This window comes from Poromitra crassiceps, assembly GCF_964638095.1.
Source record: "Poromitra crassiceps genome assembly, chromosome: 11".
In the NCBI taxonomy this organism is placed as follows: Eukaryota; Metazoa; Chordata; class Actinopteri; order Beryciformes; family Melamphaidae; genus Poromitra; species Poromitra crassiceps.
In genome coordinates, this window is record NC_139643.1 from 33,435,292 (window position 1) to 33,488,835 (window position 53,544).

At 43.3% G+C, this 53,544-nt stretch overlaps 1 protein-coding gene across 1 annotated transcript; it reads right to left on the reverse strand.

The window, feature by feature from the left end:
- Positions 1-1,424: 1,424 nt before the first annotated feature.
- On the reverse strand, positions 1,425-27,304 carry col1a2 (collagen, type I, alpha 2). Its single transcript, XM_083646737.1, has 47 exons — positions 27,233-27,304; positions 26,567-26,623; positions 24,269-24,313; positions 24,089-24,142; positions 23,824-23,877; positions 23,566-23,619; positions 23,400-23,453; positions 21,589-21,642; positions 21,125-21,169; positions 20,781-20,879; positions 20,418-20,471; positions 19,591-19,689; positions 18,993-19,037; positions 18,574-18,672; positions 16,106-16,159; positions 15,854-15,961; positions 15,667-15,720; positions 15,413-15,511; positions 15,181-15,234; positions 14,910-15,008; positions 14,707-14,760; positions 14,528-14,581; positions 14,306-14,359; positions 13,021-13,074; positions 12,849-12,893; positions 12,578-12,676; positions 12,259-12,366; positions 12,010-12,063; positions 11,841-11,894; positions 10,553-10,606; positions 10,376-10,429; positions 10,068-10,175; positions 9,569-9,622; positions 8,795-8,848; positions 7,886-8,047; positions 7,582-7,689; positions 6,817-6,924; positions 6,424-6,477; positions 6,184-6,291; positions 5,985-6,038; positions 5,726-5,833; positions 5,550-5,603; positions 5,001-5,108; positions 4,604-4,850; positions 4,295-4,479; positions 3,641-3,883; positions 1,425-2,890 (listed from the first exon to the last, which is right to left on the reverse strand). Exons 2-47 carry the CDS (start codon positions 26,567-26,569, stop codon positions 2,744-2,746), a joined length of 3,813 nt encoding a protein of 1,270 aa, XP_083502863.1. The 5' UTR covers positions 26,570-26,623; positions 27,233-27,304; the 3' UTR covers positions 1,425-2,743.
- Positions 27,305-53,544: the final 26,240 nt, after the last annotated feature.

Sequence of the window (53,544 nt, forward strand, 5' to 3'; positions counted from 1 at the left end):
TGAATCTGTCACTATATAACTGTTCTATCATTCCTTTAAGAGAGTATACATTAAAGGACAGACAGAGAGACAGACACTGCTGAAATTATAGTATAGATAGAAGATAGATAGATAGATAGATAGATAGATAGATAGATAGAAGATAGTGAAGATCATGAAGTTTGATGATTAAAGTCCCCTTTTCGGCTACTCCATTTCTGTCAAGGCTGTAGTGTAGTACAACTGTGAAAAATAAGATGCAACACTGCCCTCTAGTGTTTGTAGGGAGTATTGGAGTTTACTTTTTTCTGTTTGCAATAATTGTCTGTATCTAAATCTAATGGTCTAACTACAAACAAGGGAATGGATGGAGCAACCAAAAAGGGCTCAAAGCTATGAAGAGAAAAATACTAATCAAATGTCAATCAAACAAACAAAACAGCAAGTCTAACAATAATAAAATCGAAATCGCTTGTTTGCTTGCATGTAATGTAAAGTATCATTTGTAACCTATTGCACTGTAATCTATTGTATTTCGCACAGCGTAATCTATTGTATCTATTGTATTTTGCACAGCGTAATATATTCTATTTTGCACAGCACTATTTTATTGTGATGCGTATGGTCCGAGAAGTATGCCTGTAAGGTTAATTAGTAAGTGTAGATGACTCTGTGACTACCTCAGGTTTTGTTTTATTTAGTTGTTTTGCTCTATCTTGGCTAGTGTTTGCACATGTGTCACCATTTAATGTGTCCTTAATGTATTGTCTGTGTGTGATGCAGATTTTGCCCCTCTAACCCAAGACAAATGTCTCCCATGGGAGACAAATGAAGTCAACCTTGACCTTGAACAAAAAACTACAGAATGGGCCTTTACTTGCTCCATTTGTACTCCCTCCAGACTAGAATTTTATGTTGTCTTGGTTAATGCCTTCTAGGGTCAAACATGCACTGATATTGCCTTCTATATTGACTATTGAGTCTTTGGCCCATATCCTGATTACTCGCCGAGGGTCAAATATGAGGACCGCTTCCAAATTTTGAGATTGCCATTTTTGACATTGCAACAAAAGAAAATATTGGTGCTTTTAAAGTGTGTAATTTGCTCTTCATTTTATTTATTTATTGGGGGGAGGGGTAAACTTCAGCCATCTCTCTTGGTTCTAGTGCATGTTGTTCTCTTGCTCTATGTTTTCCTTTTTCCTCATGTAGTGTTGGCCAATTATGCTGCAATTCACCCGAATGGAACCTCTTATTCTCTCAATACATTTCCCACTCCATTTTCATCCAACCAATTCAGCCCCACATTGTGTGGCCTTGTTTCTTCAGCAACACTGACAGGCTGCAGCTTTGCCATAACATTGTCATTTTTCAATACAGCATACGTTTCCATAATGGAGCTAACAAATAACTAGGTGCATGCATCACTGCAATACAAGCCGTGATCCAAATCACACCAATTTATTTGAATGCAAAAGCTGTATTATGCAAGAAAAAGCAACATCAGAGGATGCATATTTACAGGAAACAATGCAAGTTAGTAATCAGACATTGGCATGGACAGTGTAAACAGAAATGTACTGTACACAATAGTTGATGTACTGTTCAAAAAGCAAGAAAAGGGGGAGGGAGAAATCAAGATATTGGAGGTGCTTCCACAATATGAAGATGTTTCAAAGATGATAAAGTAAATCATCAGCCAAACTGAAGACTATTATAACCACAGTACAGTGACAGCTGGTAAACTCCAGCCTTCAATGGTGTCATTAAAACATGAAAGCACTTAAGTCAATGGTGTCATTAAAACATGAAAGCACTTAAGTCACCGAATAATGTGTTTTGGAACATGGGACATGCTTTATTTCAGAACTTTTCACAATTTATTTAAACATCTCACATATACAAAATAGGTACAATAGACTTTGTGGTGTCATTTTTTCTGAGAGAGAGAGAGGCCGCCGAAAAAAACCATTCAGAATTGGATGAAATATGTGCTGTCAGTATGAACACTGGTTGTGGGATTGAAGAGCAAAAAAACCTGAACAAAACAAAACAAAAAACAAAAACCTTCTAGACAAAACAAAAATTAAAACAACAAACCAAACAAAACCAGACAGACATCAGATTTAGGAACATTCCACCTGCTTAAAGTGGGGGAGTATCGGGGGGGACCTATGCAAGACTCCTCAAGGGTCAATACAAAGTAATACAGTAAAAAAGTGGTTCGCTCCACAGCTGCATATTAGCACCATAGATCCCTGCTTCAAGTAATTGAGTACCTTCCGATACGGGACAGAGCTTGAAGCATTGGAACAGCTGATAACATCTCGGTTGTGGACCCAGGTTTCGTCAATAGTATTTTCTTTACATACAGGCATGAGGTAGTTTAAACCTTTTTTTCATGGAAATTGTGGTTTTAAACCTCCTCTTTCGAAGATATACAAAGACCACAAAGTGATGCATACTTTCAGCGTTTTTATTGCACTTCTTTTATTTTTTTTACAAAAGGATGACATGATGTCCCACAACAAGGTGTTTTCCCGCGTCCCTTTTGGTGGCTGTATTAATTTGCATTGCACAAACGCTCCCACGTTCAGTCCGTTCACAGTCCTTTCCGATAGTTGCCCAGCTTAAGCAAGTGGATGTGCAGGGAGAAGTCAGCATTCAGTATAAAAAAAACAACACGGAAAGAAGGGCAGAGATTTTCTTTTTTTCTTTCTTTCTTTCTTTCTCTCTTTTGGGTGTTAATTTAACATGAGTCTATTTATTTGAAACAGACTGGGCCAATGTCCAAACCAAACTCCTGATCAGCTCCACCAATGTCCAAAGGTGCAATGTCGAGGATGGGCAGGCGAGAAGGTTTATTCGTTCTGTACTCAATCACTGTCTTGCTCCATTCGCCAGTGTGTCTCTGCGGTGGTGCAGGAGGAGAGGGAGAGAGCAAATGTCAGAATACTGCACTGTAGCAAAATGATACACATCACACAACAAGCCACTCTAAAAACAGGTTACTTTATTTAATCTAGACACTTCGAAAAAATAATCAATAAAATACATGTCTGCACCTGCAACGGCATTCATATCTCCCCAGCACTGGACAGAATTAGGTTATATTGACACATTCTATGACTGAACACATGTCTGTATCACCCAAATGATGCAATAACATCACTATCCACATATCGCCCGTCCACAACTGACCTCAACAACAGGCCAAAATCCCCCCCCCCACCACCAGCACACATCTGCAGCTGGACTGCATACATTACATTAACGTACCATAGCTGCTTCTCTCACCATTTTTACTCTATTCTTTTTATTGTATATTATTCTCTTTAACCTACATCATGCAGCTTTTGTATTGTAAATTCCTATTGATCACTCACTCAGGACCTTCTAATTAGTCTATATATTGTATTGGACACATTTCTTTGGATCTTTAGTCATGTTATCTTTTGATTTGTCTTCTGACTATTGATGTTGACTGTGACGCTGCATACTTACACTAAGTCAAATCCCTTGAATGTAATCCGATTACCTACTGTGGCCATAAAAGTGATTCTCATTCTCTCATTCATCCATAACTATCCGCTATTCTCTTGTTCGAAAGAGCAGATGTATACAGAGATGTGAGCAGAAACGAAGCCATGGAGCTACTCACAGTGCAGCCGTCCTCCAGCACGGAGAAGGTGAAGCGGCTGTTGCCCTCGGCCCGGAGCTCCACGTCGTTGGAGCCCTGGAGCAGCACAGCCTTCCTCAGGCTGCCGCTCTCGCCGTCCATGTAGGCCACGCTGTTCTTGCAGTGGTATGTGATGTTCTGGCTCGCCTGGTTGGACAGCAGGCGCATGAAAGCCAGCTGGGTGGCCATGCTCTGGGGGCTGAGGGTCTCATCGTTGTAGGCGAACTGTAGGGTGGTGGTTCAAGGAGAACAGGACTTTGAGTGAGGCTTGCAGAGGATATTTGGGTTTTGTTACAGTATTTGTCTGGTTCTGGTATCTACTTGTGAAGTTACACTTGACCAACTTGTTTACAGTGTAATGAGCTATTAAATCCCCTCTTAATGCAAATAAAGCTGAATCTAACTGGCTGGCCGATCATACCAGCCATCAGCAGTGTTGGGCAAGTTACTGAAAATTAGTAATTAAAACCCCAATTAATTGACTTACTACATTTGAAAAAGTAATTAGATTACTAGTTACTGCAAAAAGTAGTTTAAATACAGTTACTAGTTACTCCCAACACTGGCCATTGCCCTGTTTTTGATCGACCAATCGTACCACTGGTTTTAAGAATCTGCTTCCTGTCTGTGGCTCACCTCAGTGCCGCCGTTGATGGTCTCTCCAAACCAGACGTGCTTCTTGGCCTGGGTGCTTCTGAACCAGTTCTTCTGGGAGACGCTCTCGGGGTGGGCGTAGATGCAGGTCTCGCGGGTGGAGAAGTCGCAGAAGACCTTGATGGCGTCACTGTTGCAGCCCTGGTTGGGGTCGATAAAGTAGAATCCTAGAGGAGAGGAGGAGAGGAGAGGCTCAAAACAGGGCGAGAATAGAGTGATCTCACTCTCTTGGTCCTGCATGAAGTCTAGGTGAGAACCACCAATAGAAGTAAATAAATAGTCTAAACGTACCGCTGCTCCAGTCGGGGTGGCTGAGCTTGATGTCACGGCAGGTGCGGGCGGGGTTCTTCCTGGATCCCTCGGGGGTGAGCAGGTTCTCAATCTGAGTGTTGAGGGACTTGATGGTGGCATCGACCTCGTAGTCCTTGGCTCTCAGGGCGGGCTGGTCGGCTCTGTACTCATCGTATCCACCGGAGACGTCGTATCCACCACCAGCGGGGCCGGCAGGTCCGGGAAGACCGGGAGGTCCGGCTGGACCCTGAGGTCATGGATGCAGAGATGGGTAAGAAAATGGACTCGTATGCAGATCACTGGAACAGCTGGATCTTTGAAGTATCTCATTGAAGTCGGAGACAAAAAGGACCAAAGAGAGTGTATAAGGAGATGAAGACACTGTGGATGTACTCACAGAGGGTCCAACGTATCCAGGGGGTCCACGAGCACCAGGAGCGCCAATGTTACCATGGGCACCAGATCTGCCATCCTTACCAGGGGGTCCGTGGGGTCCAGCAGGTCCCTAAAGAGAAGATCAATGAGCAGGAAACTGTCAAATATTCGCTCGAATGTTGCTCGAATACTACTGAATGCTATTACAGGTTCAGGGTGTGACTCCCTTGCATCCCCCCATCCCATTGATTTTATTTTTTAACCGTCTTACCTGTTTTGTAGTGTCGTTTTTTTTTTTTTTTTTGTGTTTAAATGGACAATACAATTTTTAAATAACTAAAAAAAGGTAGTGCAGAATAAAGCAGTGAAAATGTGGGGAGTTATACATGCTTCATCATAAAACAGTGGAACAGTCCGAGGTAATTTGTCCGCTATGGTGTAGTAGTGTGAATCGCCCTGCTGACCTGAGATCAGTTTTGGTTAAGATTCAGAAGGAGAAAGGATAGCTTCTCTTGATACGGGGGAAGCAACCAGGAAGTGTATTGGCGTATTAAGAAGGTTTTCCACTCACTCTGGGTCCAGCGGGTCCAGATGCTCCAGCAGATCCAGAGTCACCAGAAGCTCCCTGTGGTGAGAGAATCACGCCAACAAATGACTTTTGAGACCGCTAACAGAGGTTTTCCAACACAGTAGTGGCAGATTATATAGGATTTTCCCTGAGTGCCATGAGTGTGTGCAGCCACTCACACCAGGTCCGGACATTCCCTGGAGACCAGCATGTCCACGCAGACCCTTCATGCCTCTCTCTCCCTTCTCTCCAGCACCTCCCTTCTCACCACGAGGTCCAGCAGGTCCCTAGTACAACACACACACACACACACACACACACACACACACACACACAGAGTCAGGAACATCATTTCACTACAGTAGAATGCTATATTTGAATGATCAGAATCAGAATCAGAATTGTAATGATTATATGCTTGTATAGTTTTATACTTACAGGGCCACCTCTTTGTCCAGCTTGTCCAGCGGGTCCACCAGCACCTCCGGGGCCCTACAGAGGAGAGACAAGAAGAAACAGAAGATGAAGGAAATGAGCCGAATGACGCTCGATGAGTGCAAATGTTACTGATTGTAAATGGTGATGAAAGCCTCACTGATTCTCAGTCCATCTTGAGCTGGTCAGTGGCAATACTTACAGTCTCTCCACGGTTTCCATGTCTGCCAACAGCTCCACTAGGTCCAGCAGGTCCAGGGGCTCCAGACATTCCCAGGGGACCGGCGGATCCAGGCTCACCACGGTCTCCCTGTGAGCATGGCGGCAAAGGGTGCAGGTTAGAGCATAGAACGTGTGTGTGTGTGTGTGTGTGTGTGTGTGTCTATCCTGTATACACACATGTATTTCTTTTGGTGGTTTAAGGTGCAAGAGAGGACAATACCTTGAATCCAGCAGTACCAGGACGGCCAGGGGGTCCATCGTTACCGGGGCTACCCTGTGGATGACACAGTCTTACTGTAACTTTATACCAGGCTACCAAACCATGCCAGGTAGGTGTAAGCAATGCAGCTTGGGCACGAGCAGGAATCGAGACTTTGTTTGACCTTACATTTGCCATGAGCATAAGGTGATGAACATACAAATTCAAGCATAGCAGAACAGGCCTTCTTAACCTAGAATCTAGGTTCTAGGTTATCTGTCTAGGACTAGATGATCTAGGTCCTACATCATCTAGTCCTAGGACTCCTAGACAGATACAGCAACTCCCTCCAGGTAGCATGAGTCACAGTTACAGGTCATTGACCTACTGTCAGTTGGCATGGTCAATCCTTACCTCACGTCCAGCCTCTCCCTGGGCTCCGGTCATACCAGGCATGCCAATGTTGCCAGAGGGACCACGGGGTCCGGGGGCACCAGTGGGTCCACCTCTACCAGCCTCTCCCTGTGTGTGCGTGTGTGGGGGGGGGGGGGCACAGAGGATCACTGCGTCAGATACAATGACTTCATATGTAGACCAGTTGACTAGAGTCCAAGTAACTTCTTTAGACATGCATGGGCCATGAACATAATATACAGTAGCTATTGTATCGTTGTCCATCTGGGAGATGATTATGTTCATTCAGACCAGCCTAACAAAATGGGGACAATGATGATAAAAGAAAAAGATGGAGCAATAGATATTGTTATATTGTGTGTAATCTTGAATGTATTGTTGATGCAGGTAAGTAAAGGAAGTCATGCATGTTTGATATTTTGAACAAGCCTTGTTCCAGAATTTCACATGTATTTCAGGTTTCTGAACATCTCACAGTTCATTGTGTCACAGTCTTTGTTGGTCCTGCACCTAAGTCTTCTCATTGGATTGAGTGTGCTCGCTATTGCTGAATCTGGACAACAGTTCATCGTCTGGACCAGTGAGATTCTACTGCCAGTACACATTTGGTCCATGATCTTTACGGATCTGTTTGACTTGACTTGATCTTATCTTGGCAACAATGTTGCAGATGAAGGCTTTCACATGCTCCACAGATTACTACACACATTCAAAAGGTGGTTGTGTTGGTGTGGTGTGGTAGTGATCACATGACCCTGGACTTACCAGAGCACCGGCACCACCGGGCACACCACGATCGCCTCTAGTTCCAGGCAGACCAACGAATCCCTGAGACCCGAGCACCCCCATAGGTCCAGCGGTACCAGGAGCACCCTAAACACACACACACACACACACAACACATACCGATGAGCTGGGGAGGGACATCCAGGGGTCTATACGAGCACAGTGCACATAGAAAATCAGGTGTGTTCATGAATTCTTGTTGGAAGTCATTACTGACTTCTGAATCTTTTTACTTAAAAAAAAACTTTTGTTATGAAATTTGTTAGCTGTTGTCCTGACTTACAGGGGGACCGGACTCTCCAGACTGTCCCTTGTCTCCAGCCAGACCTTGTGGTCCAACCATACCCTGCTCTCCAGAGGCGCCACCGGGGCCAACGTCACCACGGAGGCCACGAGGACCGTCCTTACCAGCTTGACCAGAGGGGCCGGGGGGTCCGACAATACCCTGTGAGGGGAAGATAGAGGAGGCTCAGGCTTCATGTCAAACATGATAGGGAAACTTGTGTACATGTATGATTGCGTGTGTGTGTCTGTGTATGTATGTGTGTGTGTGCGCACGTGTGCATGCATGCTGTGTTGGGGGGAACTACGTTAAAATAGTTTACCAAACAAAGACCAATCAAAAAATTAGCTTGTCAAACTGCAGAAAACATCACAAGAATACTATGAATATGTAGTTTGTAACAAACTACTGTAGTTTGTAACAAACTACTGTACCTAAACTACATGGTCCAAAGTAGTTAACTACTGAAAAATAATAGGTAAACTAGTAATTGAACTGCATGTAGTTAACTACGGTACCCCCAACACTGCGTGTGAGTGTGTGTGTGTGTGTGTGTGTGTGTGTGTGTGTGTGTGTGTGTGTGTGTGTGTGTGTGTGTGTGTGTGTGTGTGTGTGTGTGTGTGTGTGAACGAATGTATGAAACAAGAGTATTAGATGGTTCTGCTTCATTATCGCTCAATCTGAAGACATGATATGAGGCGCAGCATGGTGAGTAATGAATGATGAGAAGATGAAATTAATCTTAAAGAACAAATTATGAAGTTATTGATACTGTAATCCAATGTGTCCAGTGTATGTGTCTGTTTGTGTGTGTGTGTGTGTGTGTGTGTGTGTGTGTGTGTGTGTGTGTGTGTGTGTGTGTGTGTGTGTGTGTGCATTGATCACAGGAAATAGGAATTGAATACTCACAGCGGGACCACCAGCACCAACTCTGCCAGCAGCACCAGGGAAACCAGTCAGACCCTGATGTCAGAAACACGAAGTCAAAGGTTATACAGAGGTCGTGTGTGTGTGTTCTTGGCCATGGTGTGCAGACAGGAAAAAAGCCTGTTTTCCCCAAAAACACTAGAGAGTACACTTAAAGATTGTTCATTTGAATTGATGATAAGTGGATTTGATAGAGAAAGGCTACACTGTCTCTACCTTCATGACTGGTTGAAGTTTACATACAATTTCCACAGCTGTGCCAGTGGACTAAATGATCAAAGAGTCCAGTGTCCAACACTTTGTTACATCATTCTAAAAGCTCGCTCGCTCGTTTAAGGCCTGAATGAGAAGCAAAGAGGTCAGTTTGTTGCCTCAGCCTTCCAGAAAAAGTCTCTTTAGGCTTCACCCTTATGTCAAAAGTGTTTCCAATTCAGACAACAACAACTCCAGACCTTCAATTCCGATGACCAGATGTCCTTTTGGTAGCTTGAACTTGATGTGAAAGGGACAGTTTGGCATGCCTGACCATGCCAGTCTTGTGTGATACTGAGAAAATGTCTGTGTGTGTGTGTGTGTGTGTGTGTGTGTGTGTGTGTGTGTGTGTGTGTGTGTGTGTTTGTTGTTGTTGTTGTTGTTGTTGTTGTTGTTGTTGTTGTTGTTGTTGTTGTTGTTGTTGTTGTTGTGGTGTGTGTTGTTGGCAAGTTACATAGTTTGTGGATAAGTGTAATTGTGAATGAATTATGGATCAGTCCTTACAGAGGGGCCGCCGTCACCACGAGCACCAGGGGGTCCAGCAGGACCGGAAGCACCCTAGATAAACAGAGAAAGATGGTTCAAATCAGGCAACTTCATGATGGCACATTGCAGTTCAAATAGTACCCCATTTCTTATCTCATCATCATCTGTTATCCCAATGCTATATCAAGGCAATGCTAACACTAGGCCCAAAACTACATGTCATTCCAACGTGAATGCTGCTTAAATCAAACAGTGAGTCTCACTATTCTCTCAAACCTATCCCAGTGTGGGCAGATGTGCCACATGAGAAAAGAGGGCTCGCAACACAGATTTCTTCTGCTCCCACAAACATTTAATTGTCTATTAAATGTTGTCTGTCTCATTGATTTTCTGTTATATACAGTTTAGCTCAGCACCAATATAGCTGGATGTGCGAAAGTTCCTCTATACTCCCAGATGTGCCACCTGGCCATGCCAGTGTGTGTGTGTGTGTGTATCCAGTGTGAAGGGTACTAACAGAAGGTCCAGACTGTCCAGCGGGGCCGGCAGGGCCAGCGTTGCCAACATCTCCCTTTCCTCCGCCAGGTCCTCGCTCTCCTCTTATTCCAACCTGACCATCAGGACCCTGTAGGGAGGGACAGCAAGGGGGGTGGGTCAGTACCTGGGCATGTGTGTGTGTATGTGTGCACGCGCGTGTGTGTGTGTGTGTGTGTGTGTGTGTGTGTGTGCGTGCGTCTGTGTGTGTGCGTTAGTGATGTCCTAGTGCTTGGACAGCATGTGTGTATGGTATACTGTATACGAAAGTGTTTGGCTGTGTGGACTCACAGGGGGTCCAGCGAATCCGGGGGCACCAGCGGGTCCAACCTCTCCACGCTCTCCCTGTGGACAGCAAGCAGCAGGTGTTAAGATCAACCTCTGACATTAAAGTCTTTGGATCTTTTTTTGGAGTGAAAATGGTAGTGGGTGATGATCATTAGTATGAAATGAGTCCGGACTACTTACAGAGCCTCCACGAGCTCCAGCGGGACCAGAAGGTCCGAAAGAACCAGTCTCTCCCTGCAGAGGGAACAGTGATAGAGGATTGTCAGAGCGTGTGACATCAGAACTGAGTCATGACACGTTCACTGGCTTCACACGGAGAGCAGCAATCATGTGAATCCATGACTTCCATCCATTCATCCATCCATCTACTGATCTATCATCCTTCCATCCAAAGCCAGCACTGTATAACATGTCAGTGTCATAGAATATAAACAAATATTCATATTCTGTTGATGATTGATCATCCATTTCAGTTAGACTTGCAACGATTAGTCAATTAATTGATTAGTCGATCAATTAGTCGGCAACAATTTTTTAAATAATTGATGATTCATTTAGACTAACTTTTAAGAAAATAATAATAATTATCTCGTTCCAGCTTCTTAAAAGTGAATATTTTCTGGTTTCTTTAGTCTTCTATGACTAAACTGAATATCTTTGCGTTGTGGACTGTTGGTCAGAACAAAAAATAAGACATTTGAGGACTTATCATCTTGGGCTTTAGGGGAAAATTCATTGACATATTTCACCATTTTATAGACTTTAGTTGAGAAAATAATCAACATATTAATCGATAATGAAAATAATCGTTAGTGGCAGCCCTAATTTCAGTCGACATTCAGTTTCAAAACATTGTCAGTTGTATGGTGAATATTTCAAATGAAAATCCTCCCTAAGCAGCCAGGAAAATGTAATCTACTGCTATGAAGCTAACTCTATCAAATGCCATTTAAATATTTAGCGTCCGTTATTCACAGAAAAGACTAAAATATATAACATGTATTAAAGTTGTCTATTTGTTTGCTGCATTTATTCATCACCATTGTTACCTTAATCAGAGCTGGAGTCGGGCTGTTGATGTAGTACTATGAAATGGCCAGTAAGTGGCGGTGCTGAGGTTATAGCTTCAGAAACAATAGTAGATACAATGGTAGATAGGGGGCAATTGTAAATTCCGCTACAGGGGAATGGGAGGGCCAGCATAGTGGGCTTGATCAACAAGGAAGTGAATGTATGGCAAGTTGGCAACAAAAACAAAAACAAGAAAACATGTGCAGCTGGTTTCCTATTGTAGGTCACTGGCTCGGAAGTCCCTCCGCCATCTTGGATAACGCAAGGGGCAGCCATTTTTAAGACGTAGCAATGACCCCACGACATTTACCATTAGTCACCCGCTACATCCTAATAACCTACATTCTGGTTTTTCCTGGTTATTTGTTTTTGGTGCTGAGTTGTAACATCGACTTACCTTGTCACCATTAGCACCAGAGGGTCCAGGGGGTCCACCAGGTCCAGGCATTCCCTAGAAACAGACAGGAGATCACATTTAGTGCAGGATTGTGATTGGTAGAGTCAATCTACTACCAGGAATGTCTACAATTTGTATATCAGGTGCATGAAGGAGGAGAGACACTTACACGGGCACCATCTCTGCCAAAGTTGCCGTCGGGGCCTTTGTGTCCACCCTCTCCCTGTGGGAGAGAGAGGGAGAGACATTCTCATCAATGGAAAGTTTATTTGGTGGTATACTGTAGGAAGGTTTTGACAGATTCAAACAAAGAGCTACATCTCCAAGAGGAATGGACTACAGATCGACAGACAGCATGTCACTTCCCATAGTAAGTCTGTGCGTCTGATATTGCAGCTAGTAGATTTTAGGCACATACCTTCTCTCCCTTGCCTCCAGGAGTACCACCGGCTCCACGCTCACCGGGCATACCGCCGGGTCCCTGGTGTCCGGCAGCACCGGCAACTCCAACATTACCAGGCTCTCCCTGCAAACACACACAACAAAGAATGGTTCCGCTTTGTGCTAAACCGCAAGCAACATGACGCACGTATTTAATTTATTCGGCACAGATGTGATGTCAATTAACACAAACACACACAAACACATTATATTTTCTCCTCTATGTGTGTGGGTAAAAAACTATTTTTTAGTTCCGACTGTATCTGCCACTGGGTGCAGTCGCAGCATCGTCTTACCTTGCCACCATCGGGGCCAGGGGCTCCAGCAGGTCCACGGGATCCAATGGGTCCCTGAGGTCCAGAAGATCCGGCAGCACCGGGGTTACCACGCTCTCCCTGGAGGAACACACACAGGGGTAATTAGTGTCTATGGCTACTGGGTTGGACATTTTGTTGAAATTGAATGCAAAAATCTGGGAGACATCTTGGAAATAAAGTAGTATTGGCAGCTACATATATTAGCACCATATCTGTAAAGAAAGGGGTGTGGATAGACAGGTGTTCCTACCTTGACACCACCAGCTCCAGAAACTCCCTGGTCTCCGGGGATACCCTATAGTGACATGAATGGTTGGTTAGAGATGCAATGTTAATCCTCCAATTCCATGCTATTAAAAATAGTAGAGATAATCTACAATGATTTCACTGTACAACATTGTAGACCTCGGTGTGTTACTTACTCTGTCTCCGGGCTTGCCACCCTCTCCGCCAGGTCCAGCGGGTCCAGGCAGACCCTATGGATATCAAGCCGAAACATCAGCAACAATGACATAAATACCATTTCTATGTATTGTACTACCGGTACTATCATGAAACATATACTCTACAGGTAATAGATTTCAAATGTTGTTGTTTTCTACTGGTTTTGTTTTGTTGTAATATGTTTAATTTATATCCAATTCTGTAGTTGATAAGAACATTTAATAAAAATAATTTTGAAAGATTTCAAATGTTCTCCTGGTGTTGATATTGTATAATAATTTATTATTATTATTATTATTATTATTATTATTATTATTTCAGATTTCCCCGCATTTTCTCCCCAATTGATTTTTGCCAATTTTCTCCCCTGTTGCCCCGGTCGCAGCTCCACCCTCTGCCGACCTGGGGAGAGCCGAGATTAGCACCATGCTTCCTCCGACACATGCGCAGTCGCCAGCAGCTTCTTTTCACCTGACAGGGGGAGCTTCACCGGCAGAACGTAGCACGTGGGATGATCACGCTATTCCCACCAGTTCCCTCCCAACCTGACCAGGTGCCCCGATGACCAGAGGAGGCACTAGTGCCCAATCCGGCTTCCCACCCACAGACACAATCGTGCCTGTATGGATGCCCGACCAAGCCGGAGGTAACATGGGGGTGCAAACCTGCGACCCTCGTGTTGGTAGGCAGGGAATCTACTGCTATACTACCCGGATCCCCGGTGTTGATATTGTTCTGATTAGAGCACTTCCTCTTTCACCAGAGCAGTTGTGGATTATGTGTATATTATTTATTTATTTATTTATTTATTTATTTATTTATTTATTTATTTATTTATTTATTATTTCTCAGCTGTGTCACTTCCTGTAATGAGCAGGCTGTGACTGACTGAATTCAATTCAGCAAGCAGCCACCAGGTTCAGCACTCAAGCTGGGTGGAGTCTGAGAATATGATCAGTGCAGTAGACACATCTTACAAATTAAAATCTTTCCCCTCCATTTGGGCTTTGATGCCTCTCTTGCTGGGACTAATATGTTGTAATGTTTTTTCATGTTTTTATGTTCTTACAGTGAATGGCTTTTTAATCCTCTGACAACAACAAAACTGACAACTGAAAACTGATAACACTGCACTGAATGGCAAAATTATGCATGTCAAATTTGCATGTGAGCAGGAATAGGGTAGAACAACGCCAGAGGATGACATTCCCTTGGATTCAAAATGTTCTAAATTGTGTATTGTAACAGATGGCAAATTCAAACCTGGAAGCCAGGAGCTCCATGCGCTCCCTGCTCTCCCTTCTCACCAGCATTACCCTGTAGGGAGACAAAGAGAAGATGATCACTGTTGACATAGAGCATCGCTGATGGCATATTGTCGGTTGTCTCCCATGTGATTCAGCAGATGTGTCGGTAAAAGGGGAGCTACCAATAACCAAGGGAGACATTCTAGCTTCCAAAGGTCATATACAGAGAGATACTTACAACAATTCCACCGGGGCCAGTGGCTCCATTGTTGCCATCAGCTCCAGGGGCGCCCTGCACAGAGAGACAGGCACAATGACATGTAGCAGTGACAAAATGATGTTTTCTATGTCTTTAACAATCTTTATTATGTTGTAATATACAGTGTAAATACTTGCTGCATATCATTTGAGACTTACTCTCAGTCCGGTGGCGCCAGTGGCGCCCTTGTCTCCGGGCTTGCCACCCTCACCCTGAAGAAGAGATAAGAAGAAGAAGAAGAATAAGAAGAGAGAAGATGGGTTAGGCACGCAAAACAATGCAGATTTCCTTTACTCCAGGATAAGACTAAATAAGGTCCCAGGAGATAATCTCTCCAAGACCTGGTCTTGCTTCTACTTACTGAGGGTCCCTTGGGGCCGGGGAAGCCGATGTTTCCGGGCTGGCCTCTGGGTCCAGTGGGGCCGGGAGGACCAGTGCGGCCATCTTGACCAGCGGGACCCTGGAGGAGGAAACAGGAAGTAGAGCGTCTCATTACATCACATGATCACAAGTATCTTTTGAGTCAAAGGTGAGATGACGAATAATGGCTTTTGAAAGGTTCAGTATAATATAATAAAATATAATAAATTAACGCAATATAATTAGTTATAATTAAATTAAAGTATACTCACAGATGCTCCCTCCTTTCCTAGGGGTCCAGAGCTTCCGGGGCTTCCTGGGAGACCCTGAATAGATGAAGTACTTGTCAGTCATTCATCTGTTAGTGCTACTGCTACCTATCTCTCCTACCTCCGCTTTTTAAAGTCAACAGCGAAAGTTCATTAGATCTCTATAGGAGGTCTAGCTATATTCATATTTCCCTGATCGACGGTTCAAAAAAATACAGCTGATCACAAGACTCACTCTGGGGCCGGTCAGACCGGGCTCGCCAGCGCGGCCAGCATCTCCGGGGGCTCCACGAGCTCCCGATGGGCCAGAGGCACCGCGGTTCCCTGGCATGCCCTGAGAGAGAGAGAGACGAAGAGGGGGAAGAGGAGGGACAAGAGGAGGAAGTATCAGCATGTGACTGTTCACTAAAGGAGACCCATGTAAACATTTATTTTACGTATGATTTCACTGTAATTACAAATGTCATATTATTTTTTGCGAAAACTTACAATGGGACCAGTTCTTCCCTCAGATCCAGGCAGACCACGGGTGCCAGAAGCACCCTATAGGAGACACACATTGCATTAGAGGATGATCTGAACAACTCCGGTGTGTGTGTGTGTGTGTGTGTGTGTGTGTGTGTGTGTGTGTAGATCTGGATGTGTGTGATGCAGGTGGGCCGGCGCTGGTACTCACTCTCCCTCCACGGAGGCCAGCGAGGCCGGTGGCACCGAGCTCGCCAGTGGGTCCTCTCTTGCCCTCCTCACCCTGAGGTCCGGGGCCTCCCTGAGGTCCAGAGTGTCCCTGGGGGAGGCGACAGAGAAGTTTAAGGGCATCGTATGACGCTATACATAATGTAATGTAATGTAATGTAATGTAATGTAATGTATATGGCATAATATGATCACGCCACACACAGAGCGTCGTATTTTAATGGTCAATACTTACGGGCTCTCCCTTGGGACCACCGTCTCCCTTCACACCCTGGGCACCAGGATCTCCCTAAAACAGATAGAGGTCAACAGAGGATGAATGATGGATCAAACTGTCTGTGTGTAATGAATGTGTGTATGAGTGTGTGACTTGCATGGCTTTGTTCCACACAAGTGTATCCTTGCCTACATCACAGTGTATCCTTGCCTACATCAGAGTGTATCCTTGCCTACATCAGAGTGTATCCTTGCCTACATCAGAGTGTATCCTTGCCTACATCACAGTGTATCCTTGCCTACATCACAGTGTATCCTTGCCTACATCAGAGTGTATCCTTGCCTACATCAGAGTGTATCCTTGCCTACATCACAGTGTATCCTTGCCTACATCAGAGTGTATCCTTGCCTACATCAGAGTGTATCCTTGCCTACATCAGAGTGTATCCTTGCCTACATCACAGTGTATCCTCCTTGCCTACATCAGAGTGTATCCTTGCCTACATCACAGTGTATCCTTGCCTACATCACAGTGTATCCTTGCCTACATCAGAGTGTATCCTTGCCTACATCAGAGTGTAACCTTGCCTACATCACAGTGTATCCTTGCCTACATCAGAGTGTATCCTTGGCTACATCACAGTGTATCCTTGCCTACATCACAGTGTATCCTTGCCTACATCAGAGTGTATCCTTGCCTACATCACAGTGTATCCTTGCCTACATCACAGTGTATCCTTGCCTACATCAGAGTGTATTCTTGCCTACCTCAGAGTGTATCCTTGCCTACATCAGAGTGTATCCTTGGCTACATCAGAGTGTATCCTTGCCTACATCAGAGTGTATTCTTGCCTACATCACAGTGTATTCTTGCCTACATCAGAGTGTATCCTTGCCTACATCAGAGTGTATCCTTGCCTACATCACAGTGTATCCTTGCCTACATCAGAGTGTATCCTTGCCTACATCAGAGTGTATCCTTGCCTACATCACAGTGTATCCTTGCCTACATCAGAGTGTATTCTTGCCTACCTCAGAGTGTATCCTTGCCTACATCAGAGTGTATCCTTGGCTACATCAGAGTGTATTCTTGCCTACATCACAGTGTATTCTTGCCTACCTCAGAGTGTATCCTTGCCTACATCACAGTGTATTCTTGCCTACATCAGAGTGTATCCTTGCCTACATCAGAGTGTATCCTTGCCTACATCACAGTGTATCCTTGCCTATATCAGAGTGTATCCTTGCCTACATCAGAGTGTATCCTTGCCTACATCACAGTGTATCCTTGCCTACATCAGAGTGTATTCTTGCCTACCTCAGAGTGTATCCTTGCCTACATCAGAGTGTATTCTTGCCTACATCAGAGTGTATTCTTGCCTACCTCAGAGTGTATCCTTGCCTACATCACAGTGTATCCTTGCCTACATCAGAGTGTATTCTTGCCTACCTCAGAGTGTATCCTTGCCTACATCAGAGTGTATCCTTGGCTACATCAGAGTGTATCCTTGGCTACATCACAGTGTATCCTTGCCTACACAGTGTATCCTTGGCTACATTAGAGTGTATCCTTGCCTACATCACAGTATCCTTGCCTACATCAGAGTGTATCCTTGGCTACATCAGAGTGTATTCTTGCCTACATCACAGTGTATCCTTGCCTACATCACAGTGTATCCTTGCCTACACCACAGTGTATCCTTGCCTACATCACAGTGTATCCTTGCCTACATCAGAGTGTATCCTTGCCTACATCACAGTGTATCCTTGCCTACATCACAGTGTATCCTTGCCTACATCACAGTGTATCCTTGCCTACATCAGAGTGTATCCTTGGCTACATCAGAGTGTATCCTTGCCTACATCACAGTGTATCCTTGCCTACATCAGAGTGTATCCTTGCCTACATCACAGTGTATCCTTGCCTACATCAGAGTGTATCGTTGCCTACATCAGAGTGTATCCTTGCCTACATCAGAGTGTATTCTTGCCTACATCACAGTGTATTCTTGCCTACATCACAGTGTATTCTTGCCTACATCACAGTGTATGGTATATAGGGCTAGGTTTAAAAAAAAGCTATATATTGATATCAAATCGATATATTCATTTGAAGGAACTGATTTCGATTCATAAATCCCAATATCGATCTTTTAATATATTGCCTTTTCCCATGGATGCTTGAAGCTTTAACCCCGTTAGACTGGCATGGTTTGGTTCTTAGCGCAACGAGATATCGTAAACATGAATATTCGTAATAATACACCAGGTTAGAGGGTTCCTTGTACAATTTACAGTATTAGTTCTTTTAGAATGTCTTTCATATCCAAGCTAAATTGTTATTGCAACTGAAATATCGATACCGAATCGTATCGTATCGAATCAAATGGGGAATGGAATCGACTCGGGACCTTATGTATCAAAATCGTATGGAGTGGGGAAATCAGTGGTGATACTCAGCCCTAATGGTGGACAAAGTGTACTCACAGCCAAGCCTCTGGCTCCAGCAGAACCCTGGGGACCCTGGGATCCAGATCCTCCTCTGGGTCCGGGGAAGCCGGGGCCTCCAGAAACACCGGGGGTACCCTGCATGTCAGGACACAGGTGGGTCACCATCACAACAGCCTCACTTCATGTTCAGTGTGAGTCTTGATTCACTGTCTCTTGCTTTTATAAAGATCATGTAGGCCTATTGTTTGAGAGAAGTCATATTCAAATAAATTGAAGAAATATGGGTAAGGCGCTATTGTTCTCATTATATATAATTATATATAATCTATGTGTGTGTAGGATGGGCTTTACTGTAACTGTTGATGGCCAATAGCCTGATTACTGTAACCTCTATAATGTGACCCTAAATGACCTTGGACCTCATGCATCTCATGTCTGATAACCATTCTACTTACAGCAGCTCCCTTGGCTCCATTGATTCCATTAACACCAGGGTTACCCTATAGGGGAAAGAACAAGGAAACAAGATCTTATCAAGACAAATACACATTTACAAATTGAAGACTGCAAAAGGTATGCAAGCAATCCTGTTTAGAAGATTAAACAATAACAAAATTGAAGAATCAAATATAATTACATAAGAAATATGTATTTCTGGGCCATTTGTGCTTTGATATCATAACTGTCATATTGCATTATAATGTGACGTGTGATAATATCACCAAAATAATGCTAACTGCTTTGGCATGATTTGCAACAGCTTAGCTTCCAAGGACATCCAAATGGGCCATAATAATAAGCAGATTAAGTGGGTTAAAATTCTGTTTAATGGATTTACATTTTTGGAATTGATCGATTGATCAAACAACACAACAAATTGGATTGACTCAAAAGTAGGAAACTTGTTCATGTTGCTATCTAGGCAGACTAAATCAAACACTCAAGGCAATAAACAATTTTATCGTAGTAAATAACAGAAACTAATACTAAGGATTGTCCCAGGCCCGATCACAAATGACAGAAGGGTGTTTGGTGTGATCTTTGTATACTCACAGGGGGACCAACGGGGCCAACAGCGCCATTGGGTCCGGGCTCTCCTCTCCCTCCCTGAGGTCCAGATGGACCATTGGATCCAGCAGCTCCAAGCTCTCCCTGTCACAGACCAGACACATCCACAGTCACACACTGTCAGCACCATCGCATCGGTGCCTGCTGTCTAGCAGTGGTACAATGGCAGAAGCTTTGACGAAGCAAACGATATATCAGTAAAATAGAGTTGTTTTGGTATGTATTGAAGTGATCAAATATTAGTTTATAGGTGAGTGGTTCAAATATGATATTTTAAAATCAAAATTAACAGATCGGTGTTGCAGTAATTGGAAAATGTGTTAGCAATTCCCTTGGGGATATTATACAATGAACCAACTAGAGGACAACTATTGATGGTAACACTTTACAATAAGGATACATTAATTAACGGTTAGTTAATGCTTAATAATGCACAATAAGCATTAACTAACCCTTAGTTAATGTTTATTAACTAACTCGTAATATACCCTAACCATAACCATGAACTAACCCTAAACTATTAAATAATGTATGAATTAATACTTAGTTAACATGAACACCATTAGTAAATGATTACTAACCACATTAGTTAACTGTTAATTAGCCCTTAATTAATGTACCCATATTGTAAAGTGTAACCCTACTGATGAATGCAAGGTGATTGGCTAATTTTAGAATACATCTCTATGAAAGATGCACACTGCTCTGTCCACATGTTCACGAGAATCATTTTGTGACTCTAGATAAAACCTCTCTAAAATGCAATGTTGTTGAAGGAGAGGGGGAGCTGCAGGAAGTGACATCACGCCTACCTTGGGGCCAGGAGCGCCGGGGAAACCTGGGGGACCAGCAGCACCAAGAGGACCCTGGGGAGAACAGCAGATATGATGTCAGAGATGCATCACAGGGGCCACATGAAGGTTGAAAGTCTACATGGGTTCTGATCCGGGTACTATTCTACATAATATACAGTCAAAATGTTGTGATGTACCTATCCTGAAGAACCATCCTCATCTAAAAACTTTAGGTTGAACTAACTGCAGATCATTTTTCACACTACATCAGAATGAGACAGGAGCCTCAAACAGTACGACAAACAACAAACAACAAAACAGCCTTTAGATTCAATTCAAGGGGCCTCAGGTCAAAAAGGGGTTTGAAGGGTCAGGACTCACAGAAGGCCCGGAGGGTCCAACGTTGCCATCAGCACCACGAGCACCAGCGGGGCCAGAGGGGCCAGCACGACCTCTCTCACCAGGCATACCACGAGATCCCTGCAGGGAACGCACACAGAACACACACCGTGATCAGCAAGCTAGCAAGTCATCAGAGCACAGCGTTCATCCTGTCATCCATCCGGCAAATAGCAAACAACAGACAAGCTTCTTAGATTTGTCTTTGTGCATCTGTATAGAATACTATAATCTCATAGGTGTCTAAGCAAGTCATCAGCTATAGTGATTCATTTGCGAATCTCCTCGAAATACTGCGCGTGCTTTTGATTTGATCAAAAACTTACAGCCAGTCCAGGGGTTCCAGCAGCTCCATGGGCACCAGTCTCACCCTATAGGAGAGGCAGGAGAAAGTGGGTCAGTGTGACGAGGTATCTTGGGTGAAGCAATTTAAGGTCAGACGTCAATATCATCATGGCTAAGACGTTTGGGAATGACTGAAGTAAAAACCCAGACAAAATACAGTGGTTGGAATATTCCATTAATTACAGTATGGTAATACAGTAGAGAAACTTTCCTTATGTTAACTAAGTTTCAAGATTCAAGATTTGTTGTCGTTGCAGAAACTATGTTACTTGAAGTAACAGTTCTTGAACCAAAAATCAGTCAATAAAAACCACTGTGCATCCCTGATTTCTAGTGAACAGGATTTGATCAAAAATGGTCGTGTGACTGTGGGAAACCGGGATCACATGAATCAACTTGTTGGAAACATCTGACCTCATGAAGAGGTTGGATGGTGCCACCTTACCTTGGCACCAGCACCACCAGCCTCTCCCTTGCGTCCATCCAGACCAGTGTAACCCTGAAACACAGAGAGAAAGAGAGAGAGAGTGAGAGAGAGAGACATTAGAGGACAACAGACATCACATGACATGACAGCCACTAAACTACAACCTGCGGAGATAAGGGGAAAATACATCTTAAATAGTGATCGCATTAGGGACAGCGAGGCAGTGGGGATCCATGCTGGATGATCCATGCTCCATGGGCATTTGGAGCAGTGGTGGCCCAATGGTTAGAGAAGCGAGCTTGTGACTGGAAGGTCATCGGTTCAATCCCCAGGACAGGCAGGATCAATCTGGGTGGGGAAAGTAAAAAGGCAGCGCCTGCCCCTCCCTCATTACCACCACTGAGGTGCCCTTGAGCAAGGCCCTTAACCCCAACCGCTCCAGTGGAGCTGTTCAGTGGCCAGCAGATCAGAATGTGATTGTACTGGTCAGCTTCCAGGTGTGAATGTGTGTGTGAATGTGAACAGGGTGCTCCTGAAAAAGAGAGCATTGCTCACAGTGAGACTCCCCTGAATAAAGGTAAAAAGAAAATGTGGAAGAAGTTTACTTCTTTGACTTCTATGATTAAAAATGCATATGGGAGAGGAGAGGAGTGTCATGTGGGAGGCAATTGGTGTCCTCCAGTGTTGTAGACTTGAGTCTGAGAGTCCGGGACACATTTTCAGTAGTCTCTCAAGCCAGACTGTCTCTTCTACATTCTGCGAATGCACCATTAGACAGTCTGTAATTCATGCCCACAAAACATGGACAAAGGAAGTTGGGGGGGGGGGGGGGGGGCTAACGTTTCTCACCGCAGGAAGTTCGAACCGATGCAGGTGATTGGAGAAATACGAGCCTTTAGGCGGGACATCCGGGACATCCCCCTATCATCGAGTTTCCCTTTCCGTTTTGACCAAGTTTTCCCAGCTCGACGTGCAGACGTTTAGGCGAAAGCATTACCAACCATCTGTTTTAAGAGACTACATTTTCAGGACTCGACTTGGACTTGAGCAACGACGACTCGGACTTGGACTCAAGCATTAATCCATTCAGAATCAGAAGACGAGGACTTGTTAATTGATTGGCATAAGATATAAAATATATATTGATACCATGACATTATTCAATTTCGTGCAAGGGCAGGCACGCGTGTTCCACCTAGGTGTGGATTCATTCTCATGTTGTGGAATCGACTCAAACTCGACTCAGACTCTGCTTTGGCGACTCAGACTTGTACTCGGACTCGAACAGTGGGGACTCGAGACTCGGCTCGGACTCGAGATATAGTGACTTGACTTCAAGTGTGTACAGTGTCCTCAACGGTGGTTTCACAGCAGCAACAAGGCATGTCCACATTCCAAAGCAGCCACTCCATGCCCCTACTTTGGATATGAAAGTGCATGAAAGGTGGCAGCAGTAAGGGATGTTCCCATCCGTCTGTGCAGTCATGTGCACCAATTGCTTTGAGTCTTTTAAAGAGTCGATTCCAGTGCTTTGATTGATAAGTTATCAAAGGGAACAGGGACAAAGTGGCATTAGGCCACTTCCTTTTCCTTCACTCCTCAGGAAACAGGAAGTACAGTAGGTGCTCGAAGTGTAGTCCATCCATACACAGGAGAATGTGGCTGCTACAAATCGCTCCCAGCGGTGTTCACTATGGCGCACTGTTCCAAAAACATTTTAGTCCAAGTGTTTTTTCTTTTATATCTCTTCTTCCATGTCACTGGGGCCCAGGTGTGTGTGCAGGAGAGAGCAGGTCAGGTGGTCTGTTCAGGAAAACGTCAACACTCACTCTGTGTCCCTTCATTCCAGGAAGTCCGGGGGTTCCGGGGAATCCACGAGCGCCCTGCAAGTCAACACAAAGACACGCGATTACTAAGACACTCCCCCTTTACAGTATGCCTCACTTCCTTCTTGTGTGTCACTTCCTGTTTGGTGTTTTGGTGGCTATCTCTCACCTGAGAGCCGGGGACTCCTCTGTCTCCGGGCTTGCCAGGTCTGCCGTTGTTACCCTGTGTGTCAACAAAGACATTCACGATATTCAAGTTACAATCAACTATAACCACAACTCCAATAAGTCTCAGTTACAGGCCTGAAAATAGTCAAGAATTTGCTATTTTTCTTGCAGATGGCAAGAAGAATACGCATATTCTCTTGTTAAGGTAACTGAAGAAAAGCGTTGCAAAGGTATTTTAGAAGTGCAAATGTTTACTTACATCCTCACCAGCTTTGCCAGCGGGGCCAGGGGGTCCACGAGCACCAAAGGCGCCCTGGAGGAAGAAAACCAATGAAGAGCGTTTAGAGATCTCACAAATGACAAATCATTCAAATCATCAAGTCGGCATCACCCGAGTGCGTCTGAATGATCGGATCAACTACAGCATCACCCGAGTGGGTCTGAATAATCGGATCAACTACGGCTCCTAAAGAACCCAAGTTCTATTCAGTAATTATTATGGGCGTTATGGAGGATAATCTTACAGTCTGTCCAGGCTCTCCAGGCTCACCAGCGTGTCCAGTGTGTCCCTGAGGTCCCTGTTGAGGAAGGAAACACACAGCAATCAATCAGGATACAGACAACATGGCAACTACACCATAAGAGTCTATTGATTGGACAGTTTATGGGAGGATAAATACTGTATGCAATGTGTGTGTACTTACAGGGGGTCCAGAAGCTCCGGGGGGGCCTCTAGATCCCATCAAACCCTGAATAGGAGAAATAACCACTGAGTTAGCAGCTCTCAACCATCAGTCATCAATCATCAATCATCAATGCATCATAAGAGAATTACTTTAATTTAGGGGTTTCACAGACTAAAACCACTAGTGGACACTGTGCATCATAGTCGACTAAACGTTCATCTGTGGTTTCAGGAATAAACAATATAAATAAATACATTTAACATAGATTTGTTTGAATAATCATTTTCTACATTTATGTTGTTGCTGCAGTCAAACAGTCGGTATTTCCAGCTCAGACAAGTTGCTGGAGGTTTAGCGCCTCGTTTGTAAACAGCCTCTCAGAGCCAATCGAGGACTATGTCACATACTGTACCCCCAGGCTGCTCCCACGTAGTTAACCCTTTACTGGCTGTTTTGGAGATTTTTTGGGCGAGAATTGATCATTTCTATTGGGTGAAAAAATATGATTTATCTACTGTGACTTGTCAACTAGTCGACGACTGTTTGAGAGTAGTCGATGACTACTAAAATGCAGTAGTCATGAATGCCCTACTTTGTTGTAGTGACAGGGATCAAGAATCAAACTTAGCAAGCTTGGAAAGAACAACGTATAGAATCAGAAATCAAACATTTGAATATTTGAAATTGTGGAATAAATGGATTAATTATGTGGATCACAATTGAAGGATTCAGCCTTTGAAGAATTAACATTTTTGTGTGTGTATGGGTGCTGTATACAGATGTGCATGTATATATACAGATGCAGCAATCTTCAATTGGCATCTAGGCAGCCCTACCTGAAATATATCGACCCTAACCTAGCAGAGACACTGACTATTGGATACCTCAACCGAAGTGATACTGCCATCTGAGTACTGCCTTTTGCCTTGTACATCTAATTTAATTTAATTTATTTTATCGTATTTGCATTCATCTGCCCATCCTTTTCTTCATGGTTGTCCACATCTATGTCTCTGTGAAATGTTTAAGCTGCCCTGTCTTTTTGTTTTTGTTTTTTATCTTTGTCGTTGTCTTGTCTTGTAAAATTTAAAATTGAATAAAAATATTATTGAAAAAAAAAAATTGGCATCTAGGCCAGGGGGTTTCAAAGTCTGAGACAGTGTGGGCCTCCCCTTGTTTCGCTCAATTCCTGAATGCCTCTGATTATTTTGTTTGACCCCTAGACACTCAACAATTGAGCCAAGATAGAGTGATATTGCTGTGTGGCATACTTCAGATTGAATACAGCAAATAGTCTATGATAATTGTCTGTCTGGAGGCATTATTTGAACTATCTATTGAACCAAATGTGATCTCCTTTTGATAACTAATGTAATAACGTGTGCAATATTTTTCACTTCCATTCACTGAGCCCCTGAAACTGTTTGGAGCCTCCCTGGGGAGGCCCGCCTCCCACTTTGAGAGCCTCTGGTCTGCCAGCCAAGATCCGTGGCAGATTAAACACAGATAAAACAGAAACTTAACTTAATATAGTTTAACTTAACTTAACTTAAGCTTAAGTTAATTTAACATAACATAACATAACATAACATAACATAACATAACATAACATAACATAACATAACATAACATAACATAACATAACAACATAAGCCAATTCAACCTTTTAGTAAACAGTATAGATATCATCTTTGGTATAGCTGGCTGGGAGCCGACAGGCCTTCGGCGGGGAGCACCAACTGAAGATTGCCACTGTAAGTATGTATGCGTATATGTATGTGTACTGTCTATATGTATGTATGTGTTATAAGCCTACTTATTCTTTTCTCATTATCTATAAATTCGACTTAATTATGATTGTTGTTGTTGTTTTTTTGTTGTTATTATTATTATTTATTTTCTTCAACTATAAAATATATAAATATTGTAAGAATGCTATAAGTATGAACAATATGATAATGTAAGCAAATTTAAATGTATGTAAACGCTTGCACTCTTGCAATACGTATATTTAAAATAAATCAAGCTTGGTTAAACTGATACAAGAGTATGAACCAATTATTAATGCATAGGTAGAGATTGAAAGCAAAAAGAGAAAGGTTGACAGCCCATGTCCAGTAGAGTCAGTCAGCATCATGACTTGACTGTAAAGGTCAATGGTAGAATACTACTGCTGTGAAACACACCTGTCCAAGCGGTGTGGTTTGACATGGACCAGTGTAGCTGTGTGTGTGTGTGTGTGTGTGTGTGTGCGCACGTGCGTGCGTGCGAGCGAGCGTGCGCGTGTGTGTGAGTGAGAAAGAGAGAGACCCTCACCATGGGTCCAGGGCCGGCGTCAGGTCCTTTAGAGCCATCATACTGAGCAGCAAAATTCTGTGAAACAGCAAAAAAAGAACATTAGAATATGTATAATTATGATAATTATATTTCAGTATAATTAGACAGAATGTGCATTGACCCAATTCAAATAAATAGCCAACAGTCCCATGCTAGGTTATGTGCATGACTACAGTAATCAGCCATGAGAAAGGCCGAAAGAGTCTTAAACTGCAGCAGGGCATACTGCCTTTTTTCTAAGGATTTATAGACTTCAAAGAGTATCAACCATCCTGAATGCAATGATTTAGCTTTCAGAAGGTCACAGGGTCAAATGGGTACAGGTCAAAAGGTCAAAGGTCACACGGTAATGACAGCATTAAGGAGGCAATGAGGGTAACAGGGGTTATGGAATAAAACAGGAATGTGCTTTATGGGACCAGCCAGTATGACACAGCTGCAGGAGTGAGTATGAACACTGCCATGAAGTTAAATGTGGGTCAAATGTACATATTTTACCGGTTATTCTGAACTTGGTTTCATTTGCAACATTGGAGCAATAATGACACATCATACAACTCCAAATTTGTCAAATTTGCATTTGGACCAAGTTTGAGATAGATGGAGCCATGCTGGTTATTTTGCGAGTAAAAACAGTGGACTTACTCCTCCAAGGCCAGGGGGACCAGGGGGGCCAGCGGGGCCAGGCAGTCCGTTTTTGCCGTCTCTTCCGTTTGGGCCCTGAGGACCCTGTAAAAGATGGATCATGTCATCAATAAACATTATTGTTGAGTGAACAGCTATTGTGTGGGTAGAGATGCTACTGTACCATGAAGTCAATGATGTTGTGTCAGAACTGAAAGGCTTATTTCCTGTGACCTTTCAGCTTCTTTTTCATAGATAAATAGATAAAGCTAAACCACTGTTATAAAATGTAGCTAACAGATTGTGTTAATGTGACATGCTGTAGAAAAAAAAACTAGAAAATAGCATTTGGCAATCAAATATATCAGGTCTAGACTTTAAATAGTATGAGGTTTAAAAATTGGTTAGAGATTGTTTATAATCTCCATTACTGTTATTCCCATCAACACTGAACACAGAGGGCTACCGGGTCATGTAAACAAAGGGGTGTGGCCTATTGAGGTTGGAAGGTCACATGACGTCACCCAATAACATGCCAAAGATGCACCATGTATATTCCACATCAAAGTGCCAATAACCACTCAAACAACACATGTGGAATCACTTGTTTTAAAGTTTTCACCAAAGGCAACGGAGTTTGATTTCAACTCACCCTGTCACCTCGAGGTCCTTTGTCTCCTCGGGGTCCCTGTGGAAGAAACATCACTCCGTCAGACCAAAACACAACGCAGACGCTCGGCTCACAGCTTACATGCCTCTACTCTGAACAACACTAAAAATACCTGAAAACAAACTAAATCAAGTGGATTTTCTTGATTGTTCTCAAGAACCAGATCAACAGTAGATTAAAAACGATCTGGTATGAAACAGTCAATTAAATGTGAGTGTAAACAAACTTGACCTTACAGTGAAGGGACAAGCAAGTCAAAACACATTTCAATCAACTCCATGAGACAAGACATCACGACAGTAAGCTATGCCTCAGGTTTCAGATATGCCTCACTTTAGATGCTAAATGACACATAATAACAATGGGAGGTTGCTCATCTTGAGTCTTCCCTAAACAGAAAAGAAGATAAATAAATATCTGATTTATTTATTCCGTCAGTTCAGTGTAATTTAATGTGTAGGCTATATCAACCGTTCAGTAGTTCTGTCCCTTCTCTTCTGCATCAGCACAAGTTGCTTTTATCAAAACACAACTCAACATGCACAGATATTGTGGTGATATGGCTATCCCATAAAGCATGCCCATGCAGATAAAGAATCACCATGGAAACAGAACACAGCAATGTGTACATGATATACACGATCAAATTCACATTTCCATTGAGAGATGTTTGAAGGTGCAGCACGATGAGGTCCAAGACCAAAAGCAGAAGGCCCATGAAAGTGCCCAGGCACTGGTTTCACATTCACAGCAGCTTCTCAGCACTGAAAGCATCTCAGTCCATTGGTTCACACAATGGAACAAAAATGTTCCAAAATGTAGCCAGAACCACACAGTGCTTACTGGACCTTTAACGCATGAAAATGCCCCCTCCTGCAAACACCATGCTATCAGGTATTCAATTTGAAGCAATCTCAATTATGAGCAGAACCTTTCAAACAAACACTAATCAAGTTATATTTTTATCTTGTTGTTCATAAGAAGGGCATTTCGCTTGCAATAAAGCAAAAGAAACTGAAGAAATCCAATCCATTTCTACAAACTGAGATAATGCAGAATGTCTAAACCAATTTTAATTGTCAGTTTCTAATTTGAGTTTAAGACTATGTTCTCTCTTTTTAGTATAATCTGAGGTGAGGGTTTCCCCCCTTTGGAAGCTGCTTTGAAACCAGTTTGCCTTTCCTCAAACTTAATGCAAACCAACGGGCAGAGGAGTAAGCAAAACTGATCCAAAGCCAGCTGTTAGGGGCGATCTCCCCCTGCCCTGCTCTGCTGTCCTCAGAAAGGATCCTTTGTACCAGGCCCCATGGGTGCCTCAGTACACCGGTTTTAGCTTTCATTGACATTAACTTTAGCCAATAGGACCCTCACCTATCCATGGGCAGGAAGGGAGAAAACTGGAAGAAATAACATTCCGACATGAAATGCTCTGCCATTGCTGAGATTGCTCAAATGGCCAAGATGGGACATACGGAAAGTGTCTTTTCAAGGAATGGAGGTTTGGAGGTTTTGGAACCAAAAAGACAACGGCAAAAAGGTAAAGCTACTTTCTATTCACATCAGTTTAATGATTTCATGCACATGTACTAACCGCTGTGGCGTTGCAAGGATGAGGAGGAGGAACAGGGAGAGTAGGAGGGAGGGGAGAGAAAAGGGAATACTCTGTTAGAACATAATAAGCATTTTTCAGAGCAAAACAGTCCCCTGAAAAAGAAACAAGACAATTTCTAGCCATCTATGTTGTTGTTTACTGTGTAAAACTCTTCCTAGTTCAGTGGATATAGTCATATTTCTTCTCTTCCATCTAGAAAATGATGCACACTGGGCAATATGTGAATATATAGAAATGAGACTGAGCTTGAGCTCCTTCAAGGGAACAAAATAGCATGGTAACCATATAAAAGTCAAATGCTGTCATATCAAAAGAAGAATGTAACTTATGGAATATCCGGTGTGAACTAGAAGAGGCCAAGCTGTTTCCGGTTCCTAAGGGCCTGCTTGTTTCCTGAAGGCCTCAGTTCATCCAAGGCAAAAGCAACACATGTGTCTTTGGGCTGTTAGACCATAATTGCAGATATCGCCTATCTCTGACAATGTCTGACAGCTCTTCAGTCATGTCTAACAGCAATTATCTTGCCCACATTGTGTGTTTGCTAACATCCCACATGCTATCATCACATCACAGCTAACATCTGTCCACATGCTATCACATCTCAGCTAACATCTGCCCACATGCTATCTCATCTCAGCCCAGCAAAGCCCAGCACAGCTTGGCTGTGGGGCAGCTTGAAGGATGCATGGAAGTGGAAACCGCTATATGTTGCGAACGAACAACAACCTCACTTAAAAATGAATGTGAATCTGGATTCTCTATAACATTCCAGCATTCTAAAAAGGTCCCAGCTGCCAACAGGCCTAGACAGGTAGGCCTACTCATGCCCTTGGGACAGGAATAGTTGGCTCAGTGACGCAAACGACAAAATAAATACAGCATCTGTATTGACGGATGTATATGGCAGCTTCTTCTGATGCTGTTCAAAAGATTGATTTATCTGACAATATCATTAAAAAGTCAATTTTGTGATGGGACAGTTGGAAATTGGGGTGGATTGTATCATTGTTATTATTAGACTGAATTATGTTGAACAACTAAATAGTTTTGATCTGATAATTGCATCCCATAGTGGCTGACAGCTGTTCTTGTCATCTAGTCCTTGTTGCAGGTTATGCCCCGTAATGTAGCTGGGCATCAGTTTGGGCCTGGTAGTCATGGCTGGGTTTGACACCATTGGGACCTCCCCATGAACTCCAATACGTCATACCCTGACTAGACCACAGGGTGGCGCACTTGGACGTTTAAAGGGATGGGAGCCTAATTTCCCCCTTTTGAGGCAGGACATTATTATTATTATTTGAAAAAGTTGTATAGAAACGTCAGTTTTACGTCAGTTTTACACAGCTACTTTAAATATATAAATTAGGCTACTTTAAGTCTTTAAAAGTTGTTGCCACCTAAATTTGTGCCGATATTAGGCTAACTCCCAACAAATACATTGAGAAGGACATATAGTATAACTAATGTCAAGAATACTGGAATATGTTAGCATTGCGTGTCATTTCCACTTTCCATCTTTGATAACCTGGCTGTTTTTCTCTCCATGGAGGATAAAATCCAATTGGTGCCAAACAGATGCTTGTAGCCATGGCCACCAGGCGGCGACGTTGCAGTTCCCTATAATAAAGCTTCATTCCCTGGACGTCTGGATGGAACAATGTGTACAACGCCCCAAACTTTTGTCTAAAAGAAAATCCAGCTCTACACTATTTGAAAACTCCAATTACACTAAAAACTTTGAAAAGAGACTAGGCACAATACTTTAGATGTTTCTTCCAAAGGACAGAAACATTTTTCAGGGGTGCGCTTCTCCCTCTTGGATACTAATCAAATGACAATTATTGTATCCTTGGAAAACAATGAAGAATCCTCTGAATGAGCTCAATCCGTTGAGTTTTATTCAGCAGGGCTTTGAGCTGTCTTCAGGTTGACCTTGATGTAAATCCCAGAGTAAAAGCCAAGCGCAAAACGCAGCTGCGAGATCCTCAAGCAGTGGGACCAGAAAAAAATATCCATCAGAGAAAAGCAGATATTCAAACTTACATTGACATGATGCTAGGTATGAAGTTACTGCAAGCAGCAACAGAATCCGGGTATCCACAAAGCTGAGCATGTCTAAATAGACATGCAGACTCCTTGTGCTGCTGTGCCCCTGTTTTAAACCACCTTCAAGCAGGCATACAGTTGTGGTGACGCGAGTAACTCCAAACTGAGCACAAACCTGCTGCCGTGATGCTAGAATAATAAAGTTCTATCAGGCCTATTTATACGGCAGGAGGTTCCCTGGTCTGCGTGTCAAAAGTCAGCCCACCGGCCAATGGGAGAGGAGAAACCCTATCTGACTCCCATCCCTCCGCAGCGCAGGCAGTCATGTGGTCCTGCGTCTCCCAGCCTCCTCTCCACCAGAACGCGTTTGGCAAAGCTTTGGCAATGATGACGAGTGCAACGTTTAATTAGATCCATTCTTTTTGAGGACGTGGACAGCGTCGATGTTTAAAAGGGAGACGTAGGCCTAGGTTTCTTCTTCTTCTACGACGACGTGTAGTGGTGAATCCAGACAGTTAGTAGCCTACCACCAAGATACGGGCGCCGGGCACCTCGCGCGCAGCCCGGGTTGGTGCGTAAAATGTGCGCGGTGCATGGCGCGTCGACGGGCATCGGTGGGCACCGACAAGGCCTGGCTCTCTTCAAGCTCGTGGGATTTGTATCTTTAGGGAGCAGTTTGCTTAAAGACAGGATACCGGATTGCAATTTGAAAGTCGCCAGAGACTTTTACGCACGGATTTTATTTATTTATTTTTGACAGTATGAGAACCTTATTCTTTGCTTGCTATGGAATGCGTATTTGTGTCAACGTTGCTGTTTTGAGTAGTAGCCTATGTGATTGTGATCAATATCCATCAGGTGGTCAAGCAGATTTGGTCAGACTTTGTGCCATATTCACATTTTCATGTATCCACAAGTGCAAAACACTAAAAGAAAGTTGGAAGTAATGCTTACTTCCAACTTTCTTACAGTAATAAAACCATGTCTCTGTCACAGATCAGCACCCCCTCCAACAACTGTTTGATAGTGATTTGTGTGTGTTTAAATAAACAAAAAGCACATACATTCAGTGAATTATCAATGGAATGCAACGGTGCACACACACCTCATCCTGCTGGAGAGCGCTTGCTTTGGACTGACAAAAGACGAGAGAGATCTAATTTCAACACACTCTCTCCCACCCTGAGCAGCTCTTACCTGCCCACATGACCAGACATGTCATCTAGTCTAGCACCACTACACCAACACCCACCGTGGCCCTCATACCTTTACATTTGATCATTGTTACCCACCCACTGACCCTTCCAGTGAACATAATGTGCCACATGTTGCTATGAGTCATTGTATAGGCAACTGAGTGATGCCCTAAAGGTTTAAATACCACTTCTGCATATTGTATTTGTACAAAGAATAACCTCATGACTCATAGACAGCAATCATTGAATAAAGATCAAAGCAGGAACTGTGTGCATTGTTGCATTCTGGCTTAATGAGCAGTGTGTGCCCTGCCTGGCTCAGATGGGAGGAGGTTGCAGGGTGACATGGACTAAACCAGTACAGTCAGTTCATGATTAAGTCAAATTTGTCCAGGGAAGCAGCATTTGGGTAGTGTAGAGGTAAACGCTTACTTGATGTAAGTCAGTATGGCCCTCAGGAAAAAAAAATTGGCCCACCCCTGCAATATACCCTTCTCACGGGGGCCATTTTGTGTCGAAAAGGCAGGGTAAACACAGGTGCAAGCAAAACACTAATGAGGGTTTCCAACTTCCATGATGGAATTTGGAAACCCTCATAAGTGTTTATTCTGCGTTTTCGACACAAAATGCCCCCCATGAAAAGGGTCTATAGGCCGTGTCTGTGGGTGGGAAGTCGTTTGGGGTATGTGTCCTGGTCGCTGCACTAGCGCCTCCTCTGGTCAGTCGGGGCACCTGTTCGGGGGGAGGTGAACTGGGGGGAATAGCGTGATCCTCCCACACGCTACGTCCTGCTGGCGGAACCCCTCGCTGTCAGGTGAAACGAAGCGGCTGACGACTGCACATGTATCGGAGGAAACGTGCTAGTCTACAACTTCCCCATAGATCGGCAGAGGGTGTGGAGCAATGACCGGGACAGCAGGGGGAATTGGCCAAGTACAATTGGGGAGAAAATGGGAGATGCCGATTGTTTTCCTCATTGCTTCTTGAATACTTGACATGTGCCACCACACGCTTATGCTAAGAAGAAACATGCTGTGTTCAACTCCCTGAGTGCAGTTGTCTTTATTTAATTATACTTCCTGTAGGGGAGGAGTGAAGATGGCATTTGCTACCACTGAATCTGCAGCTGCCAAGCAAAAGATTATGGAGGGGGATCATAGATCAATATTGTACACTTTATTGGGCCTCTAGACATGATGATGAAAGGCTTTGTGCCTTTTGATTCTATTCCATTGTGAGGTGCTGCTTTGCCACATAGGAGAGATAGTGCTACATTTGTCATGTAAGCTATTCAGAAAATATGTCGAGACGGAGACAGTTTGGAGGCTTTATCCTGGATCTGTTCTCTTCTACTGACCCTCTCTTTGTCCTTCTCTCCGTGGACAGGCCGCTCTCCTCTCCTCTGTGCCAGAAAAAAAAGGGTTTGTCATTGTTGGACAATCCAGACAACTCAACTATTCCCTCTGCTCCCAAATGAGAGAGCAAGAGAGCGAGAGAGAGAGAGAGAGAGAGAGAGGGAGGGAGAGAGAGAGAGAGAGAGAGAGAGAGGGAGGGAGAGAGAGGGAAGGAGGTATTGAGGAGGAGGGGCGAGTGAGATGAAATGTGTTTTAAAGATGGCTGAGCTCCCATGCACTGGCTGCATAGTTACACGCTCATGTTTGCTGAGGAGCTGGAGCCTTGCTGGAGAGACCAGACAGGCGGCGTATGAAATCAAAGATGGCCGCAGGGCTCCACATCATCATCCTTCTTCTCTCGCTTTCATTCAACTGCATCCTACAGTACATTCACCTGATGCATACTCAAACTGATTTGCTACAAACAGTTGCTCTTCAGTGACATTCAACAAACTATTAGATTTATAAAGTATTTATTGCAACATTATAAGCTAAATACATTTGAAATTTGAAACTCTAAAAGCAAAAGGGCAAGGTCAGGGCAACTGACTTGAACAAATACTTTACCTTTGTGAGTTCATGCATTCACGTACTTCATCCTAAGCACACCCCTATCCCAAAATGGGCCACAATAAGTCTCTGGGCTTTATTCCATTATCCAGATTTTTCCTTTGATGAAATATCAAAAGCCATTCAGAAATGATTCAATGTATTCCAATCCTGGGAAACACATGCAAAGCTTTGGGTACACCTGATGCTTCTGCCTGCAAGTCTCTCATTCATGATCAAAGTCAAAGCGGGCAGTGGTGGCCTAAACTTTAAAGGGTAGAGAAGCATGCTTGTGACGGGAAGGTCGTCAGTTCAATCCCCGGGACTGGCAGGATAAATCTGGGTGGGGAAAGTGACAGGCAGCGCTTTCCCTCCCTCATTACCACCACTGAGGTGCCCTTGAGCAAGGCCCTCAACCCCAACCACTCCAGTGGAGCTGCTCAGTGGCCAGCAGATCAGACTGTGGTTGTTCAGCTTCCAGGTATGGATGTGAACAGGGCGCTCCTGAAAAAGAGAGCATTGCTCTCAGTGAGACTCCCCGTGTTTAAAATAAATATTGAATGCAGAAAGCCTTTCCTTCAAAGTTCATTGTTTTTGTTTCTTTAATGGTGACGAGTAGATGTAAAGTCAAGAAACAGAAAAGCCAGCACTCAAAGTAAATCCTTTTGGTTGTTTTTAATACCTTCAGTGACATCAATGATCAATGGACGTTGATCGTTGACGTCCATTGATCATTGATGTCACTGCTGCTACTGAAGGTATTAAAAACAACCAAAAGGATTTATTTTGAGTGCTGGCTTTTCTGTTTCTTGTATATTGTTTGCGCCTTGCACCGTAGCTTTTGAAAAAAAATTTTTAGAGTGCTCACTTGTCGTGACTAGTAGTCACTGACTTTTTGGATAGATGTAAAGTCAGCCATTTAAATTCTAACCATATTTTGTTTATTCCAGCTTGGACCTCAAGAAGAAGACTATTGTTTTAGACTTCGGCCATTTTGAATCTAACTTCTCTCTCCTCTCCCCTGCTGCCTCCAGCGTCAGTCTCCCGGTGCTGCCAGCTGGGCCTACAGACAGATTCCTCCAGATGTGCTCCACTCTGATTGGCTGCCTCTTGGTTGTCTTCAATCGCGGTGTCTCATATTCCCCCCTGATGCAGAGGCAGGCGCTGAGGATTATGGGTAGAGCGGATCCCCTCATGTCAGGGATGGCTGTCCACCTGCCAACCAGCTGGTAAGGAAGATAACATGAATGGAGTTTGGTCCGAAACAAAATCTGATCAACTGTTGTATGTTAAGATAGAAATGTGTCAACAACACAGTAGGCTAATATCTGGTGTTGACATGTCATATGACAGCTGAATAAGACAAGAAAAGAAAACATAAAGTGTAGAAAAGAGCAAATAACACTTACATTGACTTGATGCTACCACGTGAAGTTACTGCAAGCTGAAGTAGAATCTTGGTATCTGGATTATTTATGTTTCATGTAGAATAGAAAACCACAGGGAATCAAAGTAAGGAAAAGCCAAAGTGGAATTGCATCTATAATAGCATCTTACAACAATATCCCCCCACAATAATCAGATGCTTAGGGAGTGGTTGGGTGGAGCTGGCACTCACACAGGTAACTCTGTATGAAATATTGTATTTTTTCTGCGTATCCCTTTTCCTTATGTGTTATCTAAGGTGCAGAGGATTCAAGGCATTTTTTCCTATGGCGCTGGACTAGCGGTGCCATTGGGGTCATGAGATGGAAAAGTCAGGACAGTCACTCAGTCAGTCAGCCAGTCAGTCAGTCAGTCAGTCAGTCACTCAGTCAGTCAGTCATGGACGTTTAGTGAGTTTAGTGGGAAAATGGCTGTAGCTCGGGATAGGAAGGTGCTAGAGAGTCAGGATTTGAGGGGTGGGTAAGATAAGTGGCTAGGGGGATATGGGTGGTGTTTTTTGGCAGGGGTGCATAGGGATAGGAAGGTGCTAGAGAGTCAGGATTGGGTGGGTAGGATTAGTGGCTATAGGGGATATGGGTGGTGCAGCGGGGGAGGGAAAAGGGGCCATAAGGATAGGAAGGTGCTAGAGAGTCGGGATTCGAGAGGTGGGAAGGATTAGTGGCTATAGGGGGATATGGGTGGTGTTAGAGTGATGAAGGCAAAAGCATTGTGGTCTAAAGGGTTTGCGCTTGTTAAGGTAGAGGACATAAGGACATGCGATGGAAATGTGGACCACACACTCGGACAGCAGCAGGAGAGGAAGTACGGTGATGGAGCCGACAGACAGAGAGAGAGAGTTAGTGATTAAAGAGGAGGAGCACACACTCCTATAATCAGTTCACTGACTGAAGCGAAGAGAGAGAGAAGAGAGAGAAGATTTAAAAAGGACTGAAGGAGGGAGAGAGTGATGGATAAAATAGCACAGAAACACACAAACACTCATGGACACACACGCACGCACGCACACGCACACACACACACACACACACACACACACACACACACACACACACACACACACACACACACACACACACACACACACACACACACACACTCTTCAGCAGACAACTACAGGGGTGAGGTTTTCAAATTACAGTCTATATGCTCCAGGCAGCTTTTCTCTTTCTCTACCCTGGACACATCACTGTGCCATGAACCTTCCATACAAAGATATTGTCGGAAATGTCAAAGGAAAGTAGTCGGCTGTACTGTGGAACTCAACTAATCTACAGTACAGCCTAGTGTGGAACTCAACTAATCTACACAGTACAGCCTACTGTGAAACTCAGCTAATCTACAGTAAGGCTACTGTGAAACTCAGCTAATCTACAGTAAGGCTACTGTGAAACTCAGCTAATCTACAGTAAGGCTACTGTGAAACTCAGCTAATCTACAGTAAGGCTACTGTGAAACTCAGCTAATCTACAGTAAGGCTACTGTGAAACTCAGCTAATCTACAGTAAGGCTACTGTGAAACTCAGCTAATCTACAGTAAGGCTACTGTGAAACTCAGCTAATCTACAGTAAGGCTACTGTGAAACTCAGCTAATCTACAGTAAGGCTACTGTGAAACTCAGCTAATCTACAGTAAGGCTACTGTGAAACTCAGCTAATCTACAGTAAGGCTACTGTGAAACTCAGCTAATCTACAGTAAAGCTACTGTGAAACTCAGCTAATCTACAGTAAGGCTACTGTGAAACTCAGCTAATCTATAGTAAGGCTACTGTGAAACTCAGCTAATCTACAGTAAGGCTACTGTAAAACTCAGCTAATCTACAGTAAGGCTACTGTGAAACTCAGCCAATCTACAGTAAGGCTACTGTAAAACTCAGCTAATCTACAGTAAGGCTACTGTAAAACTCAGCTAATCTACAGTAAGGCTACTGTAAAACTCAGCTAATCTACAGTAAGGCTACTGTGAAACTCAGCTAATCTACAGTAAGGCTACTGTGAAACTCAGCTAATCTACAGTAAGGCTACTGTAAAACTCAGCTAATCTACAGTAAGGCTACTGTAAAACTCAGCTAATCTATAGTAAGGCTACTGTGAAACTCAGCTAATCTACAGTAAGGCTACTGTGAAACTCAGCTAATCTACAGTAAGGCTACTGTAAAACTCAGCTAATCAACAGTAAGGCTACTGTGAAACTCAGCTAATCTACAGTAAGGCTACTGTGAAACTCAGCTAATCTACAGTAAGGCTACTGTAAAACTCAGCTAATCTACAGTAAGGCTACTGTGAAACTCAGCTAATCTACAGTAAGGCTACTGTGAAACTCAGCTAATCTACAGTAAGGCTACTGTGAAACTCAGCTAATCTACAGTAAGGCTACTGTGAAACTCAGCTAATCTACAGTAAGGCTACTGTAAAACTCAGCTAATCTACAGTAAGGCTACTGTAAAACTCAGCTAATCTACAGTAAGGCTACTGTGAAACTCAGCTGATCTACAGTAAGGCTACTGTAAAACTCAGCTAATCTACAGTACGGCCTACTGTAAAACTCAGCTAATCTACAGTAAGGCTACTGTGAAACTCAGCTAATCTACAGTAAGGCTACTGTAAAACTCAGCTAATCTACAGTAAGGCTACTGTGAAACTCAGCTAATCTACAGTAAGGCTACTGTGAAACTCAGCTAATCTACAGTAAGGCTACTGTAAAACTCAGCTAATCTACAGTAAGGCTACTGTAAAACTCAGCTAATCTACAGTAAAGATACTGTAAAACACTAATCTACAGTAAGGCTACTGTGAAACTCAGATAATCTACAGTAAGGCTACTGTAAAACTCAGCTAATCTACAGTAAGGCTACTGTAAAACTCAGCTAATCTACAGTAAGGCTACTGTAAAACGCAACTAATCTACAGTAAGGCTACTGTAAAACTCAGCTAATCTACAGTAAGGCTACTGTAAAACTCAGCTAATCTACAGTACAGCCTACTGTAAAACTCAGCTAATCTACAGTAAGGCTACTGTGAAACTCAGCTAATCTACAGTAAGGCTACTGTAAAACTCAGCTAATCTACAGTAAGGCTACTGTAAAACTCAACTAATCTACAGTACAGCCTACTGTGGAACTCAGCTAATCTATGATCAAAATGGTTTTGCTAAATACATTGGGTGCTGGAATGTATTGGATTGTAAAGTCCGAATCAGCAGCTGCAGTAGCTTTGTCACAACACCATGGACAATTCACTAACAGTCAATAGTTTGGACAAAGACATTTATTTTTTCATTTATTTATTATTCTTTATTTTTTCTTTTGCAATTTCTTTTCCACATTTGAGAATACTAGTAAAGACATCAAAACTGTAAAATAACACAAATGGAATTGTTCAGTGATCAAAAAAAGTGTCAAAACCTTTAGCTTCTTTAAAGTAAACACCCTTTGCCTTGGTGGAAAAGCTTTATAAAGAAATTCATATATAGGCATGAACTTCATTTATATTTGTTTAAGAAACAAATTTCAAGCATTTAAGCAGAAGCCTTTCAATCAACATGGCTTTAAGATCATGAAAAACAAAGCACATTCAATCAGGTGTGTCCAAACTTTTGACTGGTAGTGTATTCACCATTTTTCCCATTTTATGCGAGACCTTCATAAAGCAAGCCTTGGCTTTATGGCTTTATAGATAAACATTGGTGATTTTTTCGAGCTACCTTACAGTTCAGATAAAGGCTTATCTTCTGAAACAACTGTCTCCTCTGCTCTGCTGGAAGAGGAGCTGGAAGTTGCTGGCACATGCCTTAGGTCTGTGAGCCATCAGAAAGGCAGGCCGCGTCAAAGAATTCACCTCGCATAGATAGCAGCATGTTGAGGCCACCCGGCGCTCGCCCTGCTCACCGGCAAGCACCCAGGAAGGAAGGAAGGAACCCGGGAGAGCTAGAGTAGTAAAAAGAGAGGCTGAACTTTTTAAGGAGGCCTCATTTACTTTATGTGCTTCAAATTATACTGCACCCGGCCGAGTTAGTGAAGACTCATTCACCCTCTATTTATCGCCTTCTCTCTCTCTCTCTCTCTCTCTCTCTCTCTCTCTCTCTCTCTCTCACACACACACACTCCTTCACTACTGCAATTTGCACTCTCTTCCCTGCCCTCGCTTGTATCCTTTCAATGTCTCTCCACCATCTCATTCTCTCTCTCCCCCTCTCTCTCTCTCTGTCACTCTCTCTTTCTCTCTCTCTCCGTTTCCCTCTCATCGCATATCTCTCTCTCTCTCTCTCTCTCTCTCTCTCTACTCCTTAAGGCTACCACATCTGCAGGCTGTTTCCAGTGGAACATATTTCTCGATTGCTCAGACTTTCACTGCTAAGACAGAAGGGGGGGGGGGGGGGGGTTGGGCCATTGAAGAGTTTGTCTAAACTCAGCATGGGGATGGGTAGCTAGATGTGGGGGGGGGGGGGGGGGGAGGGAGTGAGGGGCGAGGGAGGGTATAAATGAGATGTCAACCACCCCCATGCACCAAACATGGCGGAGGGTTTGAGTCAGAGGCAGTGGTTCTCCCAGTGGAGATACACGTAACAATGAAGTCAAAGAAAATGTGCACAGCTGCTTTTTCCTGACATAGAATCACGGCTGGTGTGCATGAACTACATCTTTGTATCTCGCATCTTTAAATTTTGTAGCTAAGGGAATCTCCTACTCCTACTACAAAGACCCCAAGAGGATGTATCAGAGGTAAATCACACAAAAAACAATGGCCCTAAAAAGCCTTTCTGCCAGCGACAGAGCTGAAGCTATGAGAGAGAACGTGAGAATCACAAAAAAAGTCGGAGCAGAGGATGGAAATCAAAGTAGGGAACCTCCCTTGGTTGGAGCAAACACATGGTTAGATGTGCCTGCGTGTCCACATGACTCACAGTCTGGTCAGCAAAGGCATAATAAACGTGACAGAAATATCTCCACACAATGTCACCAGAGTCCACGCAGAGTAGCTAATTGCTAGATAGAGCTGAGCCGTGGTTTGACAAGGGAAGAAAAGTCCAACTTCTACTGACGTTGAGCGAGAGACTGTCCAGTTACGGCTTTTACATTTGATTTGAGACAGGCTGAATAAATATGCAAAGCGTGTTTGAGCGGAGGAATTGAAACGCAGCAGTTGAAGCCAGGGGTTCAACCCTGGTCTGCTGTCTTGGTGGACTTGTGAAGGCTCACTAGCCACGTTCTGCATGCATGGATACAGATCAGAGGCATAGTTCTCACAGTGAGGAGAATTTGACAAAATTGTGAATTCAGTATCATGAATTTACTAGTGCTGGCAAAACTTTCAATATGTACCGTAAATTCCGGACTATAAGCCGCGGCTTTTTTCCCGTTTTTTGGCCTTTTTTGGCCCCTGCGGCTTATATAACGGTGCGGCTTATCTATGGATTTTTTCCAAAAAAAAAAAAAAATCTCTCTTTTTTAGCACTCTTTCTAACTATAAATCCACTTGTTTTAATTTCCTCTCTTGCCCTCTTTTAACAACATAACATAACATAACATAACACAACACAGGTAAGCAGAAAGAAAAAGACGAAGCAATCACGCCATGAATGAGGAAATGACTCACCTGCTGGAGGCTGGAGATACACGGCTTGGGCTAAACTTTTACTCCGTGAAACACTATCGATTAAGTCCGACATCGCTCAGAGGTTTTGAGCAGCTTGAAAACAAGTTTGAAAACGTGCAGAAGTCCATCCACTCACTAAAGAAACTAAGGCAACCGTGAACAGAGTTTATAATGCGGAAAAGCGCATCAGCGCACTGGAGGACAAAAACAACACAGTGAGTCCGAAAGTGGATAAAATGCAAAAACATCGAAACGCTGCACACGCAGGTTGATGACTTAATCAGCAGGAGTAAAAGAAATAACATTCGCCTGATCAATGTAAAAGAGGGAGCTGAGATTGGTGACATGGACGCTTTCGTGGCAAAATCCTGTGTTACATCCTGGACCTGAAGGAAGGCGAGAAACCACCAGAGGTGGACAGGGCACACCGGGCGCCTCGGCCACGTCCAGACCCCGGCCTGCCACCGAGGGCCATCTTCATCTGCCTACTCCGCTGGCCCGACCGTCAACTCATCCTCCAGGCTGCGGGGAAGAAGCCCCTCACCTGGGAGGGTACGCGCTTTTTCGTCCGGCAGGACCTCTCCGCGTTGGTGCAACAGAAACGCGCAACATACAACAGCATCATCGAGTCAATGGATATCGCTTTGGCGTACTGTACCCAGCGAGACTCGTCATAACCATTGATGGACAGCGGCGGAACAAGAGCTCAAAGTGAAACTGCCGAATATCTTTTGAGTTGGACTGGTCAATAGTACTGTGAGTAACTAAAATAAAAAAATAAAAAACGGAATTCTCTCTTCTTTAGCACTCTTTCTAACTATAAATCCACTTCTGTTTTAATTTCCTCTCTTGCCCTCTTTTCACCACACCGCGGACACTGTGTGCACTGTAAAAAAAACAAAAAATACCATTAAAACACCCGCGGCTTATAGTCCGGTGCGGCTTATATAAGAAAAAAATAGTCAACTTTGAAGGTGCGGCTTATAGACCGGTGCGCCTTATAGTCCGGAATTTACGGGTACTCCATTACAGATTGCTGATAGGTAGAGAATTAGATTAAATTATTTCTTCCAGAATAATTCCATATTTAGACTCTTTGAATGGTGTTACTTCATGAGTGACAATGCTTTCAAGTCATGGGTTAATGTTTGTCTATACAATTTTACAATTAAAATGCATTTTTTGGCATTTGTAACTGTTACAGATGACAGTTACCATTGTTTATTTAAAATAAAATGAGGTTATACTGCAGAGTGAAGACACACAGAAGAGATGGGGTGAAATTGTCATACTGTAAACTAAATAATGGAATGAGAATAAACGTGTATAAGGAGGCAAGTTACACACAGCACGAGAGAGGTGTTCATCAGGAGCGATTCAGCTCAGTCAGTCAAACAGTGCTCTCTCACCTCATATTGAGGGATGTAATGTAACAATGCATCGTTTGAAGGTATACGCGATATCAAGCTAACACAGTTATCGTACAGTAAGCTTTCCTTGTAATACCGTGGCCACGATGTTTGCGCAATATGCACAGCGCCACAGCCACTACAAATAAGTTCATAATGGAGGATCCTTGTGTAAACATTCTCATATTAGTTTCAGTTTCAGTTCAATAAAGCAATATTTTTCTTGAAAGCAAAAATAAAATGTTTTTTCAATGGGCCATAGTAGGTCTAATTAAAAGGAGGCGGGGGATTAATAGCGTGAAATATGTATAGGCCATTAGGCCGACTGTGATATTTTGGTATACTGTACCATACTATAGAACATCACAGATCGCAAGATCACAATCGCGCAAGAAATCCATCATGCCACCCTGTCAGATATGTGTTTGAATCCGTCCCAGCAGTGAGCCGGACCAATCAGTGTCGAGATAGCTACAGGCGGGATTTAGGTGTGACGACAGCGAGAAGCGAGCCCGATAGACGGTGATAGACAGATGGTTCATCCAATCATCTGGTAGGGATTTGGTGAAGGTGCCTACCCTTTTCCAAACAGTTTCCAAGGATGAGTTCCTAGGTGGTTCTGTGTAACAAACCATCTGGACGCATCAGGTTACTCGCACGGTGTTTCGTATCACAGAGAGGCCGTTTACAGAACACCTGGCACTAACATGCATTTTCTGTGATCAGATTGAAATCGGATAGTGCTTGGCGACTTGAAAGTACAGGTGTAAACGCCCCCAAGACACATTGAGGACGGATTGCGATCTGATCGGCCAAACCACCTCCGGAGGTGGTCAGGGACGGATTGTGACCACATTGCAATGTGTCCTCTCAATCCGCATACAGCAACTGCATGCGGATTGAAAGGACACCCATTTTGGGTAATCAGATTGCAATCGGACTGCAATCTGATCACCCAAAACGTTAGGGTTGTACTACAACCCGGGTTTTACGAGTGATAACGAGAGCTTGAGTTCGAAACGAAGTAAAACCAGTTTGGACTGTAGCAAAGCAGTTTTGCCTGACAGATGTGGAATTTATTAAGTTTGGGCAATGTCTATAGCAAAAAGACTGGATCTGTTGACAATACATTGGCGAATGATGTGGTTATCCAGATTATTCCAGGACTGTAGTAACTTCAACTAGCCTACAGCAACAGTTGATGCACACTAGACACCATGGGACCGGATCGCATCTGGACTTGTGTATCCATACAAAATGGAAACAAAACAACAAAAAGTAGAGCAATTCAAAGTGAGTCCTCTTTCTCATTTGGTTTATGCTCTATCCCTTGTGCTGTAATTCAACCGCATGCAATTTGTGCCAAATTATACCTGGAGAAAATATAAATAAATACAGAGCAACACATTTGTCTATAGTCGTATTATATGAAAATCAATATGAGAATGATACACTGAGATATTCTACACATAAACCTTTAACTAAAAAGCCACATGGCATAGTAGTTGTCTGTCTTTTATGGTTGAGATGGCTGTGATGTAGTGGAATGTGATATTGGCATATTGGCAGCTTGTGTTCACTTGGATTGTTCATTTTATGGGTAGAAATAGTTTGACTCCTGTTCACAAAGCAGTTTGTACTGTTACTGTCTGTTAGGGCAGCTTACATGGACTACACCACCATGTTCAGAGTGTCAGTGTAGGGTGTGGACTGTGGAGTGTAGGAGATAGGATGGGAGAGGTAGGGCCTGCAGGCTTGAAAGAATGCCTTAATCTTGCTAGTAAACTCAGCCTACATCAGCTATTGAAGGGTTAAGCTGAGCCCAGGCAGAGTGAGCGGAGGGGAGAGAGCGCAGAAATCTTTTCCATATTACAGCACACATGAGGAACACATTTAAGTGAGGCCAGCTGTCTGGAGTCAGTCTCTCTCTCTCTCTCTCTCTCTCTCTCTCTCTCTCTCTCTCGCTCACTCTCTCTCTCTCTCTCTCTCTCTCCCCCTCCCTGGCTGGCGAGGGGCGAGTTCAGCACAGCCGTATATCATTACACATCTGGGAAAATGCACTCAGAGACCTGGACGACCGAGCAGAGACGAGAGAGACAACGCGATCCATCCGTAACCAACTCTTCACGTAAACGACGGAGAGCTTGAAGATCAAAGAAACTGGAGAAAGACAACGCTTTGCCTAACTTTGACACAACTGCACAACTGCATTTTTTTAATAGTGTAGTAGGGTAGGCTACTCAATAAAACGACCAAATTGCATCCATTTGTGGTCCCAAACTGTGTGGGAGGGAGTGAGGGAGAAGTCTGAGAGGGTTGTTAGAGAGCCAGCGTGAGTCACATTGGCTGCGTCTTTCAGTAAAACATCTCTAGAAGTTCTGCCCTTTATGCAAAAAAAGAAAAAGAAATGACAAAAACCTCCCAGAAAATGTGAGGAAAATGGCCACATTAATATTAACACTGATGGAAATCTGAGACCCCCAGATGTCTGGCCCCTCCCATTATTTCCCTCCAATAACTCCGCCCCTTTCCAATTGCCCTGGTTTCTGCTGATTTATTTTTCAGTGTCTGTGGATGTTCACTGGCTCAGTTTTCACGGGGGAGGTCTCTCTCTCTCCCTCTCTCGCCCATTCCTTTTTCCAATAGGCTTATGGAAAATGTTTCCCTCCAGTCTCAGATCCACACACACCGCAATAAAATCTCTAACATGACTTCAACTGCTTCCGAGCTACATTCTATCTGGACAGTCAAGTCGTCCATCCTCTTTGCACATACTGTGGAATATCAGCCATCTTATCGGGGTTTTTTCTGTCTTCTCTTAGACACACACACACACACACACACACACACACACACACACACACACACACACACACACACACACACACACACACACACACACACACACACACACACACACACACATACACAGCAGTGTCCCTGCATTGAGGATGATAGGTGGCAAACAGGAGGTGAGGTCAAAGTTGACTAGAGTAAAGCTCTCCACGCATCACTTGAAGCACACATCCCACCCCCCTTCACGCCTGACTTCAAGGCCTCCACGTCCTGTAGAGGGAGAGGAGGGCTCTGAGGGAACCCCAGAATGAAACCTCTTCTCAGCTAACCCCCACCCATCCCACCTCCTCACTGTTCCTTCTTCTTCTCTCTGGTCAACCCATCCTGCCAAGCGTGAGCTCGCCATTCTTCTCTCCACATTTCCCTTTGTCAGCTGTCCCAAAGCCCAATGACATTTCATACTCCAGAACATGCACAACAAATACCACATTGATGCCGAAGAATTCACAGAAGTGTCATTATCCAATGAGACGCATTCAGCATTCGAGTAATTTTTGTTCAACTATTGTTGAGCCAAAGGAAACTGTGAGGAGATGACATTATTGTGACACTTTTCAGATGGAAAGAGCAAAGTTCAATGACTGTGACCCCCCCTCCCCCTTAAACAATTGAGGGTACTGTGATTCCTTCTACTGTAGGAACTCAACTAAGAAGTTGTGTTGATTGATTTAGATTGAGTATGAGTCCCTTGAATTCAACTAGTTTTGTTGATTTATTTAGATTGAGTATAAGTCCCTTCAATTCAACTAAGAAGTTGTGTTACTTGATTTAGATTGAGTATAAGTGTCTTGAATTCAACTAAGAAGTTGTTAATTGATTTAGATTGAGTATATAAGTCCCTTTAATTCAACTAAGAAGTTTTGTTGATTGATATAGATTTGATTATACGTCCCTTGAATTCAACTAAGAAGTTGTATTGATTGATATAGATTGTGTATAAGTCCCTTGAATTCAACTCGCTTTGTTGATTTATTTAGATTGAGTATAAGTCCCTTGAATTCAACTAAGACGTTTTGTTGATTGATATAGATTTGATTACAAATCCCTTGAATTCAACTATGAAGTTGTGTTGATTGATTTAGATTGAGTATAAGTCCCTTGAATTCAACTAAGACGTTTTGTTGATTGATATAGATTTGATTACAAGTCCCTTGAATTCAACTATGAAGTTGTGTTGATTGATTTAGATTCGGTATAAGTCCCTTGAATTCAACTCAGAAGTTTTGTTCCAGCAGTCTGTGAGGCTCCCAGAGCCTGGCCTCCCCAGCCGCCGACAACCCAGGAAGTAAAATGACTCCAGCAGACCGCCTCTCCACTGAGTGATTTCACAGATGCGAAGAGGGAAAATGGTCTCTACACAACAGTGAGGTGTCTAGGCAGGACTTTTTGATTTGATTTGTTTAAAACTTTCTTCGTACTGTACAAGCTTGTGCACTAAATGTCATTGGCTGATTCATTTATATCATATTTCCAACAATCATCATTTAATTAGTCAATATAGACTGGGATTTCACTATACAATGTTCAAACATAAAAATGACCTCACCTCTTGAAGCTTCACACTTGTTTTGATAGTATAATCCTCTGGAATTTGAATCGGCATTTAAAACTAAGGATTGCTTTACCTCAAATAGGACCGAGCAACGCTTGGCTTTAGGGTTTTAGGGTTAGAGTGTGGCAGGTTTTCCTTCCAACCATACCCTATACACCAGCCGATTTCACAGATTAGTTCTTCCTTCTCTGGTTGAAGGTGTGTTCATTCATTAAATCAGCTGGTGTACTCTTTGGTTTCAATGAAAACCTGCATGCTCTTCCATGGTGTGCTGGACACCCCTGGTTCAGAGGGAACGTTGGCTAAAGGTTTAGTAATGACATTTAGATTATGGTTAGGGACTAGCTGGTTACATACATAAAAATCTTAATGTTAACCCTCACTCTAACCTGACCCTGACCCCAAGTCCAAACCTACAGTAACCCCATACAGGCATATGAAGGTCAATACGACTTAAGTGTCACCATCTCACAAAACGGCACACTATATACAAAAGAACTAAAGAGGATTTGCTATGTCAGCAGATTTTTGGTTTTAGTTAACCAGCAAACTGGACTGGATGCCCTGCCTGAAACGAGTTTTCAAGAAGTGTCTGCCACCTGCTCCCAATCAAACCTCCACCTGCCACATAAAAACCTGGCTGGACACTCACTGAGGGCAATTTGGCGTTTAAACTTCCCCACGCTTGTGGTAAAATGATGTGGCCTGGGGATAGACAGAGCTCCTGTCACAGGTGAAGCCCTGATGTGAGATGTTTCACTTGTTAGGTCAGTGCATGGTGGGGGGCTTTAAGGGGTTATGAATGAAGGATGATACCTACTTTTTTGGCTTCTTGCAAATCTATATTCTTTGATTAGTCTGGGAAATTTGTATGGTACTTTGAGCTTTCTTTCTCTTTTCTTTTTTTTACATAAATTGTGTACATTTGATTTATCATGATCTGATCCATTTACCAGGCCAGGGCTCCCTCAAAAAAGAGATCTTGTAATCTCAATGGTACTCTCACCTGTTTAAATAAACGTTTAAAAATAAAAAAAATAATTATATATGCATGGGTTACATTGCAACCCATTTCATGGCTCAACTGATTGTCACTATGTCAATTCAAATGGTATTTAACCAAGATTCTAAGCCGCAGCCATTGGCAGGAATTATTTGGCTAGCTTTACGTTGCTGCCCCCCCCCCTCATTTCTAAAAGTATAAAGTGTAAAACAGGTGCCAAAGTGACAATTTCCTCCAGAACGTCTCTCTCACACATCGCATCAAGACTGTGGAGCCAACATGGCTGCCACTGGAAACTGCAAAGTCCACACTCTTTTAGCTGATAGCTCTGCGTCATGACAGTAAGCAGACTGGCACAGTGTGTGTGTGTGTGTGTGTGTGTGTGTGTGTGTGTGTGTGTGTGTGTGTGTGTGTGTGTGTGTGTGTGTGTGTACTATCAACATATCAACATCTGTTTTAACAGTTGGCATGTTCCCTCTGTTGTGGTTTCTCACTACACTCTGAAGTGATTTTTCGGCTTATCTGAACTTTCCTGTTAACATTCAACTATGTTACTATTTTATTTATATTTGAATTGTATACAGTAGATACTCTGAATACAGTCAATCATAGACAAGTGAAACTTTGAGATCTTTTTTTTTTGTCTCCATTTGTTCACTCTGTCTGGGAGCAGTTTTACCACGAGCGTTTTAGTACTGTGTCACTTTTTCCACCCGCTAAGCCAGTGGGAGGAGGGCTGCTGTAGTAAGCTGAAGCCATGGTGGAAGACAGTTATCAGAAATAAAACAAAGCCAGCCAAAAAGCACATCCGAGACATTTTCAAGACCCCAACAAAGTTGGACAAGATTATTTGATCTTGTGGAAGAAGACTTAATGATAACATATCTTGAGAATCTCACAGTCAGTGTAAGTCTGAATGAACTCATAACTCATAACTAACTATCAAGAATCCATCATAGCATCTGACAAAAGCAATACATCCATCATCTTGGGTTGGAAAACAAGATCACAGGAGTAAAGGACCTTGCTCAAGGGTACCTCACTGGTGGTAATGAGAGGGAGAGGCAAGCACAGCTTTTTCACATTCCCCAACCAGGTTTATCCTGCTGGTGCTGGGAATTGAACCGACGACCTTCCAGTCACAAGCTCGCTTCTCTAACCGTTGGGCCACCACTGCCCTGTCTGTGTTGAAAATGTACACTTCCTTTTTTGGAGTCTGGTATCATTATAGTGAGGTATTTCAGTCCATTAGCCTGTTGTTGATGATGAGGTAGAAAAGCATTTGGTGTAATGTTGTAAACAAGGTGTAAACCTAAGTTCAGATCCAAAGTTAGGTACTGACAGTATAGTGCAGATGAGTGTAGTTCTGATCTGCTGATGTGGAGAAGCTGAGCTTACTGCTGCAGCTACTGGAAGTGTTGTTGTTGTTGAATCACCAAATCACACCCACTCCCTTTCCTCTAACATCCGAGTTATAGGTTTCTGTTTAAAATTCCTACAAATCCAACATCTTATCACAAAATGGCCATCTGAGCACATTTATCTTCCCAGCCGTTGCTCTGATCGCCTCCACAATTTGCCAAAACACTTTTCAGGTGTCTGGAATGAATCTGATGCAAAAACAGCGATATTTTACGTTTTTATAGGCCTTGACACTCACACAGCCTTTGTGACGTTATCAGCATCCCTTCCCTGCTTCCCACTGATGATGTCACTGATGACGCCATCAGTGATCTCACTCAAGGAATTGTGATGTCATCAGTGAGTGATGTCATCAGTGATGATGTCCTCAGTGGTGTCACTCAAGCAAGTTTACTGCTGAGTTTCGCCTGTCTGATTTTGGGGGCAGATCTCTCTCTGCTTTGTTCAGCTTAACAGTTATGGTCAACCCAGACATACCTGGGGCCTTTCGACTGAGGGCCTGGTATGACCAATGGGTATGACCAGGAGGGCTATACGCTCTAAACAGCCAATCCCTGACAGAGACGACGAGGCTACTGGAAAACACTGCGCAATGTTAAGGATGATGTCATAACCACTGATGTCATGTCATGCCCTAAAGTGATGTCATACGCACTGATGATGTGGATGACGTGGCATGAGTTGACATGTTTGGGCACAACCAAAAAAAGTGCACCCATGGCGCATCATCTCCAGCCTAGAAATCGAGCAAATCGAGATTTCTAGTAGTAAATATTGTAAAGACAAATTCAGAGCCAGCATCTTTACATTACATGCACCTACTTCTACAGTCATCAAATTTCGGATTTAAGACTGTTACAGTATCATCACGATGCCACTCAGAGATGTTTATTTGGTTTGGTTTAAGCATTTCCATAAATGGTATACTATACAGTTTTTAACTGCATCCCATGGTGCCAGGTGGTGAAAAGACAAAAGGCAATCAATGATGTTTCCCCCACTCCCAATTCATGCTGACAGTAATAGTTATACTGAGACTCAAATTGGGCCACGCTGTGCTATGAAAACTTTGATTAACTGACAGTTGCCCTGTGTCTTCCTCTGTCTTCTTAGGCAACGCTTTCCTGCAAATCAGAGTCGACCATCCACCTCATCCACCAATCACCATCCTTGATACTGAGCAAGAGGAGGAGAGGAGCTGTACCTCTCAGTTGACTCGCCTTCACCGGATTTCCTCCTCTTCTTCATCATCTACAGTAGTGCTTATGATGACGAAGGCGATCATGATGGTATTGATGACCATTGGGATGATGATTTCAAATGGGAGTTTGGCTTCCTATGCCAACTTGTCCATATACTGTACATCACTGCCTTGACTTTGATTCTGGCTACAACACCTGTATGATGGTGTGGCCCTCAAATATCTAGGGAGCTGTAGATGAGGAGAGGTTTTTCTCATGAGGAATGAAAGAGCAGGAGTGACTCCTCGAGCTTCATAGGGAACAGAGGGGGACAAGAAGGTTCCCCAGGTAACTACACTGGCACCTGGCAGGAGATCCCTAGCCTGGGAACCCATACTGATCATGTGAAGTCAAATTCCGTTTCGTTCTGTGGATCCAACAAAACACACTGTGAGATCACGGTATCAGGATCAGGATTGTTTTAACCAGGCTATGAGATCCCCAGGCTGGGATGAAGAGGATTCTGATGATGAGGATGATGAGGTATTTCCCAAACCCTGGACCCAGCAAGAGGTTTAAGGTCTTCTGAAGGAGGAGCAAGAAAAGCCAATCTGTTTCCAACTTGGAATTGTCGTTTAATTGACTTCTAATTTAATTAACAGACTCCTAACTGCATTGTTTTAATTGATGGGTGAACATTTGCCTTCTAGTCCATTTGCATTTTAACCATGATCCCAGCACTTTAGCTCATTGCTTATTGTTGATATCTCTGATTAATATTCCTTTTTATTATTTCAATTTCTTGTAGCTACTGTATTTTCTGACTCACCCCCCACCCCCCCCCCTCCTAAGATTGCCTTCTAGAATCCAAGGAGCATCATTATTGAAAACAGTCATTAAAAAAATGGCTGGGGGGTATTTAACCTGGGGGGATAAATAGTGGCTTCGGTGAGAAGACCATCATCATCATCATCATTGGGAGTGTTATTGTCTATTTTAATTATTGTCTGTATTATTTGCACAATCACACACACGCACACACACACACACACACACACACACGCACACACACACGCACGCACGCACACATACACAAACACACACACACACACACACGCGCAGGCATACTCTTCCCCCTTCTCTTTCCTTTAGTGAAAAAAATCGGACTGCCTCTAAGTATATACAATTTCACTGTTTCACAAGCTCCACATCATCATTTCACCTCCTCCTTCTGTCTCTCCTTCATTCTTCCTCTCCGTCCCTCTCCCTTTCCTTCTCTGCCTGTGGCACAGCTTGTCTGGATCCATGGTTTTGGATCCCAGTCCAAATGTTAGGGTTTGCTGTCCAGAGAAAACACTGTGGAGAGCCAAACAAGAAGGGGAAAAGAGAGAGAGAGAGAGAGAAACTCAAGTTAGTGCCTGCTAAAAGTGTTTCACGTAGGCTACTGTGATATAGTTTAGGGGTGCAGATCAGACGCACGACTGTTTGCACTTGATACGGGTTCCCCACTGCTCAGAAAAAGGCAGACTTGGGCACCATTTCTTTTTAGAGTGTACGGGCTTGAGGGTCGTATTGCTATTAAATGACATGGGAGGGGGCCAATCAGATGCCGCAGCGTGAAGTCCCTCCTCCCCACTGCAAGATTAACGTGGCTCTGACTGAAAACAAATGTTGCACTAATAACTCTGGGAAGTCAGTTATTTAAAGAGCCCCAGTTGCTTTTACTGACAAAATTAAGTTGCATGCAAATAGTCACTGCAAGGATGCTAAAGTAAGGTCACTAGATTTCTGAAATGAAAATCAGGGACACTTCCAGTTCTGCAGTCAAAATATAATTAAAATACCCAATTTTATTATCTACAAGATAAAAAAGGGGGACAATTCTGGTTTCATATATTTTGACCATGATATACTGTAATAAACTATAGTGCAGGCTGACTTGATATCTCTCCAAAATATCACATTAAGACACCAAGACCTTGAGGAACACCATAGAAAAATTCATGCTGTGATTTGATATCAAAAACTTTTGACATTTGAAAGAAATTAGGGAAAAAAAACTTTTGACATTAAGGAGATTGCACTAAATGAGTAAAATCTGGAAGTAGCACGACATGGTTGGGACCAGAGCCGTGTAGATAGAAGAGTCCCGACATCTCCATTCACTCCAATGGACCAGTTTTTTTACTCTCAAGAGTTCCAGGAAGTAAGGTCCTGGATTAAGCAGCACTGTCGAGTTGCAGCAAAATAGACAGTTTGTGTTGTACTCTGAAAGGGTTTTTCCCCCCTTGAATCAAATTGTACATTATCAGCTTTATTTTAGCATGCAAAAGTAGCGCGAGACCCATTACTGGCTGTTCATTGGCTAATGAGTCTCGCATTTTGGTCCTCCGCTGACGCC

What these genes read in the sequence shown, in the direction of transcription:
- col1a2 (XM_083646737.1), bottom strand. An exon ending in AGGGAAGAACTGGTCCCATT is followed by an intron (nt 15,512 to 15,666) that starts GTAAGTTTTCGC and finishes TCTCTCTCTCAG; the next exon opens with GGCATGCCAGGGAACCGCGG. An exon ending in CTGGACAAAGAGGTGGCCCT is followed by an intron (nt 5,834 to 5,984) that starts GTAAGTATAAAA and finishes GTGTTGTACTAG; the next exon opens with GGACCTGCTGGACCTCGTGG.